This window comes from Oncorhynchus clarkii, chromosome 20 (genome assembly GCF_045791955.1).
Source record: "Oncorhynchus clarkii lewisi isolate Uvic-CL-2024 chromosome 20, UVic_Ocla_1.0, whole genome shotgun sequence".
In the NCBI taxonomy this organism is placed as follows: Eukaryota; Metazoa; Chordata; class Actinopteri; order Salmoniformes; family Salmonidae; genus Oncorhynchus; species Oncorhynchus clarkii.
The window spans coordinates 64,857,864-64,929,063 of NC_092166.1; the positions used below are offsets into that span (position 1 = coordinate 64,857,864).

At 42.9% G+C, this 71,200-nt stretch overlaps 5 protein-coding genes across 6 annotated transcripts; 3 read left to right on the forward strand and 2 right to left on the reverse strand.

The window, feature by feature from the left end:
- Positions 1-389: 389 nt before the first annotated feature.
- LOC139375647 (glutamate receptor, ionotropic, delta 2 (Grid2) interacting protein, b) lies at positions 390-28,203 on the reverse strand. Its single transcript, XM_071117449.1, has 23 exons — positions 28,075-28,203; positions 27,727-27,843; positions 26,620-26,955; positions 26,224-26,378; positions 16,100-16,381; positions 14,514-14,617; positions 12,927-12,996; positions 12,118-12,435; positions 11,074-11,225; positions 10,520-10,663; positions 9,976-10,067; positions 9,436-9,604; positions 8,820-9,139; positions 7,093-8,115; positions 6,906-6,993; positions 4,695-4,772; positions 4,193-4,389; positions 3,758-3,913; positions 3,359-3,445; positions 2,911-3,040; positions 2,436-2,554; positions 2,015-2,179; positions 390-1,903 (listed from the first exon to the last, which is right to left on the reverse strand). Exons 1-23 carry the CDS (start codon positions 28,201-28,203, stop codon positions 1,832-1,834), a joined length of 4,503 nt encoding a protein of 1,500 aa, XP_070973550.1. The 3' UTR covers positions 390-1,831.
- A 4,632-nt stretch (positions 28,204-32,835) lies between these two features.
- Positions 32,836-39,881, forward strand: LOC139375646 (zinc finger DHHC-type palmitoyltransferase 4). Its single transcript, XM_071117448.1, has 7 exons — positions 32,836-33,138; positions 33,496-33,629; positions 33,760-33,833; positions 37,753-37,931; positions 38,089-38,214; positions 38,437-38,681; positions 39,436-39,881. Exons 2-7 carry the CDS (start codon positions 33,507-33,509, stop codon positions 39,730-39,732), a joined length of 1,044 nt encoding a protein of 347 aa, XP_070973549.1. The 5' UTR covers positions 32,836-33,138; positions 33,496-33,506; the 3' UTR covers positions 39,733-39,881.
- A 2,122-nt stretch (positions 39,882-42,003) lies between these two features.
- On the forward strand, positions 42,004-44,686 carry LOC139376726 (phosphoglycolate phosphatase). Its single transcript, XM_071119613.1, has 2 exons — positions 42,004-42,910; positions 43,220-44,686. Exons 1-2 carry the CDS (start codon positions 42,316-42,318, stop codon positions 43,543-43,545), a joined length of 921 nt encoding a protein of 306 aa, XP_070975714.1. The 5' UTR covers positions 42,004-42,315; the 3' UTR covers positions 43,546-44,686.
- Positions 44,687-44,983: 297 nt separating this feature from the next.
- On the forward strand, positions 44,984-49,631 carry LOC139376728 (BRICHOS domain containing 5). Of its 2 annotated transcripts, none has more exons than XM_071119616.1 (6): positions 44,984-45,177; positions 45,792-45,923; positions 46,131-46,271; positions 46,449-46,556; positions 48,224-48,368; positions 49,112-49,631. In XM_071119616.1, the coding sequence occupies exons 1-6, from the start codon at positions 45,121-45,123 to the stop codon at positions 49,204-49,206; spliced, it is 678 nt and encodes a 225-aa protein (XP_070975717.1). In that variant the 5' UTR covers positions 44,984-45,120; the 3' UTR covers positions 49,207-49,631. The 2 variants fall into 2 exon arrangements, with proteins under 2 accessions (XP_070975717.1, XP_070975718.1); XM_071119617.1 differs by having other exon boundaries at positions 45,026-45,177; positions 48,227-48,368; positions 49,112-49,242.
- On the reverse strand, positions 49,508-57,814 carry LOC139376727 (MTOR associated protein, LST8 homolog (S. cerevisiae)). Its single transcript, XM_071119615.1, has 9 exons — positions 57,681-57,814; positions 57,025-57,181; positions 56,686-56,737; positions 56,435-56,597; positions 56,264-56,339; positions 53,249-53,401; positions 51,013-51,137; positions 50,716-50,879; positions 49,508-50,288 (listed from the first exon to the last, which is right to left on the reverse strand). The coding sequence occupies exons 2-9, from the start codon at positions 57,157-57,159 to the stop codon at positions 50,170-50,172; spliced, it is 987 nt and encodes a 328-aa protein (XP_070975716.1). The 5' UTR covers positions 57,160-57,181; positions 57,681-57,814; the 3' UTR covers positions 49,508-50,169.
- Positions 57,815-71,200: the final 13,386 nt, after the last annotated feature.

A 71,200-nucleotide genomic window follows, 5' to 3' on the forward strand; every position in this document is an offset into this window, starting at 1 on the left:
CTACCGCACGGCAAGCGGTACCGGAGCGCCAAGTCTAGATCCAAGAGGCTTCTAAACAGCTTCTACCCCCAAGTCATAAGAGTCCTGAACTTCTAATCAAATGGCTACCCAGGCTATTTGCATTGCCCCCCCCCCCCCCCCCCCCCCCCCCCCCCCCTCCCTGCATTGTTGGTTAGGAGCTCGTAAGTAAGCATTTTACCTTAAGGTCTACTACACCTGTTGTATTCGGCGCATGTGACTAATACAATTTGATTTGATTTGATGATGGCAAAGGATTTACTGCCATTTTCCTGTTACTATGGCAACAGCATCACCACAAAACAAATTCCACTTTATTTGGTCCATGATTGTCATTAGTGCCAAAGAAGCTCGAGGGTATCAGGCAGATTTATTTGTCAAGCATTCATGTTTTTTTTTTTACAGATCCAAATACAACTGATCCAGAAGCAACCACATGGCCAACATAAAAAGTCAATATTTTTTTAACTATACAAAGTACTCCAATAATATCAATGAAAACATATAAAACACACGTTTACAAAATGAACATTTCAATAAATTAACAATAAACTTCAATCGACCAAATGTTATAATAGGCCTACATTTCAGACCCAATTTGTCAGAATATAATAAAAGTAAACAAATCCAGATATAACACAAAACAACACCTATACAAACATGCAAATGCTTCGGACAGTTGTCAACACTGTACTGCACTAGGGGCAATATTTCAATGTGTTGCAGTGTCTTTTTGAACATGATGACAAATTGCCTGGTACGACAGGTCTGTAAATACATCTGTATTTTCATGATGGCAGCTCTGACTGAAATTCCAATGTAAAAGGGAATTATGGAGGGAAAGTAGAAACACGTACAGTATTAAAGTAATACCATCAAAACAGCTTTAAATTAACATCAGAAAAAAAGTGAACATTTGTTCTAAAACAAGATACAAATTCAGGTGAATTTATGGCAGAGATGGACGGTTCATCAATAACAACCACAGTGACAGTAAGAGCTGCCAAGACCACTCAATGCTAAAATGAATTGATGTCTTTCTGTTATCAGCTATCCATATACTAGCCCCGGTGGGTTAACCCTCTTATTTCATGTGGTTCATCATACTATAAAACACGTAAAACCCGCAGGAGTCTGGCATTATTTTTTGTTTCCCCTGCCGAGTGGAACTTTTGAAATGCCAAACGCCAGGATGACTGCAGGTACGTTAGGAGGACTGCAGGTACGTCAGGATGACTGCAGGTACGTTGACACCAGAAAGCTTCTAATTTTTAAAATAATAATTCACAGTACTATTGTCATGCCAATGTAATGATTCTTGGTAGGTTAATACTGCGTTCTATCATCACATAATCTAAGAGGCAGTGAGTGTGTGTGAATGGAATTTGAGTTTCTGGTGTTGTGCACTTTTCAGATCAAGTCCATCTGTGAAAATAGTGCTCAGCTCTAGATAACATTCATATACGTTTGACTATCAGCCATCTAAAATGTAATTTCCATATACATCTATGCTTTACAATTTCAATATAATTTCAATTTCATATAATCCAATATCAAATATATACTCTTATCTAAACATATTCATCTTCATTACTAATTTATTGTACCACTTGACCTTACCAGGGACAACTGTGGGCCCTAGGGCTCAGAGTTCTTTCTGGTCAGATGACATGTTCAGGAAGAACTCCTGGCCATAGGTCATTCCGCAGTGTTGAAGATCATGTTGTTTGTGTCCCAGTAGCTGTGACTGTTTCTTTGTGTTGTCTTGGCACTTTGGTTGAGGAGAGCAGAAGGGTTATCCAGTCTCTCATCTCTACCAGGCCAGGGGAGATGCCACTCTGGGGATACAGGGGTTCTCTGTAGCCTGGGTCTCATTCAGTGCTTTCTGGAAAACATGAACCAATCAAAATCATGCATGAGTTACAGACACACTTGAATGCTGTCAAATTGTACGGTCAGAGACCTATCAAGGGCATCACTATGGCTACCGGCTCACCTCAAACTTGGAAGTAAACTCAGCGAAAATGGCGAAGAAGGCCTCAGTGGAGGTGGCTTTGCTGTCCTCTCCGAAGTAAGAAGCCACCTTAGTGAACTCATCCATGGCTCTCAGCTGCAGAGAGTCCAGAGACTGAACCGCTGGGTGACTGTTCTCCAGGAAGCCCTTTATCTCCAGGGTCAAGGGTCAAACTGTCAAACTGTCAGACCATTTGAAGCACAGTGAAACATTCTGACTAGTAACATCCTGATGACTGTTATGTACGGTGTAATTATATACAATTACAGTGTAATTACTTACTACTAATCACTACAGTGTGTTACTGTGTGGCACACACTAACTATACTGTCTACCATGATTATGTGTGTGTGTGGGAAATGTTCTGTTGTGAAGGGAATTGTTGTTGTTGATAAAAGGATACACTCATGACAGCAGCGAAGTGGTCCTCAGCCGTGGCAGGGATCATCTGACACGCTGTCCTGATGTCCTGGATGGTGGAGTGGAGGTCACCCAGCTCAGCTGTCAGGATTCGCTGATTCACTGCAGAGGAAGTTCAATACAAAACCATACAGTATGACTCATATGAGACAAATCCATTGCAAATTCAAGTGTCAAGTGCCATTCATTATAAAGTAATTTCTGTAGTGTTTCAGTCTTATGCGATGACTGCTGTAAGGCATATCGGAATGTTGAAAAGGAACTATCAGGAAACGACCGGGGATTATCAGGAAACGACAGGGGATTATCAGGAAAAAGATAAGAACATGACTTTTAGTACATATTGTGGACTGTGTAAATGTATTAAATAGAATGTGTTCATTCTGCTAGTGAACCTCAGAGTCCAGCTGAAGGTTGGAGCCAGGAAAATAACATTGTGTGGCGTCGTCTTACTGTACCTTTGGCTGCGAGTGGTACGGTTGTGAGGTCCCTGGCAAAGTTCAGCAGTTCTGGGAAGTGTTGGCATAGCGATTTGGCAAGAATGTGGAGGAAGGTGGATTTACCATCCACTGTTTTAGTGGTGCTGAGCTGTAAGAATTAAGGTGAGATAAGATTTGGCAGTAGAAAGCAAAGACAACACAAATACTATAGCGCAAGGGTTCTCAAACCTCTCCTCGGGGACCTCTAGTCATTCCACGTATTCAAACTATTACACAGCTAGCACACCTGATTCAAATGGTCAACTAATCATCAAGCCCTTGACTAGGTGAATCAGGTGACTTAGTTCAGGGCTACAACAAAATTGTGAAACATTTGGGGATCCCTGAGAATTAGTTTGAGAACCACTGCTATAGAGGCAAATGAGGCTAAAGCACAGTCAGCAAGAGCATGAACATCCATCCATACCTCAGTGAGAAAGTTGATCTTAAAGCCAGTGGTTTTGTTCGTCTTGGGTTGACCATTATTCAGGTAATTCCCCATTGCCAGCACAAACTGTCAACAGAAACAGAGGTTTAGAAACAGTTTACAGGTAACACAACACGATAAAAACATTATGCATACCTCCGAGTCTGTTTCTTATTACCTTATCCTATATGATTTTACAGACAGACAAATCTTCAAAATTGCAATTCTTAACTGAATCAACTTGGGTCTTTGGTCTTAAATCCTCCTGGTTCTTTAATAACCTTAGATTTTGACAGCAGGGTACCATAAAAAATATGAAATCAACAGTCGTTTGCCACTTCTCAACCATTAAGCTCCTGTATTCATCTCCCACGGAGCGAGTTACAGTGGTTGTATTACCTCGAGGATCTTGGCCAGTTTCTTGCTGCTCCTGAGTTCCACTGAGGCCTTGTAGATACATTCGTATCCAGCCTTCATCTCCTCTGTCTTCTCCTGCAGGGTCGTCTTAAAATGGAGGCTCCGCAGACGAGTCTTATACTCAGGGACCATCAGCATCTGGGCACACAGATTATGAACTTGAAATATATTGTTACTATTGCTAGTATAGTAGCATAATACTGTGGTAAACTACTACTATATTATACAGTAAAATACTGAAATAGATATTTTTAAACATTCTAGCCGCAGCCTAGACAGATTTTCACTACACCCGCAATAACATCTGCTAAACACGTGTATGTGACAAATCAAATTTAATTTGATTTGACTGGACCAATATAAACAACGTCCCGATCCACCATTTGGGAAACATTGACACAACAGTGTCTCTGTTACCTGCAGGACAAACTGGTCAGGGTCGCTGAGTTTGGCGGAGTCCTGGTCGAAGCGTTGATACTGTTTGACCTCCTGGTCATCGGGGGCGTAGAGCAGCAGCTGCTTGATGTGGGCCGGCTCTAGCCTGTCTGTGGTCATTGTCATCAGCACCTTACGCAGCTCACCTGGAGACAGCTTCAGGTGGGCGATCAGGATGGCTGAGGAGAGGAGGAATGGAATGGAGGGATGGAGGAGACTAGGTTTATTTTTATTTTATTTGGATCTGTTACAAAAGCAACTGATACTCATCCTGGGGTTCACAGAAAACACACTACAAAACAGTAATTGACAGTCACAGGCCTTCATTGATCAAAAACAAAACAAAACAACAATAACAATACCATTCAACTGCTTCTGTAGAAATCAGAGAACCTGTGTTTGAGCCACGTGGCCATAGAGGGTATGTTCAGATCATTGAGAGAAAGGTTCAGATCCCTGGGGGCTACGGCATGGTCATACTCACAGGCGTTGTAGGCCTTCTTATAAGACAGAATCTCCACCACATCTTTCTTTTTGAAGCTCTCGGGCAGGAAGGCTGGCTCTGGAAGAGAGACTGACACATTTAATCACAGTGTAAGGATGCTGCTCTCCAGGCACCAGAGGTGGAAACGCTAACAGGCACTAAAGATGGATGGGTAATGAGAGAAGAGAGGAGAGATGGGATGGGAGGTGGTCCCATATGGATAATGGATTTGATGAGCAGGTGAATGGAGGAGCTTAGTAGACCATGGGACAACTTGGTGAACTGTGAAGGCAACAACATGGAATATCAGCAATACACTTACACAATGAAACACAAAAAAAGCCATGTTGAATTAATGAATGTGATGTACTCTTACACAGCAATGATATAAAATCATTATATTGCATTATACACTGCTCAAAAAAATAAAGGGAACACTTAAACAACACAATGTAACTCCAAGTCAATCACACTTCTGTGAAATCCAACTGTCCACTTAGGAAGCAACACTGATTGACAATAAATTTCACATTCTGTTGTGCAAATGGAATAGACAACAGGTGGAAATTATAGGCAATTAGCAAGACACCCCCAATAAAGGAGTGGTTCTGCAGGTGGGGACCACAGACCACTTCTCAGTTCCTATGCTTCCTGGCTGATGTTTTGGTCACTTTTGAATGCTGGCGGTGCTTTCACTCTAGTGGTAGCTTGAGACGGAGTCTACAACCCACACAAGTGGCTCAGGTAGTGCAGCTCATCCAGGATGGCACATCAATGCGAGCTGTGACAAGAAGGTTTGCTGTGTCTGTCAGCGTAGTGTCCAGAGCACGGAGGCGCTACCAGGAGACAGGCCAGTACATCAGGAGACGTGGAGGAGGCCGTAGGAGGGCAACAACCCAGCAGCAGGACCGCTACCTCCGCCTTTGTGCAAGGAGGATCAGGAGGAGCACTGCCAGAGCCCTGCAAAATGACCTCCAGCAGGCCACAAATGTGCATGTGTCTGCTCAAACGGTCAGAAACAGACTCCATGAGGGTGGTATGAGGGCCCGACGTCCACAGGTGGGGGTTGTGCTTACAGCCCAACACCGTGCAGGACGTTTTTCATTTGCCAGAGAACAGCAATATATGCAAATTCACCACTGGCGCCCTGTGTTCTTCACAGATGAAAGCAGGTTCACACTGAGCACATGTGACAGACGTGACAGTCTGGAGACGCCGTGGAGAACGTTCTGCTGCCTGCAACATCCTCTAGCATGACCGGTTTGGCGGTGGGTCAGTCATAGTGTGGGGTGGCATTTCTTTGGGGGGCCGCACAGCCCTCCATGTGCTCGCCGGAGGTAGCCTGACTGCCATTAGGTACCGAGATGAGATCCTCAGACCCCTTGTGAGACCATATGCTGGTGCGGTTGGCCCTGGGTTCCTCCTAATGCAAGGCAATGCTAGACCTCATGTGGCTGGAGTGTGTCAGCAGTTCCTGCAAGAGGAAGGCATTGATGCTATGGACTGGCCCGCCCGTTCCCCAGACCTGAATCCAATTGAGCACATCTGGGACATCATGTCTCGCTCCATCCACCAACGCCACGTTGCACCACAGACTGTCCAGGAGTTGGCGGATGCTTTAGTCCAGGTCTGGGAGGAGATCCCTCAGGAGACCATCCTCTACCTCATCAGGAGCATGCCCAGGCGTTGTAGGGACGTCATACAGGCACGTGGAGGCCACACACACTACTGAGCCTCATTTTGACTTGTTTTAAGGACATTACATCAAAATTGGATCAGCCTGTGGTGTGGTTTTCCACTTTAATTTTGAGTGTGTCTCCAAATCCAGACCTCCATGGGTTGATACATTTCATTTCCATTGATCATTTTTGTGTGATTTTGTTGTCAGCACATTCAACTATGTAAAGAAAAAAGTATTTAATAAGAATATTTTATTCATTCAGATCTAGGATGTGTTATTTTAGTGTTCCCTTTATTTTTTTGAGCAGTGTATATGCATGGCTCCCTTGCAAAAGAGACCTTCAATGGGACTCCATGTTAAAATAAATAAATATCAAATCAGAGACAATGACGGTAGAAGGACAATATTAAAAAGTTGCATCATAGAGGTGGTTTAACTGGTAAAACAGAAACAGTGATATGAATACATGATATGATATGACACCCCGAGATGAGATGTTTGATGAGAAGAGGTCATAATAAAGAACTTACTGGAACTCTGTTGGGTACCAAAGTGCAGCTCTAGATCGAGGTACTTCACCATGTCACTCAGTTTGTCATAGTCAGGGTCCTCTCCAAGCTAAAGCAGACAAAGTATCTGTCAATACATGTCTGAACAAAACAACAACAAACAGTATTATTCCAGGTTCAGGGTTAATATAATATACTCCACACGTACCTGTCCCCAGATGGTCCCCTCAGAGTTCTCTACCTGCTCCCAGCGTAGCCTCTTGACACTCATGTGGTTGGTGTCCCCAGCACAGGGACTGGAATTGGGCAGTGGAGGCGGGTCGCACGGGGGCGGCAGTGGTGGAGGGGGCGGTGGGGGCACCTTGTGTTTCTGGAGCTCTGACACTGAGACAGGGGTCTCGTAGGTCTTTGAGTGAAGGGGCTGGGGAAGGTGACTCTGGGGCTGGGACAGGTGAGGGGCCTGGGGGGGGTGACTCTGGGGCTGGGACAGGTGAGGGGCCTGGGGGGGTTGACTCTGGGGCTGGGACAGGTGAGGGGGCTGGAGAGGGTGACTCTGGGGCTGGGACAGGTGTGGGGTCTGGGGGGGCAGGCTGTGGCTCAGCTGGGGCTGGTAGGGCTGGTGGCTCAGTCTGGGCTGGTAGGGCTGGTGGTGAAGCTGGTGGTGTCTCTGGAGGGCGAGCTGGCTTTGCCTGTTGGGCTGAGGGGAGGGCTGGGGACACAGGATGGGTTGGGTCAGGGGCTGAGGCTGGCTGGCCTGGCGGGGCAGGTTCCTGGGGCGAGAGGGCTGGGGAGAGTAGCAAGGGGCCAGGGGGAGAGTCATCTGGGGTGCTTGGTGGTGGAAACGGCCCTGTAGTTCATCCCTGGTCGGCAGCAACTTGTGTAGGGTCGGCCTGTTGTACGTGAAGGTCCGTGGAGGGGGCGGGGGAGGGGGGATGATGGGGTGCTGCGGCTGGAAGGACATGCGCGCCCGGGGGATGTGTTCGGGGGAAAAGCGAGAGAGGACCGAGGTAATGGGGAGGGGGTCGGAGAAGCCGAATGGTGGCGGGGGTAGGGGGGTGGGGAAGGGTGGGGGCGGCGGGGCGCTCTGGGGGGGCGGGGGAATGGGGATGTGTTCTGACCCGGAGGAGTAGGTGAGGGAGGTGGCGTCATCGTTGCTGCTGATGTCCTCACTGCTGGCACTGCTCAGCTGGCGGGGGAGGTAGCTCACTTCCTGCTCATCCTGGAAACTCATCTGGACACAGCAGATAATGATCATTCTCATTCTTTATAATTAGACACACCCATGTCATCTGATTTACATATTATAACCTTATACAGTTTTCAGAAACCTTACAATCAGATGCACACATACTGTACAATCTGATGGTCATTTTATCACTGTATACATCCTGAATAGTCTGCACACATCTTATAAACAACCTTTATTGTACGACTAATAATGTATCTAATCATTTCCTATTCATATGCACCGCTTTTCTTCAGAAACAATGGAAACCAACTCCATAAATACTGTATCTGTCGACACAATAACAACTTCACATACTGTACCGTCTGTATCTTATTCATAATCATTGGATTTACTACACTGTAGATACTTAAATAACTCAATGACACTACTGTGATTTACTACACTGTAGATACTTAAATAACTCAATGACACTACTGTGTTGGCGAATTTGATCTGGTATCATTAACATTTCAAACCAATTCTCTTAGAGCTCATATCGTCTAATTGTGACTCTCTGGCTCTCTCACCTCCTCACAGTGACTATCTCTTCATATACTGTCTCTGTCTCTCACCTCCTCACAGTGACTATCTCTTCATATACTGTCTCTGTCTCTCACCTCCTCACAGTGACTATCTCTTCATCTACTGTCTCTGTCTCTCACCTCCTCACAGTGATTATCTCTTCATCTACTGTCTCTATCTCTCACCTCCTCATAATCGTTCTCTCCAGGGAGGAAGTTATCCACCAGAGTGACACGGTGTCCCAGCTGTTCGCTCAGAGCGTCCAGGAACTTGTCCGTGTCCCTGCTCCGGGGGGGTCTGGAGAAGGTGAAGAGCTTCCTGCGTCTGGTCAGGGGGCTGGTGGGGTCATCAGAGTGCTGGGGAGACGGAGGTGGGCTCTCCAGGCTCACGTAAGGGTTGGAGTCAACGCTGCCGGGAGATGGGGTGGTTCCCTCATGATAGAACTCATACAGAGGGTCGGGCAGAGGCTCCTTCCATGTCAGAGACAATCCTGATTTACGGTTCCCTGTGGGGGGGAGAAGAAACGCTGCATTATTTCAAAGATATCTAACAAAGGACTTTGTGACTCTGCGTTTTATTTGGTTTAAATAAAACTTGACCCACGTGGCAGCTGTTTGTTCAATTTACTCTAAAGAAGTCTCTTAAACCAGATGGGTTCCATCTTAAATGATCTCATTTGTCATCCTTAAAGCATGAGTGACAACGTTAATGGTGATGTTGTTGTAACCTTTATGATATACTGACCATTGGCTTCAAGTGGTTGCCATGTCAACGGTGTGTGTGGGTGTGTGTCTGTGTTACCTGTGCTACCTTGACTGAGGGAGGAGCGAGCAGGAGACTGGCCATAGGCGTCAGTCTGTCCCAGCTCCTCAAAGTCTGGTAGGGTCAGTGGAGAGCAACGACTGTGACTCTGTTGCATGGCATTCTTCCCTGTGTACACACTTTCCAGCTCTGTGTACACTCCTGACATCTAGGGGTCGTAGGGGGTGTGAGCAGGCCGTTAGCACAAAGCACTAGGAACTCTTTATCACAAGGTCTGCTTATAAACTCTTTATGAATCATTACTAGATTGTTTGTTAACCATTATTAACCTTGAGTAAAAATCCTAAACAACATGCGTCATATTTGTCTTTTTTTTTAAATGTGAACATACTGTAACTATGTAATACTATTTACAGACAGTTCGTGAGCAGACGTCCAGATAAAGTGTTTCCCAAAGCACTGGTAAAAGCATTGCAGTACAGCGGAGCCCTGTAAGTATTTCTCTTTATAAACAGATGGCTCATCATTAGCACCGCTGGCTCTGCATGGCTGACCATTGTGTTGTAGTTTTATACCCACGTGATTCAGGTCAGGGGACTCTGGGAAGGAGGTGCCGTCTCCACACTGTCTCTCTCCAGGTGTCCCACTCCCTGGTGCATCCACATGAATCCCTGCGTCCACATGAAGGGACAAACAGTCATGAGGATCCACCTCCTCTCGAGCCCAGAGAGGAGGGGAGACAGCAGGAGACAGCAGGAAGCGTCATAATGTCCTTAACAGCATGGACAAGCGACAGAGGCCTAGTGCATTTTGAGCTATGGGCTGGATCCTAACTTGAGATTTACTGTACACTACACAGTACACCTGTAACTTGAATTTCTGCACAAATCTCCCATTGGCGTCAATGTGAGGTTTATGCTAAATTCCAAGTTACTGTAGGCATTTCTCAAGTTAGGATTTGGCCCTATGAGAGTTAAGATGGGCTTAATGCAATACTTGGCTTGGATAGATGTTCTCTGTTAGAAGCAGCAAGTCAACCCTCAGCCCTGGAGTGGCTAGTTGAGAGGAAACCCTTCCAATCAAGGATAAGGACAAATAGTTGTTGAGCTGATCACATTCGTACCCATCCCCAGGTGTGTTCCGATGATGCAGTCGTCAGAGCTCCTCTCCCGTACGGTGCCTCTGTAGGAGGTACCTGACACACGCACTGAGCTGCTCCTCCTGTGGTGCTCATGTCCTGCACCTGGCTCTGGCTCAGGCTCTGCTGCTGCATACACACACACACACACACACACACACACACACACACACACACACACACACACACACACACACACACACACACACACACACACACACAGAAAGAGAGAGAGACAAATTTTAGAATGACAGGAGGAAATATCTAAGAACATCCCACCCAACTCCCACTGAACAATAAATATATTCTCTAGTTGTCAGCTATTTTCATTGTTACTTCTAGTTGTCTACGTTTTTGCCTCTGCAAGGCCTTTGCCTGTAAAGATGCAAAGCAATCTTCCACTATGAAAGACAAAACATTATATCAAATCTAACCCGGTGAGAGCATAACCAGACAGAGACCCCACATCTAACTCAAATCACTCACACACAACAGACCCAACCAAGCAGGCAGAGAGATGTTGCTAATGGCTAACCCACCTGCGGTCTTGAAGCCCAGGAAGCGTGAGATCTTGCTCTGACAGTGTTCCTGCTCCTCGTAGGTCAGCAGCTGGTAGATGAACTGCCAGATCACCTGCTTGGCTGGAGTGTCCAACACCGGGAACACATCAACAATCAGGGTGTCCACGTTCCTGAACATATACAATGAAAAAGTCACTATTTTAGATACTTCTGAACAGCACAGACAAAAAAAACAAAATCTGACCTTTTGTTGCTACAAAAAGTATTTTAAAACATGCTAAAATAAAAATAAATAAAAATCTCAGGCACACTGGTAATATTCATTCTTCCATGAACTGAATAGATATTTTAACCAATGTTTCATCAGGGTATTGGGGAGGTTCAACTCAACTCCTACCAGTGTGCTGGAGTTTTTCTTCTTTTTATCATTAAGAATACTTTTTCCCATGCACCTGGTAGCTTGTTAACGTGTGCAAGTTCACTTTCTCAAACATGCCAAAATAAAAGTATCAAAAGAAAATCCTACTTTCGAAAAGGTTTATTGCTATTCAGTAACGTTGATAGGGAATTTGTCTTGGTGACTCTTTGATTCTGTACTCTGTAAAATAACATGTATTGCTTTAGATTAGACAAGTTTACCATTATATAATGTATATATTATATAATTGACATTTAGTGCATGTAATAAGATGTAATGAACCATATTAGGATTCAAGCAGATTATTGAGGGGTAGGATGTTATTTGGTAGGGAACTTTCTGTAACTCTCCTTTAGGGTAGGTAAACATAAAATATATGTAATATTTACTATTGATGTGTGAGCCATTTCAAATGAATAAAACATCATTCCTGACATTTGAAAGGAGATAAAATACCTCTCTCTCTCTCTCTCTCTCTCTCTCTCTCTCTCTCTCTCTCTCTCTCTCTCTCTCTCTCTCCTCTCTCTCTCTCTAACTCTCTCTCTCTCTCTCTCTCTCTCTCTCTCTCTCTCTCTCTCTCTCCTACTTCCTTCTCTCTCTCTCCTACTTCCTCTCCATCCTCTAATACCCCACCCCCCCCCCACCTGTGTTGGAAGAAGGTCTCCAGGGCCTTGCAGATGGTGTATCTCTCCTGCACGGTGAGCAGGTGATCCAGCTGCTGGCTAAAGGTGCGTCCATGGACCCTGATGCTGGGGGGGAGGATCTCAGCCACCCACTGTAGAGAGCTGAGGGGGACCGGGGAGCGGGACCTTGGGGCCACTGAAGGGGCCACGCTTGGGGAAGTGTCCTCCTGGTCCCCCTGGTCAGGGAGGGAGTAACCAGAGGGGCCGCTTTCCACCACCAGGGTTGGCATGGCACCACTGCCCTGCAGCATGGACACCACCTTCTCATGGGAACAGTTCCTGAAGACTCACACACACACACACAGTCACTGTCAGTAATAAGATCAATGTGCAAGGATGCTGTCATTGGACTAGCTCCTACAGACACTGAAAGGTACAGAGAGTTACTATCTACAGTATTCAGTAGTGTGCTCGACTACTCACCCATGTGACCCATAGTTTACATGGTGGTATAATGAGGTATTTGTGGGTGATGCTGTGGGTGATATTGTGCTATGGGCGGTGAAATATTGACAGAGCCCTCCTGAACAAATGTGATTCCAGCCAGGCTGTGTTCTAATGGGCACTCCTACACTTCTTCACGTTCAGAATAAAAAGGGAAAATAAGTCAGTTTAAAGGGCGTTAAAGGACTTCCCACAAGAATTTTCTCAAATGCCATTCCACACACACTTTCACGCATGTGCGTGCACAAGGAAACACACCAGCCCAGCTTGACTCACTCTCTTGTGTGCATCATAAGGTAAAGTAAAGACATAACAGGTTTGTGTACCTCATGTCCAGCCCATTGAGGAAAAGGATGCGGTCGCCTGGTTTGAGACCACAGTCTTCAGCAGGGCTGTCTGAAGATAGACAAGGGGATGAGAGTCAGAGAGAAAAGGAGGGAAGACACATAACAATCCAAGATGATACGCAAAAACATAACATTTATAAAAGCCTCATTAATCAAATCAGTACGTGGTATTTGACTGTTGTTGTTTTTATGCACCATGTGTTGCCTGATGTATTGGTTTATGCCGGTAGGAACCAATTTAGCATAATATTATTATTTATCGTTCTTAAGTAGGTGTACAGTACCACATGGCCATGCAGGCTCTCTGACACGAGACAGTGTGTTCTTATGGATGCCTGTACATCACGATCTTATCTCATCCACCCACAGCATCTCCATATACAGCTGTCCTGAGTCAGTGAGTAACTTACTGCTGGCCTCTGCTCAGATCTGTAGTGGGTGGTCGGCATCACACACACACACACACACACACACACACACTCCTCCCCCGCCTCAGTCCTAACAAAGATGAGCATCCGGTAAACCCCATATTATTATACTCTGGTACAACATTTGACATTTTAGTAATTTAGCAGACACTCTTATCCAGAGCAATTGGAGTTAAGTAACTTGCTCAAGGGCATATCACAGATTTCTCAACTAGTTGGCTTGGAGATTTGAACCAGCTACCTTTCGGCTTCTGGCCCAACACTCTTAACCACTAGGCTACCTGCTGCCCCAACCTCTTCATTTAGAACTACAGCAGAACATCTTCATCACTGCACACAGCAACATCCACATCCATCCATGTATTCACCCTCCTATCATCCCCTTAAAGGGCCCTTAATCAAACTAATACAACAATAAAAGCATGGCCCAGCATGACTGTCCTGTCTGTCTTATTGTACAATGGGTGGATGTTGGACAATATGTACGTAACAAATACAATTTGATTTGATTAGTTATTGACTCAGAGACACGCCTCCACCTCCGGAAACATACTGTATATTCAGGTAACACCCCTCTAGACCAGATCACCCCAACAACAACCCCCACTACTGACCACAACATCCCCAACACCTAACAACCTCCACTACTGACCACAGCATCCCAAACACCTAACAACCTCCACTACTGACCACAGCATCCCAAACACCTAACAACCTCCACTACTGACCACAGCATCCCAAACACCTAACAACCTCCACTACTGACCACAGCATCCCAAACACCTAACAACCTCCACTACTGACCACAGCATCCCAAACACCTAACAACCTCCACTACTGACCACAGCATCCCCAACACCTAACAACCTCCACTACTGACCACAGCATCCCACTTTCCCAGCATCCCAATGACTTGCCTAGTTAAATAAAGGTTAAATAAATAAATAAATACATAAAATACTGATCACAGCATCCCAAACACATAACACCCACTACTGACTACAGCATCCCCAACAGCCAACACCACCCACCTGATACCAGCCCAGTACAATACAGTGTTACCCAACACAAAACATAGAACTTCATCCACCCAACGCACCACATAGAGAAGTGTAATCAGCAGTGCATCATAACTTACCTGGGATGACAGAGTCGATACAGACAGGGGCATGCCCCCTCAGGGTGAACCCAAAACTCTTCTTCCCTCTGTAAACCCTTACTGTCCTAGGGGGAGCATGGAGGCTGAGGGAACATTACAAAGTGTGTATTATCTTCTGTCAGAACATACATGTGTATACATTTTTACAGTAGAAGTAGTAAAAGATATGGTTGTAACATTATAGTTGTAATATTTCAGGAACTACATTACTACCTTTGTTGTGTACTGATGTTTTATCAATGGGCTTTCAACAGCTTTCAACTGTATTTATCAAGTACTACTGGGTGTTTAGAATAGCCTAGCATTCTCAACAGTAAATAACAATTCTACAGGGATTTCATATTATCATGCCCACATCACGCTGTCTGTTATGTAACTTGGACAATAAAGGAATGTGAATGAGTAAAAAATAAACAGCAGCTAGTGTGTCCAGTAGGAATACCACATAACAGGTATCATTTCCAGCTCAGACAGTGATGCCTCTGTTCCCTGGCTCCCAGAAAGAAGCATTACCATCAAAGACTGGGATGGAGATATCACGGTTGCCATGGAAACTACTCAAGGCAACATCATATGATATAAACAGGAGTTCCATAAAGCAGAAGAAGGAGAGGAGAGGAAACGGGTAAAATCCATTATTTGATTGTCTTTATGCTTGTTATGTAAAGCGGGACAGATGAAAACTATTCAAATGGGTTTTTAGAGTACTGTACTGTGCTATACGTACAGAGACACAGAGGGTAGGCTCAGCACTGCAAAGCACTGGGGATAAGAAACTGGTGGGTTAGAAAAGGTGAAGAAAACAGATCTCATCTCTCCCCTCATCTACCATTTGTACTTTATATACATCAGTACCATTCCATAACCCAAGAAGCAACACAGAAGAGGAGCTAAAAACATGATGTTGATGATTCAATTAACAATCAATCAAGTAACCTATCATCACTGGAGATTTCAATATTGCTCTATTCACTATTCCATATTGACTTGAAACCTACCCCTCAAAAGGAAGTTTACCATAAATAATGATAGATGATTACACAGGACATATTCCAACATGCTGCTCATTAGGATATAGGCCATGGGGAGGGGAGGGGCTGTTGGTAAAACACGGACTTGAGTCTACTGCAAAGTATATCTGTAAAACTGGAATGGAGTGAGCTACTGTATGGCTTGAGCTGAGCCTGCTGTATGGTACTGACTTTCTGAGTCATAATCTTAATTCCTTCATGTTATTATCGGTTGGACCCTGAAAGATATAATCGTTGTGTGGCGTTATAATATCAGGTGAGTAAACAGACTCAATGGTTAACAGAGACGGTTCCCTAATCAACAGGTGCTTCCAAATCATCTATCAACAAACATCACATTTAAACATTTAGAGAATTACCCAGATATTACCCAGAGGGTTGGAACACTTATTTTTTAAATGTCCTTCAGTAGTAATTTTAAGTCCAATTAATGTCCATTATTTCCAACTCCAACCACACAAACAGCATATTCTAAATCGTCTCTCTCTCAGGTGAGTGGGAGTCATAGCTAAATACACCATACTGTATACTAACCTCTGATTGGCTCCTGATTGATGCACAGGTATGCCCGACATAGACTTCCTGTACCCCCTCTCTCCTCTCTCCTTTCCCCCTCTGTCCTCCCCGGGGTCCCGGGGTACTGAGCTGGCCCGTTTGGAGCCGTAGTGGCGGTCGGGGTGGTCCTCGCTGCGGCTACGTCTCAGACGGCCCTGTGGGCCCGGCTCGCTGATGCTCTTACTGCGACAGATCCTCTGGATCAGGCTCTGGGAAACGGCCTCGTCAAACCGCTGCCGGTGCTTCTTGGGGATGAAGATCCTGGTGAACATGGTGAGAGAAGGACCAGCATGTAAAGAGGAAGAGAAAGTAGGGGGAGGGTGGAGAGGTGGATGGGTGGAGTTCCCCCTGGATCCAAGGGGCTACCACCAGGTAGACCTCAGCAGTCACCCTTCAACAGTCTGTCACCTCTGCCCAGAGGAATCAGAGATGATGAAGAGAGAGATTATGTAGATCTCTGGAGATCTCCGGGAATCAGAAGGTATTACTAGATACCTCAGTAGTCTGTATCAACTCTGGTGCCCAAAACCACACCACTCATACCAAAGCCCTGATCTGAGATTCAGAGGAAAAAGTCAGAGCTAGAACTGAGAAACAAGCATCCAGGTTGGACAAGAAAATTCACGCAGCTGAATACATATCACTGTTGACTTGGTGAAAGAGAATCATCATAAAACATACTTAGAAATCCATAGATTGACGAGAAACAAAACAAACGCACTTCTTCTAAAAAGTCGCTACGTTTCCATTTAGTCCCTGTAGTCCATGGATAAAGAAGAGAAGTGAAGGTTGGATAGCGAGAAAGAGGGAGAGAGATGTCTATAGAGCCAGTCAGTGAGGCAGCCCTCTGTGCAGTGGCGTCATTCGCTACAGTGTGGATTCACTCTGCTGCAGCTTGAGATACCAACACAGCGACAGCAAAGGTGTGGGAGTCAGCAATATATTACTCTATCACTTTTCTCTCCCTTTCTCCCTCTCTTGTTCTCTCTCTTGCTGTCATCTCTCTATCTATCTGCTTGCCTGCCTATCTATCTGAGGAGCAGAACAATAGCTTCTCTGAGCATCTCTAGGAACTGTGGGATTCTCAGAGGGAGAATGATATGAAGTGAAGGATTATCATCTTCTCATCATGTAGACAATCACACTGATCAAAGCCATCGTCTTGTCTGTCTTTAATAACGTAACCAAGAGAACAGCGGTATGGTGTTATTTAATCAGATAACTAATTCTTTGCTAATTGAAGATATAAAACATACGGTTCATTACAGCAATTGTGACACAGATGTAAAAGCAACAGCTGATGATGAAAACAACACACACACACACATACCACACGCGCACACACACAGAGGGCAGCGGACAGATGGTTTAAACAGGAACGGTGTGTATGCATTAGCAAATTAGAACTGATGAACAACATTGCATTAATACAGATGGAATTATCTATGGGAATTAAAACACATGCTCCCAATGAACACATCATCCAATACAGATCATGTGAGTACATACAGTATAAATGTAACGAGTGTGCTGAGTGTCGGGAAGCAAGTTCAGGGAGTGAGTGTTTTCATAAATAAACAAAACAATAAACACGAAACACACCGACATGAAACAGAGTCAATAACACCCGAGGGAAGAACCAAAGGAGAGTGACAGATGTAGAGAAGAGAATCAAGGAGGTGATGGAGTCCAGGTGAGTGTCATGAGGCGCAGGTGAGGATGAGTGGCGAGACATCAATTATAATGAAGTGGAGAATTTCCTGGAAACAGACTAACTGGCCACAAACACAAATAATATGACACAAACAGAACAGAGAGAAAGAGAGAGAGAGAGAGAGAGAGAGAGAGAGAGAGAGAGAGAGAGAGAGAAGCAACGTGCAGAAACGTGTAAAAATGAACTAGCAAATTATGCAAATTCAAACAAGTTGGACAGCTAAATCAAGCAAATCGGACACAGAGACAATAAGGATTCTAGCCACCGTTGGGGAATGTTCTGCTAATTAGCTAGGATTCTTCCACAGTGCTCCTGAGTTATCCAGACACATGGAGACCTATCTGGAACTCGTGTAGAACCTGCTGTTCCACGGAAAGCGATTTGTGGACACTCATTACTGTTGTGATGTACTTATGCAGCATCGTATAGCTTGGTCTCTCACCAACCCACAGAGTCGCTTTCTCTCTACTAGCTTTTCTACATCTCTAGCCACATTATTATCTGGCATCCTTGTGTCCTTCAGTGGTATTTCTAAGAAAACCTTATCTGCCATCACAACTACAATTGAGCCTTCACTGCTCAATACAAGATTGTATTTTTTTCAAACAGCCGCCTCATCATAAAAGTTGTCTAAACTGTCTTATCTTTGGAACTAATTGAGTTTTCAACCAATGTGACCTCATTTGCAGCAGAGTTGAGTGGTGCTCTATAATTATCTAAGACGGTGGAGGGAGGATGGATGTCTCCAAAGGGAGAAATGACAAATAGAAATCTAACTGGGAGACCTCATTTCATTTCCATTCCAGATGTGAGAGACTGTACTGTCGCTATTTATTACTTTGCTTTGCCACACTGTCCCTTGCCAGGTACTAAATGACTGGTGGACATTAAAGATTGAGGGGAGGGATTTAGGAGATGATTATGTGGTTTGAAAACCAGTGATTAGGGTCACTATGTCGTTGGTCAGTGGCCATCAGACCCAGATGTCTTCCAGCATTAGGAAGCTTTTTAAGGCCAATAAAGCATTGTCCAGTAATGGTGGGGGTTACGCAGCTGAAACCTCCTTTATTTCTCTAATACACCTATCAAATACACTCCAAACTGTCTGGAAATGGAGCGTTGCAGTGGGAGAGCAATGTGATGATGACCTATGAGGGAAGATCTATGATTGAGAGTGGATGTAAATTGTAAAGTGATTTGCTAGATGGAGTAATGCTGTAATTTACTGTAAATGTGTGAGGAGGCTTTTGTAGTTACAGTACATTACACTTCTATGGTATGCACCACCACATTAAAGAAGACTATTTTTGTTGACATTAGTTTAGCTTCCTTAAACACAATCAATATGGCAGCAATAACTCATATACCAATACATCAAACATGGCAGGATCAATAAATCAAATGATCAATAGCACCTTAAGTTCAGTCATTTTTAGGGTAACTTTTTCACAGACTACAATTACATAATAGTCTAGAGCTTCCATAATCCAGTTTTAGCTATAGAAAAAACAACACAAGAGATTAGATACAAAAAAAGCCCCATCACTTATCATGATGAGTTCTAGGTTATCGCTTATTCTAGGAATCGCTAGAGACAAAAAGTATGATTCATATAATCTAGTAGAAAATCCTGGAATGTTTCATGTTGTCTCACTCAAGTGACGAGAGTCAATACGCAAGCAAGAAAGTATACAGTTAACACTGAATTCAATTCTGCAAAAAAGTAATTCAGACCACTGCATTAAATCATTGCACAACAATAAACAGTAGAAAACACTCAAACAAGTCTCTGAATAAGAGCATGGGCTGCCAGCCAACACACACTACCCCTCAGAGTAAAAGTACACAGGTACAGTACTGTACCAGGATAATTATCTGCCCACCTACGGCCAGTCGGACACACTACACTGCGGTGTCTCTACCTGTACTGAAACAGATGTGTGCATTCAGCAGTACACCACTGCAAGACAAATGCTAGTACCACAGCCCAAAACACCCAACAATAAAACCAGTACTCACCCCAAACAGCTCATTACTGTCAGTAGTCTGTCATATTTCAGAATCAGAAGGAACGTTATGAGGATTATACAATAGTAAATGTGAGTAAGTGCATAGGTTCACAAATGGTATGTTGAAGTCTTAATGCAGTATAACGGTATGGGACAAAATCAGCATGGTGCATCCAAGAACCATCGCCAGCAGTGAACTGTCAAGGGAGAACGGTCACCAACCACAGACGAGCAAGAGCTTAAAGCACAATAATTAAGATACAAATCCATCACAGAAAATCCACACAGAGAGGGGGGGGGGGTTGGCGAAAAAAAAGAGAGCGAGCGCAAGAGAGAGAGAGAAAGAAAGAAAGAGGAGGAGAGGAGGGAGAGAGTCCAATTCAGTGGAATAAAACAAACACATTTTCCTGGCCTGTTAAATGCCACTCAGTCTATATTTAGAGAATAAAGAAGGAAAGAAGTGTCGCTGTCCTCTGGGGATCAGGAATCACTGTCTTATTGAACAAAATCGCTTTGCATTTGAATATTAAATTATTCATACACAACCGTACAACCTTAAATAGTACAGGATCTTACAGTATAACAATTTCTATAATGAGTATCCAATCATATCACTAAGACTTTTCTCTGGTCTGGTCATGTGTTCAGGAAAAACTCAAGACCCAAATTGTTAGGCATCACTACCTACCTGATATACCATATTAATGGTACCCAAAGGATCTGACTTTATATTGCACTGACCCTACGCACACTCACCAGACTATATATACACACCATATACATACTCACTCTCGCACACTGCATTGACACTCCCACACAAAACCCACACACATTCACATACACTACCTATGCATACACAAACACAACACACACATGCATACCGACATAACACACACACGCATTACGACACAACACAAACACACATACACAATACGCAAACTTTATTTTACTTCTATTATTATCTATCCTGATGCCTAGTCACTTTACTCTGCCTTCATGTACATACGTTCAAAAGTTCAGATCACTTAGAAATGTCCTTGTTTTTGAAAGAAAAGCATGTTTTTTGTCCATTAAAATGACATCAAATTGATCAGAAATACAGTGTAGACATTGTTAATGTTGTAAATGACTATTGTAACTGGAATCGGCAGATATTTTATGGAATATCTACATAGGCGTACAGAGGCCCATTATCAGCAACCATCACTCCTGTGTTCCAATGGGACGTTGTGTTAGCTAATCCAAGTTTATCATTATAAAAGGCTAATTGATCATTAGAAAACACTTTTACAATTATGTTAGCACAGCTGAAAACTATTGTTCTGATTAAAGAAGCAATAAAACTGGCCTTCTTTAGACTAGTTGAGTATCTGGACCATCAGCATTTATGGGTTCGATTACAGGGTCAAAATGGCCAGAAACTCGTCAGTCTATTCTTGTTCTGAGAAATTAAGGCTATTCCATGCGAGAAACTGAAGATCTCGTACGACGCTGTGTACTACTCCCTTCACAGAACAGCGCAAACTGGCTCTAACCAGAATAGAAAGAGGAGTGGGAGGCCCCGGTGCACAACTGAGCAAGAGGACAATTACATTAAAGTGTCTAGTTTGAGAAACAGATGCCTCACAAGTCCTCAACTGGCAGCTTCATTAAACAGTACCCACAAAACACCCGTCTCAACGTCAACAGTGAAGAGGCAACTCCGGGATGCTGGCCTTCTAGGCAGAGTTGCAAAGAAAAAGCCATATCTCAGACTGGCCAATAAAAATAAAAGATTAAGATGGGAAAAAGTGGGAGATTTGTACAGGGTAAAAGGGATCTTGAAGAAGGAAGGCTATCACTCCATTTTGCAACGCCATGCCAAACCCTGTGGACGGTGCTTAATTGGAGCCAAGTTCCTCCTATAACAGGACAATGACCCAAAGCACAGCTCCAAACTATGTAAGAACTATTTAGGGAAGAAGCAGTCAGATGGTATTCTGTCTATAATGGAATGACCAGCACAGTCACCGGATCTCAACCCTATTAAGCTGTCGTGGGAGCAGCTTGACCGTATGGTTCTTGGTCAGAAGTGCCCATCAAACCAATCCAACTTGTGGGTGGTGCTTCAGGAAGCATGGGGTGAAATCTCTTCAGATTACCTCAACAAATTGACAACTAGAATGCCAAGGGTCTGCAAGGCTGTAATTACTGCAAATGGAGGATTCTTTGACGAAAGCAAAGTTTGAATGACACAATTATTATTTCTATAAAAAATCTTTATTTATAATATTTGTCAACGTCTTGACTATATTTCCTATTCATTTTGCAACTCATTTCATGTATGAGTTCATGGAAAAAAGTGACCCCAAACTTTTGAAGGGTAGTGTATCTACCTCAAATACCTCATACCTCTGCACAGTGATCTGGTACTGGCTCCATCCATTCTTGTGTATTTTAATTTATTCTTCTTGTGTTACTATTTTATTTTTATTTTTATGATTATTTTTAAACTCTGCATTGTTGGGAAGGGCTCGTAAACAAGTATTTCACGGTAAAGACTGTACCAGTAAGTGACATTGAGATACAATACCCACAATCCACCACATCCACATTGTTTACCTCTGTGTCGTTGCCTCCCTCTAGTAAATACAAGTTAAGGTCAGATAATCAAAGATATGGTCTGGTAAGACCCCAGCCGGATGACCACATGGTCCACATTCCCTCAGATGGATTCCTCATACCAACCAATCAGATTAACGACTTAGAAACCGACGGGAAGTGTCATCTCACATTAAATATGTCCATCCCCCTCTAATTTATTCCCTTCGTAGAGTATAGAAGTAACAGTAATCTCAACAACCCTAAAGGAAAAAGTGTACTTGGATTAAGGGTTTAGTGAGAGTCTTGTTGGTCGTTTTCACACAAGAAAAAACATAAGACAAACGGTTATGCAAATATATCTTCATTAAAATGTCTGACAACATGAGTCTTTAGCCATAGCAGCCAGTATTCTCTGAGTTCAGTTGAGGTCACAAACAAACAAATTTAATTCAAAAAGGCAGAGACAGTGATGAATACAATTGGCAGATCCTTGAGCTGATCTCAGACAGGAACAAGGCTGGCAAGATTTGTCGACATGGGTAGAATTTCAAATGACCACACTAAAACTGGCTTTGCCATCGTTGAGCTTAACTTCTGATCATCAATGGCACTCAACTCAACCAGTGATTATCGTGAACTGGGCACAAATGGCTGGGCACAAATGTGTCAGGTGTGAGATGATTTCCACACAATCACAAGATGAAGACAAGGTGGAACTGGAAAATGCACCACCATCATGCATCTTAGGGAAGAGGTCCTCTGGCTGTTAGCTTGGCTGCGAGAAAAGGAAAACCTACTTTCTAAGTACACTGACCTTGCTGTAACCCAGGAAAAGCGAATCTCAGTCTTAAATGGCATATATAACAAGTCAATTAGAAATGCCAGACGGGCTAATTTTTCTAACTGGATCACTAATAATCAGAATAATGAGAGAGTGCTCTTCTTGACCATTGATGGCCTGATAAATCTTACCCCCGCAAACCTATGTGAACTTTTCTCCACATCTAAATGTGATGAGTTTGCGGCATATTTCAGAGATAAGATAACCAACATTAGGTTGGGTATCAGTCAAGCAAGATCTGATGAGAAGTTTGATGATATGTGTCCTAGCCTACCACGCAAATGCACTATGGATTTATTTTCCCTGGTGGACACAGACATGCTCAGGAAAGTGATATCACAACTTAAGCCTTCTACCTGCTTTCTGGATCCTATCCCCACAACCTTCTTCAAAACAGTATTTAGTTGCATATCTGAAGAAGTGCAAGCTATTGTTAATCACTCCCTGTTCTCACGCACTTTCTCTACTGCACTAAAAACTGCAATGGTGAAACCCCTTCTGAAGAAAAGTAATCTAGATTCTTCAGCTCTTAGCACTTTTCGATCAATCTCCAACCTTCCATTTCTGGAGAAATTGGTTTTCAAACAGCAAAATAAGTTTTTAAGTGCCAACTATATTTTTGAAGAAATCCAATCTGGTTGTTGTGCCCACCACAGCACAGAGATCGCCTTAGTTAAAGTGATAAATTACCTTAGAGCTAACACAGATGCCAAACAGCTCTCTGTCCTTGTACTCTTGGATTTAAGTGCTGCATTCATCACTGTTGACCATGATGTCCTTCTGGACAGACTGGAGAGGTTGGTTGGCCTCTCCGTTCCAGTTAAAAATGGTGTTATGTTACAGTCTTATTCTAAAATTGATTCAATTATTTGTTTTTCTCATCAATCTACACAATACCCTATAATGACAAAGCGAAAACAAGTTTTTAGAAGTGTTTTCTAATTTATTAAAAAAAACAGAAATACCTTATTTACTTAAGTATTTAGAAACTTTGCTATGGGACCCGGAATTGAGATCAGGTGCATCCTGTTTCCATTAATCATCCTTGGGATGTTTATACAACTTGATTGGAGTCCACTTGTGGTACATTCAATTGACTGGACATGATTTGGAAAGCCACATACCTGTCTTTATAAGGTCCCACAGTTGACAGTACATGTCAGAGCAAAACCAAGCCAAGAGGCCGAAGGAATTGTCCAAAGAGCTCCGAGACAGGATTGTGTCGAGGCACAGATCTGAGGAAGGGTACAAAAACATTTCTGCAGCCTTGAAGGTCCCCAAGAACACATCATTCTTAAATGGAAGAAGTCTGGAACCACCAAGACTCTTCCTAAAGCTGGCCGCTCGTCCAAACTGAGCAATCGTGGGAGAAGGGTTCTTGGTCAGGGAGGTGACCAAGAACCTGATGGAGATGCGAGAACCTTCCAGAAGGACAACCATCTCTGCAGCACTCCACCAATCAGGCCTTTATGGTAGAGTGGCCAGACGGAAGGCACATTACAGCCCACTTGGAGCTGCTAAAAGGCACCTAAAGGACTCTCAGACCATGATAAACCAGATTCTCTTGTCTGATGAAACCAAGATTGAACTTTTTTGCCTGAATGCTAAGCGTAACGTCAGGAGGAAACCTGGTAGCATCCCAACGGTGAAGCATGGGGGTGACAGCATCATGCTATGGGGGTGTTTTTCAGCAGCAGGGACTGGGAGACTAAGATTGAGGGAAAAATGAACGGAGAAAAGTACAGAGAGGTCCTTGATGAAAACCTGCTCTAGAGCGCTCAGGACCTCAGACTGGGGTGAAGGTTCACCTTCCAACAGGACAACGACCCTAAGCACACAGCCAAGACAGCGCAGGAGTGGCTTCTGGACAAATCTCTGAATGTCCTTGAGTGGCCCAGCCAGAGGTCAGGCTTGAACTCGATCGAACATCTCTGGAAAGACCGGAAAATAGCAGTGCAGCGACGCTCCCCATCCAACCTGACAGAGCTTGAGAGGATCTGCAGAGAAGAATGGGAGAAACTCCCCAAATACAGGTGTGCCAAGTTTGTAGCGTTATACCCAATAAGACTTGAGGCTATAATTGCTACCAAAGGTGCTTTAACAAAGTACTGAGTTAAGGGTCTGAATACTTATGTAAATGTGATATCAGTTTTCCATTTTTTATACATTTGCAAAAATGTCAATAAACTTGGTTTTGCTTTGTCATTATGGGATATTGTGTGTAGATTGATGAGGGGAAAAAAACGATTCAATCGATTTTAGAATAAGACTGTAACATAACAAAAGTTGGAAAATGTCAAGGGGTCTGATTTTAGCTCCACGGATTATTAGACTGTATTTGTGATTTAAATACTTGGATGGCTCACAACTTCCTCAAGCTAAATCAAGACAAGACCAAGGTACTTCTTGTTGGTGTCAAAGCACATTTTAATTCAAATTTTAATTCACAGGCAATAAAGATAAAACACTAGGTGTCATTTTAGATTCTGAACTTAATTTTGATTCAAGACAAGACCAAGGTACCGGTGTCGTGTGCTCTCCGTCTGGTCTTGGAGCCCTGTCTGCAGCAGATGGGGTCTTGTGATAAAGTTCACAATGCTTGACACTAAGCAAGCTCCCCGTAATCCCTCCACCAGCAAAATGAGCAATTGGAAAAGCCTGTTTACACACCCATCGCAAAATAATCCCCATAGATTACCATTACTTTTCATTGGGACTCCGAAATTGGGATTTTAGGAGGCTGGATCCCACCTGGGTTGTACTAGGATGTCTGCATATCAATATGGGAAGGTTTGAATGTATCTCTGTGGGCATAATCTGAGTCAAGTTCAACAGGGAGTACAGGTGGTAGGCTACCTCCTCTTTCTCAAGAGCCTATACTGAACACAACTACAGATTAAGTCTACAGTATGTATCTTTATTTACATTCTATTGATTGAGACTCAAGAGTAGGTACCTGATGTGGCCGATGAGCGTCTGCTGCTCGTCAGTGGTGAGGATGTCTGGGAGGACAGAGGCCAGCCAATCAACCTTCTTCTCCGCAGCATACTGCTTCAGCACCGCAAACAGCTTCTCCTTCACCTCAGGCTCCTCCCCCAAAATCTGGTCAATCTGAAATATAGCAATAACTGTTGTTGAAGGGCCTATATAGTACACAGACTCCCTAAAGAAATATGGTATACCTTCACAAAAAAGTATCCAACTAGCTAACTAAGGAAGTAAGCTCAGTAGGCTTGCGTAATGATTTTTTAACAGTAAAGTATTCTCTTTCAAAATGTTGTTTTCTCTGGACATCAATACTCCCCTGAATAGCTCCAACTCATTCAACAGTTAGTTTAATAGAAAGCCTCACCTTCCTGTTGAACTCCAGGGCCTTGTGTTTGCGGTCCGTCCTCATCCCGTCTCCCTCAAGCTGTATCTCATCCATACTCTCACTGCTGCGTATTTTCCGTCTGGGCCCGAGACACAGCACCCCTAGCCTCAGCGTACGCCCCTGGGACGCCTTGATCAGCGCCGCCGCCATCTCGTGGTGCCTCACCGGGATCCTGTTGACCTCCATGACGTAGTCGCCGGCCCGCAGGCCACCTCGTCCTGCCGGAGAGCAGGGGGAACAATCCTCCACCAGGAGGGGGCAGTCTCCCACGATGGTGAAGCCAAAACGGCCGTCAGGACCCGGGGTGATGTCCATCTGAGAAGCAGAGATTTAATTCTTATTTAACTTTCACTGTATTATATTAAGTTAGAGAGAATTTATTTTCACTAATGAATTGAAAAGTATGGCCTTGCCGATGAAATTAGCACGGCAAATCCAGGATTGCCCCTACAGTTTCTGAGGTTACATGAGGTATCAGAAATACAGTGAGTCGGGGGCTCCTGAGTGGCGCAGCAGTCTAAGGCACTGCATTGTATGCTGTAGTGCTAGACGTGTTACTACGGTCCCGGGTTCATATCCCGGGCTGTGCCACAACCGGCAGTGGTCGGAAGTCCCATAGGACAGCGCACAATTGGCTCAGCGTCGTCTGGGTTAGGGGAGGGTTTGGCCGGAGAGCCTTTACTTGGCTCATCGTGCTCTAGCCTACTCCTTGTGGCAGGCCGGGTGCCTGCAGGCTGACAACGGGTGCCAGTTGAACGGTGTTTCCTCTGACACATTGGTGCGGCTGGCTTCCGGGTTAAGCTGGCAGGTGTTAAGGAGTGGGGTTAGGTGGGTCATGTTTTGGAGGACGCATGACTCCACCTTCGCCTCTCCCGAGCCCGTTGGGGAGTTGCAGCGATGAGCCAAGATCGAAAGAATTGGGGAGAAAAAATACAACAACGAAAAAAATAAGAAATACAGTGAGTCTGATATTCAGTAGGCACAAACAGAAATACAGAAAAAGGAACTTAAAATCAATCAGAAGTATCAAACATTGTGCTACAACATAATGGTGCCAGGTGAGTCCCAATCAGAGCGAGTTCAGACCTGCTGGATGCGAGACACAACTCCGATGCTGGGAGGGATGTTCCTCTGGGTCTGAGCGATGGCGATGACAGCCTGGAATCCCAAAGTGGACACATTCTGGCCCTCGATCTCCAGCACCTGATCACAGAGAGACAGTATAAGGAAGAGACCGAGAAACAGCTTTTCCAGTATAAATCCCTGTTCATACTATTACACTATTGTCATAACATCGTAGTATAACATACCTGTAGTACTATTAAATGCATGTTTGACAATTGTCTTGCCTTGTTAAATAATGGTTAAATAAAGGATTGAAATAATTACTGATTAGGCCTTTCGGTTTAGCTTAGAATCTAGAATCTCTCTGACCTGGTCACCTGGCTGCAGCCCCGCCAGGTAGGCACTGCTCCCCTCCTCCACAGACAGGATGTAGCTAGGACCACTTCCTCCCAGCTGGAAGCCAAACTCCTCTGGCCAGCACTGATTGGACGTCGGCATCGCAATGACTACACAAGATAAAATAAGAATGACAAAGAGGAGAGGAGCATGAAGAAACACATGGAGTATGATGAGGATCAACTGAAAGATGTTCTGTCGCCTGCGGATTGAGACGAGAATAAGAGAAGCAGTGCGGTGCTCTCAGCCCCTGTCAAACCCTTGGGGTCGCCGACCTCGAACAAAACTCCAAAGGCATCTCAGAGTACTTGACCTTGAGGAGCGGGAAGCACTCTCTTCCAAAGTGAATCCAAGTTCACGGAATCTCTATCTGACGGAAGGCTAGGAAATAATACCACTCTATTACTTACATGAGAATGACTCAAGTGTACAAGAAGCAATGTTTTCTATGCAAAAATATCTGCCATAACCAAACACAGAAAACACATTTAAATCTAGGAGTGCAAATTATTGTGCTTTTTGGGGTAATACATTCCAATCAGATTTACAACATTATATAAACAATAACAGGTATACAGCATTAAAACAGGATCAGAATGAATACATGAGTTTGCTTCCAAAAATGTCCCTGGTCAAACATACCAAATATAGAATTATACAAATATCTATTCTGTTTGATCATGTGCAACAGATAATCTAACATTTACCCTACAACAGAGACAGTTTCTGCTTGCAACCTCAAAAGCCTTGAAACAGTACAGGCATGTGTTTCAACAAGTCGATAAAAGTCATACAGACAGACTTACAGTCATCCTTAGATGGATAGCGAGGAACGGCAGGCTTGTTCTGGTTCCTGAAAGAGTATCTGCCTTTCTTGTTCTGCAGAAATTTCTTCATTTTGTATCAGACTTGATCAAACTGCAGGTGGCCTGCATGTGAGCTAGTATCCAACCTGGCTCCCTAACTGTGTCACAAGTGTTTAAAAAAAAACTCGGACCACAACAACAACCCCCATTTAAACAAGAGGGGTTGCCAATTAAAAATAACTTATATTCAGAGTCTTCCACATTGCCACCTCAACACGAGAAAAGGGTGACAGTGCATGAAACACCAGTGGAGACTTGACACAGAGTTGCTCCAGCATCTCCTCTCAGAATGTGCCCTTGCAGTCCTCCAGCCCGTTTGTACAGTGTTAATCATAAAACTGGGACACCCTCGCTCCACTCCGCTCCTTAATAAAACCTCTCTCCAAAAAGGGTATTGTGAGGCCCCATTTTCTTCTATAAATACTCCTCTGTCTCTTTTCCTGCTCTCTCTCACGGCTAGGTACCTCTCCAAGGGACGGAGACTGGCCCAGAATCACTGTGTGTGTGTCGATCGACGAGGGGTCGATGAGCACACTAATTGGAGCGTCTGCCTGGGCGCGTTAATATGTGTGGTGTGTATTGTAGTGTATGTGTGCTGGTGTATAAGTGTGTGCCACAATGCTCAGTCCCATTGAGAAGGAGCAGGGGCAATTTAAGACTTTGCTCTGGATTAGTGGGATTACAGGCTGAATCTTAAACTCCCCCTCCACCCCCCATCAGGACAGGGACACATGCCCCCCTTCACTAGGGTTAGGGTTGTGGAGATATCCACACGGACTCAGTGGTGCGTATGTATGCCTCTGATCTGGGTTACTTTAAAACATTGCTGCAGCAACCTGTCCCTGGTGTAATTTACAGTGAAATAGAGTATTGGGAAACATAGGGGCAATCAGCAGGCTAGTTAGTTAGTCACATGGCCCTCAGTCAATAGTAATTGAGCACTGCCAGTGAGTTGTGGTACATACAGTATGTCAGTCCATGTGCAGTACATGAATTCAAAACGAAAAAGGTTCATCACACATACAATCCGGATAATTGAATTACTGATCAGAGGAGGGTGTAACAATAAACCTACACAAAATAGCAGGGGGTTAATGAGAGGGGTTCATTGTAGAGAGAGACTTTTATTGGAGATGAGGGACTTTATGGAGCACAGCAACAGGGCTACTGTGAGAGTAGTTTTCCGTTTTTCTTCTAAGTGAAATCAGTAATAACATTGTAATAGCATAGTAATAACAAATGGATGTAGTAACAGTAATAACATTGTAATAGCATAGTAATAACAAATGGATGTAGTAACAGTAATAACATTGTAATAGCATAGTAATAACAAATGGATGTAGTAACAGTAATAAGACATGGCCTATAATTGGCCTAAATACTGTACACTAGTATGTATACTAAGACATCTACGTAAATTATTTATTTTCCAACAGAAAACAGCAGAAGTACCCATGTCATATTTAAGTTAAAGAAACAGCACAGCCCTGGTTAGGTGAATTATTATACAGGGCCAGGTGAATTATTCTCCAGCCATACTTTTATCTCCAAACTCTCATCTTACACCTCGCTCAAGATGGTCACTTCACATGTATAGAGTAATAAGGAAGAGCAAGTGAGAGCAAGTGACATTATACAGGTCACTGAGCCTGAGGTAAGATGACCCACCCTGGTCGGTAGGTACCGGACTATTTGTTCATTCAGCAACATTGGCAAAACATTACGTTGTTTAAAGCAGAGACCGACGAGACCAAAACGACAGCAATATTCAATCAAGTCATTTAGATACTGAAACAAATGAATACAACTGCGAGAGTTGATAGCTGCTGAAACCATCATCATGTAACAACAGCCTAAATTGAAGCAGCTGGTGACTCAGTGTGGAAGTGAAGAACATGTGGAGATTCCCAACACTAAACAAACTGTGGAGTCTACAACCAACATTATTATTTCAGAAAGAGTAGAATAAGATGCAGTCTTACCTTTCAAGTCCCTGAGAAGATGAAGGAATACACTACAGAGCAAGTGCCTCTAAGTAACACTCCTCTCCCTAACAGTAATGTGTAACATGAGAGCAGGGCCTGTTTGAAAATGCAGGCAAAGCCCAGCAACCAGATCCAACAGCTTGTGTCATCATGATGTATTTTGTTTTGTGTGCAACTGAGGAGCAGGTGCACAATATTGAAATGGGGTAAAATGGTGACCATTTCTACTTATTCATGAATTTGCAATGTGTAGTCAATTTGCAAAAAGCTTGAGTTAATGTAAAGTCAAACAAGTCTAAAGCATTTTAGTCTAACTGAATTGAATTAAGGAACTTGACTGTAAATGACTAACAACAAACCTTGCCATGCATAACATAAAATATCCATTATGAATTACTTATAATGTATCCATTTGTTTACAATGTGTCGAGTAACAGTCCATCATAAGCTGAGAAGCAACACTAAGGTTTTTTTGACGTCACACCAGCAACAGCTGTGCTAATCGTCCCGGAGGTTACAGAGCAATGGTAGATGTTCTGAGAAACAAGGGACTTTTTGGTAGTTTGAGTCCTGTGGGTTGTGAATATGGAGGTCGAGAACGGGAGGTGGATAGGTGTCAAGTACAAAAATGGAAAACAGTATTTCAGTAGCTTTGAAGAAAGTGGAGAAGTTGAAGAAACAAAAGGGGACAAACCTGGGACAAGAGAGGATGTTTTACAAAAAGTACAAAAAAGGAAAAACGTAATTTAGTAGCTCAGAACTTGAGACTGATGAGAGTGACATAGAGTTTGATGGAGGAGCGGATTCGGAGCTGCTGAGTTTGATATGCCTGTGAAGAGTGGGAAGAAAGGAAAGGATGACAGAGATGTTTCTTTCCCAGTAGGAGTGAGATTTTTTGTAGAGAATGGATCCTTGCCTTCTGACTGATCCATATCTGGTGTCAGGTTGGGTGAAGAAGAGTTTGGGGACTGTTGAGTCAGTGAAAGTAAATTGAAGTGGACTCGTGATGATTTTTTCAGTTTCTTCCGTCCAGAGGGAGCAGGCGCTCTGCACCACACGCCTAGGGACTTGCTTTGATCTCTGGAGCAGGGCACTGTTGAAAGGAGTGATAACTGGGGTGGTGTTAAGGGTTGAGGAGGATCAACTAAAATGGAAGACTCCCGGTGTCTTTGACTGCCCGCAGTTTGGTGTGACGCAGACCCGGTGGAGTGCGTGGTGAAACAGAGAAAACACTGTCTGTCCTGTTAAGTTTTGATGCTGAGTCTTTACCCGACAAAGTCCAGTTAGGATGTGTCAGTTATCCCATGAGAGCTTTTGTCCTGAACCCAATATGGTGTTTTAGGTGCCAAGCTTATGGTCATGTTGCAGCAGTGTGTAGAAGGGAGATTCCTAGATGTGAGAAGTGTGCAGGAGGGCCTGAGACAAAATAATGTGTAGTATCGGTGGGAAAATGTGTGTGTGTTAACTGTAGGGGACCCATAGTGTTGGAGATTAGAAGTGTCTGGTGAGAGAAAGACAGGTTGAGGTTGCCAGGATCAGCTCAGTGTCATATGCTGAGGCAGTAAAGAGAGTAGTAGAGGAAGATGGGTCCAGGGCGAGGGATCCTAAGAGGCTTCCTTGTGAGTAGGCAGAGGCTAATAGAGAGTGAGAGGAATAACATGTGCTTCAGAAAGGTTGGTTTATTAAGGTTGGTGTCCTCCCAGGCAGCCGGGCTGGTGTAGGATCAGATAGGGCCAAGTAGTGGAATAGTGGTGAGGTTTTAATAGGTGTAGGGTTAGTTGACAGGGCAATTATTCTTCCCTTTTCACCGGCCTAACACTACAGTACAATAGATGGCGGTATATGTAACTCTCGGTTGCGATCTGCCAATTCAAATTTAAAGTAGTAGAAGAACAGCTGCGCTATAAAAAAAATGTTAGAAACGTTAGCCACATGCTACGGAAGTTTTTCATTTTGTATGGCAAAGTATAATGGATTTATAGTCCAGTTGGGAGCGGTAATGCGACATATTGGATGCCAACCGCTGTTAAACTCCACCGATCTGACTGATGAAGAAGAAGAAGAATGCTACGGAAGTGAAGACACCCACACCGTGCAAGAGAATGGTCCAAGGAAGTTAATGAAGTTTATTGCAACGCTAGTTAAGGCACACATTTAAATGATGAATTGTACATCCCACAAAGAGGGTAAGTAACAAGGTGACTCGATTAAGTCATGATTAGATAAGTAGCTAACTCTCAGCTACTGTTCAACTAGGCTAGCTATGGCAGTGAAATGTGGAAGGAAGGAAACAAGCTAGCTGCTAAGCTAGCTAGTTAACCTGTCGTTGCTAACCAACCTGAGCACCTGCGTCTTTTAACATTAGCAAAGGTTTAGTGTTATTCGTTATCATCGAATAACACCAATAATTACATCTACTTACACTACGATGATAAGTTAGCTAGCTAACGTTAGTTATTTCTAGTCAGTCAGTGCTTGACAGCCAGTTATCTAACAGTAGGCTGTTTCCTACAATGTTCCTGACATGTTTCCTACTCTGACAGGTTAATAACAAATGGATTTCCTCACACTATTTGCTATCTATGTGGGGGTTGTGCTGACCTGCATTGCCTTGGTTTGTAAATATTCTGGTCAGCAACAAAGTCCTTTTGGTTTACTTTTCGACTCGGTGACAAAGGTAAGAGACTGTATCAGAGTACGGCACTTCTCGAAACGTACACAAAGTGGTGCTATAGCGCCATTGTAGTTATAGCCATAACCATAGAGATTTTCATTTTATGAAAGTATGCTCTTATTTTGTTTGACAGGTAATAGCACCTTGGACACCACTATGGCTTCAAAGCTTTACACAGAGGACCTTGCACATGCTATTTCATCAACGGTAAGTGATCAACCTGGAAATCACAACTTTTTAAATTTTTTATTTTTTAATTTTTTTTAGGGCTGTCCCGAATAAAAACAGTATTCTGTTCTTTCAACCAATCGACTGGTTTAAAACGTGTAGTTTCCCATATATAGACACACCCTATGTGTTTTAATAAAATCAACAAGGCTATATGAAGTCTAATGAGCTTGTCTGACGCTTTAAGCAGACTGTGATTAAATAAATAAGACACACAAATGACTCAAGGGAGCCAGAGAGAGCCTAACCTGAAGAAAAAGACATGTTCCCGAACTACCACCTCCCACTACTGCTGGACTTGGCAGATTCTGCCATTACCCTCCCAAAATCGTTGGAAATGGGCTACACCAGGGGTCAGCAACCTTCTACATTTGGAGTGCCAATTTATTTGACCATTTCTGCTGATCTGCGTGCCAGTTATGATTTTCACATTTTCGTGGAACTGTTTCATTTGTTTTATAATGAAGTATTCGTATCGCAAAATCATTGTCATGTGGGATTAATAAAAATGCTATCTAAATGAAAATGAGGCTATACAAATCTAGAAGTAACTTCTATTGACATTGCCAACTATGTAAAAAATAGCCTACATAAAAAAGCCAACAAATTAAAACATTGCAGCTTGCAGGTAGAACTTATCCCGATGTATCGTTTTTATAAATCACAGACCTGGCCGAGGTATCCTGGAAGGATATTGATCTCATCCCGTCAGTAGAGTAAATGCCTTCCTCACCATCTTAAATAAGCATGCCCCATTCAAGAAATGTAGAACCAGGAACAGATATAGCCCTTGGTTCTCTCCAGACCTGACTGCCCTTAACCAACACAAAAACATCCTATGGCGTTCTGCATTAGCATCGAATAGCCCCCGTGATATGCAACTTTTCAGGGAAGCTAGAAACCAATATACACAGGCAGTTAGAAAAGCCAAGGCTAGCTTTTTCAAGCAGAAATTTGCTTCCTGCAACACAAACTCCAGAAAGTTCTGGGACACTGTAAAGTCCATGGAGAATAAGAGCACCTCCCAGCGGCCCACTGCACTGAAGTTAGGAAACACTCACCACCGATAAATCCACTATAATTGAGAATTTCAAAAAGCATTTTTCTACGGCTGGCCATGCTTTCCACCTGGCTACCCCTACCCCGGTCAACAGCACTGCACCCCCCACAGCAACTCGCCCAAGCCTTCCCCATTTCTCCTTCTCCCAAATCCAGTCAGCTGATGTTCTGAAAGAGCTTCAAAATCTGGACCCCTACAAATCAGCCGGGCTAGACAATTTGGACCCTTAAAGAGATTCCCAAAGATTGGAAAGCAGCTGCGGTCATCCCCCTCTTCAAAGGGGGGGACACTCTGGACCCAAACTGCTACAGACTTATATCTATCCTACCCTGCCTTTTCTAAGGTCTTCGTAAGCCAAGTCAACAAACAGATTACCGACCATTTCGAATCCCACCGTACCTTCTCCGCTATGCAATCTGGTTTCAGTGCTGGTCATGGGTGCACCTCAGCCACGCTCAAGGTCCTAAACGATATCTTAACCGCCATCGATAAGAAACAATACTGTGCAGCCATATTCATTGACCTGGCCAAGGCTTTCGACTCTGTCAATTACCACATCCTCATCTGCAGACTCGACAGCCTTGGTTTCTCAAATGATTGCCTCGCCTTGTTGACCAACTACTTCTCTGATAGAGTTCAGTGTGTCAAATCGGAGGGTCTGTTGCCCGGGCCTCTGGCAGTCTCTATGGGGGTGCCACAGGGTTCAATTCTTGGACCGACTCTCTTCTCTGTATACATCAATGACGTCGCGCTTGCTGCTGGTGAGTCTCTGATCCACCTCTACGCAGACGACACCATTCTGTATACTTCTGGCCCTTCTTTGGACACTGTTAACAACCCTCCAGGCGTGCTTCAATTCCATACAACTCTCCTTCCATGGCCTCCAATTGCTCTTAAATACAAGTAAAACTAAATGCATGCTCTTCAACCGATCGCTGCCTGCACCTGCCCGCCTGTCCAACATCACTACTCTGGACGGCTCGGACTTAGAATATGTGGACAACTACAAATACCTAGGTGTCTGGTTCGACTGTAAACTCGCCTTCCAGACTCGCATCAAACATCTCCAATCCAAAGTTAAATCAATAATTGGCTTCCTATTTCGCAACAAAGCATCCTTCAATCATTGCTGTCAAACATACCCTTGTAAAACTGACCATCCTACCAATCCTCGACTTCGGCGATGCCATTTACAAAATAGCCTCCCAATACCCTACTCAATAAATTGGATGCAGTCTATCACAGTGCCATCTGTTTTGTCACCAAAGCCCCATATACTACCCACCACTGCTACCTGTATGCTCTCGTTGGCTGGCCCTCGCTTCATACTCGTCGCCAAACCCACTGGCTCCAGGTCCTCTACAAGACCCTGCTAGGTAAAGTCCCCCCTTATCTCAGCTCACTGGTCACCATAGCAGCACCCAGCTGTAGCACGCGCTCCAGCAGGTATCTCTCTGGTCACCCCCAAAACCAATTCTTCCTTTGGCCGCCTCTCCTTCCAGTTCTCTGCTGCCAATGACTGGAACGAACTACAAAAATCTCTGAAACTGGAAACACTTATCTCCCTCACTAGCTTTAAGTACCAGCTGTCAGAGCAGCTCACAGATTACTGCACCTGTACATAGCCCATCTATAATTTAGCCCAAACAACTACCTCTTTCCCTACTGTATTTATTTATTTAGCTCTTTTGCAACCCATTATTTCTATCTCTACTTTGCACATTCTTCCACCTCAAATCTACCATTCCAGTGTTTTACTTGCTATATTGTATTTACTTTGCCACCATGGCCTTTACCTCCCTTTTCTCACCTCATTTGCTCACATTGTAGATAGACTTATTTTTCTACTGACTGTATGTTTGTTTTACTCCATGTGTAACTCTGTTGTGTGTCGAACTGCTTTGCTTTATCTTGGCCAGGTCGCAGTTGTAAATGAGAACTTGTTCTCAACTGGTCTACCTGGTTAAATAAAGGTAAAAATAAAATAAACATTGGTTATGCATGGCCTTTCTGCAAGGAACTTAAAACATTGTATCAACTTGGTCCATTCAGCCCTGCTAACAAACTTGCAACATTGTATAAAATATGTTGGACCCTCAGTTTCCCACACCAGTGAGCTCTGGACAGACACAGCTATAGGCTATTTGTACAAGGGATAATAATTTCAGGTAGGTCTATTATGACTTTTCCACCTGATAAGAGAATTACATTTTCTTTCTCTTTTACACCAAGTGGTTATCGCAAGGGAGAGAGCTGGAAAGATTGAGGAACTATTGTCATCCTCAATGGATGTAAAAAAAATAAATAACTTGCTGTTTTGAGTTGAAAATATATATTTTTAGAAGCTCTACAGCTCATTAGTGGTGGTGAGTTAAGACAATCAGATCCCCAAATGGGAACATTTTATAAGCCTACATTTTGATAACTCGTAAATGGAATGAAACAAACCTAAACTTGTTTCTCACAAGTGTAGCCTAGGTTGTGTGCTCTGCAAACAAAGTTGTCATTTGACAATAAGAATTGTAAAATAATAATATATTGACATTAACAGAATTACAGTAACTGAACAAACATTTGTAGATTAGAAATTATGGGAATTAAAGGGAAATGTACTACTGGTGTGCCATCCCCGCAATCTCTGCAATGGTTTAGTCCACAGGCGTCAATCAAGACATGGCAGAATTTAGTTGTTTTCTTTGCAACTTCCCGACTAAAAAATGATCGGTTGAACAACAGCCTGTCGACTAAATGGGGTCAATCCTAGTTTTGAAAATTTTTATATTGAATAGATTTAAAAAACACAGTCCCTCTGATTAACTGTTTGCCATTGTCTCATAGGAACAGAATGTTTATCTATCTCCATATCTTACTGGAGGGGGCCGTGTACACAGAGTTCACCTATGAGGTGTTTGGATACTGCAGGGACATGGACACCACTCTCTCCAGCCTATCAGTCCCTTATGTTCTACTGGTGGTCAAATCCTGCTTCTTCTACCTCTGCATTAGAAGGGAACCTGGTAAGTCAACTATAACACAGAGTAGGGCCTATTTGGTAGACAGAAAATCACAACATAATACATTATCTGAAGTGAACGTTCTGTAAAGTTTCCTCCTGAGGAATATCATAACACCTACTGAACAGGCTCATGCTAGTACTTTTATCTTTCTCTGTAGGTACAGTTACAAAGAAGCGACATGCTGGTCAGCTCCAGGTATACCCATATGACAAGAGGATGTTCCACCCAGGAGTCTGCTGTCCAACCTGTCAGCTGGTCAAACCTGCTCGCTCAAAACACTGTAGTAAGTAGTACAGATTGGCCTTTGGCTTTTAGTCGCAGGCATTAGTTCTAATACTGTACCTCTGAATGTCTACTATATAGGCATAGTACAGTCTATAAACTATACTTCTCAGAACAGCGTATAACATCCTAAGATGCATTGTTACATAATAATGTATAACTGCTACTATTATTGTCTCTAAACTGTATTGAATAGCCAATGTGTTCCCCTTGTTTTGTCCAGGAGTCTGCAATAGGTGTGTGCAGCGCTTCGACCACCACTGTGTCTGGGTCAACAACTGCATCGGCGCTCAGAACACCCGGTACTTCCTTCTCTACCTGCTGAGTGTGTGTGCCATGGCAGCAGACATGGCACTACTGACGGTGGACATGTTACTGCACGCTGTGGTGCGGTCAGGCATCCTACAAGCCCGTTACATAGATGATGATGGGCAGCAACAGCAGGCAGGGATGCTCTTTGTCATACAGGTGAAAGACTGGACATACAGACACACACACAATGATATCGGTGCCTGATGTTTACATGGAGTTAGTATTTCCTTCTGCCTGTTTAAACCCAGCAAGTCTGATTTAATTAATTTAAATATGAATGCCATGAATTAAATCCTATCTAGTTCCATTAATGTGCCACATAAATCACTACACACTTTGTCTCAGTTTACAGATGTACTATTTATTTTTTTATAATATTTTAATTTAAATTCACTTCCCACATAGACTGAGTGTACAAAACATTAAGAACTCTTCCCTCAAGCCCATTTTCCCCTCAGAATAACCTCAATTTGGCAGGGCTTGGACTATACGACACCTTGTAGTAAGCGTTCCACAGGGATGCTGGCCCATGTTGACTCCAATGCTTCCCACAGTTTGGCTGGATGTCCTTTGGGTGGTGGACCATTCTTGATACACATGGGAAACTGTTGAGTGTGGAAAAACCCAGCAGCATTGCTGTTCTTGACACAAGTCGGTGCGCCTGGCACCTACTTACCCCATTCAAAGGCACTTAAATATTTTGTTTAGCTGATTCACCATCTGAATTGCACACATACACAATCCATGTCTCAAGGCTTAAAAATCCTTCTTTAAGCTGTCTCCTCCCCTTCATCTACACTGATTTGAAGTGGATCATAGCTTTTACCTGGATTCACCTGGTCAGTCTCATGGAAAGAGCAGGTGTTAATGTTTTGTACACTCAGTGTATATTTCCTCTGCCTCTCCCCAGCACCTGTTCCTGACCTTCCCCAGGATCGTGTTTATGCTGGGCTTCCTGGTCTTCGTCTTCCTGCTCCTGGCAGGCTACACCATGTTCCACTCCTACCTAGCTCTGGTCAACCAGACCTCCAACGAGTGGTACAAGGGACGAGGGAATGTCTGCCAGCACTGCCACCCCTCACCTGACCACTTCTGTGGTCTGCCAGCCTCTGACCAGTCCAAAAGGTGGTTCTATAGTAGAGGGGTGCTTAGAAACCTGGGGGAGATATTTTTCCCCCTCCGTCCCGTGCAGAAAAAAGATAATTGAGTTCAACAGAGGCAGTTTATAGGCCCACTAGCTACAGTACTGAATGTTTGTCATTTGTATTTATTTTTTAAAGATATGGTTGTTGGTATGTGGATTGTCTTATCTTAAATATTTTTCTAACTGGCAATAAAGCTTCTGTATACACCTTTTCCCTGTTGTCTGTTCCTTGAGATGAATTTGCAGATGGTCTATGCCTATCAAGTTTAATTGTGTATTAGAGGAAGCAAGGATGCATATCATACAGGTAATTCATTTTCATTCAATGCTTGCTGTGTATACACACATGCATTTGGAGCTTTGCTCACTGCTTGCACAACATACCCAGCCATCACCAACCATGTCTTGTGACATCTTGAGATGTTTTAAGACTAAAATGAAGACATCTAAGACTGTCTTTAGACACGTCTTGGAAATATGTCTTGAGATGTTTTATTAGTTCTAAATCCTAATCACTCACTCCAGAACTCATGCACATCCATAGCACAAATTGACCTGCACACCAAATCAAAGTAATCTAGATTTATTGACAAATAACAGAGGCAGAAGCAACAAAATAACTTGGTAAATGTGTTATAGGGCTCCAAACTATCTTCAAGTCTTTACAGTCCGATTGTCATCTCTTGTTTGGGGATCTCAGAGCTTCTATTGCTTAATCTGCTGGAAAGTATGTAGTTATGTATCATTATAAATACAGCAACATCAATAACAATACTGCCTCTACCCTGCTATTTTCTTGTAACTTAATTCTGAATAGCTCACCTGAAGCAGAAAGCCCTACCAGCCACGAGGGCTTAATGTTTGACACCAGATAGGACCCTAGTTGTATTCTATGTCCAGTCTGAAAATAGAATGAGTCAGTTAAGCACTGTTCTCATGGGAAGAAATTAACATGACGTGTCTTGTTCATTTTTGGATGCACTGCTCTCACTTGTATTTGCTGGGTGCCCGCTTACCTTGATTGAGTCGGAGTTTACATGTATTCCATCCTTATATCCTGACAAAAGAGAAATAGGCCATGTTCATTACACAACTATTAAAGCACATGTAAAAGCAAAAAGCAGATACAAGCATCCATTCATAATTTACCTCATCAGCATACCCATGAATAGGGGTTAGCACTCAGATAAATCCAGTCTACTCTGCAGCATGTGAGGTTGATCAACAAAACAAAAACAATCTAATCCACCAGCTATTTACTTTGGGCATTTTTTCATGTAACATTTAGATGTATTCTCTATTAAATAAAACTGCACAGAAAAGACAATAACTGCAGTCAGCTGTTAGAGTAGATCAGCTTTGACTCAACATGTCTTGAAACATCTGTATATAATCAGATGGTGATGGCTGAGCTATCACCGAGGTTGAGACATTTGACATGATCCCTTCTCCTTTTTCTGATCCCGCATGGACTTAATGGGCAACTGAAAAAAAAAGTAACAACATGCCTTTCAGAGATATAACTAGCTAGCTACATCATTTTTTTACTATAATTGTTATGCTAGCTAATGACAGTTGTTAGCTACTAGATAGCTAACCAGAGTCTGCATAATATAAAACAATATGTCATTAACATATTTCTTCATATGGACTAAATATTGTTTGGGCTAAACATACATTACATATTAAAATACTTTTGTAACAGTTTGTAAATCCTCCAGGTCGTTTGTGAGTCTTGCATCATCTGTCAGTTGACTGAAGAATGATCTGCGAATTTGAAATGTTCAACATTCCAAAATAAAATGTCTCAAGACATAACACTATTTTGCGTCCCAGAGCTGATGGGGGAGTATGAAGTTGATCCGCAAGGAACCTAGGTGGTGTGTTCGTAAATTGCGCTGTTGGTGTTCGTAAATTCAGAGCGTTTCGCTCTCGGAGCGTTCAGAGCCACATTGGACGCTCTGACGGAGGAGTAGGGTTGATCCGAGCGTTCTGACCTCACAACGGCAGTCAAGCACCCAGCTAACTGGCTGACGGTGGCTAGTTGGCTAGCTGCTTCCAGACACATATGAGAGAACACCTCACTTTGACCGTTTTACTCGCCCTAGCAGAGCTGGTTAGGCTGTTTTCATGTTATCCATATCGTTTGGTGACTGTAACTGTGCTGCTGGTAACAATTTAATTACGTTTTTTTGCCGACGTTTACTGACAATGGTCATATTCAACGTGTTGCACGTTTGTAAATGCATCCGTTATTCAGCACTCTTGCACACAGACGAGAGTGCTCTGAAATCGTAATATATTGTATATATTGAACCTAGCAAGGAACCCGGAAGAGGGCACATGGATGCTCCTGTCACTTTAAACCGGTGCGGAAGTGTGTTACAGTATGGATTTGATGCAATGATATAAGGTCAGGAAACTTCGCAATAAATCGTTATTGAAGACACCAAATGATTCAACTGCAAGATCAAACGAAATAGTACTCGTGCTTAATTTCAATGTCATATTTCTTCGGGGAGATTGTTCTCGTACATTTTTCGCTAAACGTCGTGGCTAGTCTGCAAGAAAGTGGTAGCATACAGTAGCTAGCCAGTTATTTTTGGACACTGACTGATCGAGGAACAAAACGCACACGTTTTCCCAATGGCTGTGTCAAAATGCACCCGGCTGAACGGTCCCTTAATAAAGCAAATGTTAGATTCTGTGGACAGTGTCCTCTTCGACTGTGATGGTGTCATCTGGCGAGGGGATCAGGCAATCCCTGGCGCCCCTGACGTTATCAACCTACTCAAGAAGAATGGAAAGAAAGTGTTTTTCGTCACCAACAACAGCACTAAAACTAGAAAGATGTATGCAGACAAAATGGCATTGATGGGATTCAAAGCAACTGAAGATGAAGTGTTTGGAACGGCGTACTGCTCTGCAATGTACCTAAAACATGTCTCCAGACTACAGGGCAAAGTGTATCTCATAGGAAGCAATGCAATGAGGCAGGAACTAGAAAAGGTTGGGATCCAGCAGACAGGTGTGGGGCCTGATCCGATATCAGGTGTCCAGATCGATTGGGCAAACGTGCCCCTGGACCCTGAGGTGAAGGCTGTGGTTGTTGGGTTTGATGAGCACTTCAGTTACATGAAACTGAACAGAGCCCTACAGTACCTCAACAACCCTGACTGTCTACTGGTGGGAACCAACACTGACACCAGACTGCCCCTGGAAGGAGGCAAAGCTGTCCCAGGTAAGTAGGATGTTGGCTGTGCAGAGACAACAGCTGGAGTATTAACCAACAAGACTGGTTACCGTACACATGGAGTGCACACCATCTGTGCCACAACGGGCCAGACCTCTGTGGCATAGTCCGTAGTGCTCACATACAGGGAGGCTACATGAGTGCTGTGTTAATGATCTTTAGTAGCTTACAGCGAGCCAGTGTGATGGGATAACATGAGGGGTTTTCCACTGCCCCAAGTCAGATCTTTCATCTCTTACTGTATGTTTAAGCATGTGTCAACAACACTGAATGTCTTCCCCTCTCTGTCTCCACCAGGGACGGGCTGCATCCTGAAGGCTGTAGAGACCGCAGCCCAGCGCCAGGCCCAGACGGTGGGAAAGCCCAACCACTTCATGTACGACTGTGTGGCCAGCCAGTTCGGCCTGGACCGCACCCGCTGCCTCATGGTGGGGGACCGGTTGGACACGGACATCCTGCTGGGGTCCAACTGTGGCCTGAAGACCCTGCTGACCCTGACCGGGGTGTCTACTGTGGCCGACGCTGAGGCCCATCAGGAGAGTGGCTGTCCAAAACGCCTTGGGATGGTGCCTGACTACTACGTAGAGAGTATTGCAGAACTCCTGCCTGCTCTACAAGGATAACCAGTCAGGGTGTGGAATTTTTTATCTCAATGAGACTTTAGCCTTGATAGATGATAATTAGATTAATATTGACTAATTATAAAGGACCGTTAAGGACTGTGTGCGTCTGAAAACCCAGGCTTGTTTCCGGATTACGGATGTGAAAATTCAGGAAGGTACAGAGAGTTAATCAACTGCTTCGATTATACTAAGACTGCAACAAAACAAACCTATATTAAAGTTATTTTAACTACAGTATGCTATGGCTGAATATGTATATTCAAGATATACAGCCGGTGTAGCCGACTCCTCATGGAAAGCTACTGGGTGTGCAAGCCTTTGTTCCAGCCCTGCTGTAATGCACCACATAGATTCAGCAGCAAAAAAGGAAACGAATAGTAGGGCTGGAACAAAAGCCTGCCCAGCACACCCAGTAGCTCTCCAGGACGAGGGTTAGCCACTCCTGATTTCCAGTGTTGATAAATGGATTTCGATATTTTTTTTCAAAAGAGTTGTTCAGGAAATGGTAGTGAAGTATGTGCTGTGTGTTTGGGTGAAAAAGAAGAAGGGCTATGCAAGGCCTGTGTTCTTTGCTCAATATCCCTCTGTAGCAATGATCTCAAACACAGTCGGAGGAAATGTGTACACACTCCTTTTGGGTATTTCCCTCAGCTGTGTGCATACATTTAAAAACACGTCACTCAATATTTATCTAAAGCAGAGAGCTATGCAGAAATACAGTAAACTGGAGTGCACTGACAATTCATCAGGAATTATATATCTTATGTTGTCCACTCTCATTCACTGTACCAATGCTGTGTTTATTGCCATTTACATTACCCATTCACGTGAGGAAGTATACATAAACTGGGTTATACTCTTATTGTATCCTGATGTATTGTAAATGTAAAAATAGAACTACCTTTTGTTCCCATTCAATTAGAAGGTTTGGGGTTTGCGCAATAATCAATGATCTTGTTAAGTGTGTTTTAATGTAACAATGTCAGTCTTCTTAGTAACTAAGTGTCTATAATACGTTAGATTGTCTGTACTGCCAATACAATAATCAAACTACTGTATCATCCTCTGTCCTTGACAACAGTATTCACCTTGACTCAAGTCAATCAAACACTGATCAAAAATAAACATACCTTTTCCAAAATGAAAGGCTTCCCTGTGGATTGTGTCAACTTCAACACAGCGGGCTGTGCTGGACCCTGGTGTTATTAACACAGAAGCTCTTAAAGTCACCTTGGCCTTTCATCGACTGGACGGTCCATCAGTCCATTCCTCATATCACCCTGCCATGGCCGATGACCGAGCCTGTCCACAGAGGTGAGTTTGTCTCACCCCTTTGTCCATTGTCTAAGGTGAGGGTAGCCGGCCAAAGGGTTTGGACTGTCACGTGTGTGTCTGTGTGAGGGGGAGGTAGGCGAGGAGAGGGGGAGACAGGTCTACAGAGAGCGAGAGAGAGAAGTTGGCCAGGTGTATCGCAGAGCGTCTCACTCGGTGCTGGTCATGACCGCAGCTCGATGCAGATAGGTGAGAGAAGAAGGGTGAAGTCGGAGTGAGAGAAGAGAAGTCACCGGACACAGGATGGTGAGGTGTTGGAAACGTTCAGAAACCACCGGGTTGGAGGATTCACAACGCATGGTAGGAGTGGGACTCATCTGTACCTTGCTCAGTGGTGGCTTAAATGATCTGTGGCAAAAGTCAGATTTTTTTTTATTAGCCTCAATGGTTTTGTTGCTCTTGGAAAAGTTATTTTCATACAGATAGAAAGACTAAGTTGTGGTAATGTTATTTGTGCAACACTCACAGAGCATGGTCCCCAACTGGCGGCTTTATTTGGCACCCCAAGTTTTCTGAGAAAAAAATACCAGGAAATCAGCTACAAGTGATTGAAATTTTGGAAATCTTTTCCCAAGTATTATATAGAGAGAGACATGATTGTATACAAATGTAAGCAAGGTTTGAAATTATTATGTTTTAGTTAAATATATCTGTTTGGGCTTGCGGTCAATTTGAAGTCTACAAATTATTTGTCATTATGTTCCGCCCCCCTGACTATTTGCTCAAGAAAAAAATCCTCCCCCGGCTGAATCCAGTTGATGATCACTGCCATAGTGTATAATGTTCCATTCTATTTCAGTTTTAACAAACTTGTTGAAGTCAACAATGTTGTTAAATCCAGAAACAGTCAGACACTCACCCAGACAAGTGGTTATGTAGATTATGATAAACTGTTGTTGTGTATGTCTCCTCAGGACGAGGGTCCAACAGTGTCCTGCCAGTTCCCACACAAGGCATTCTGGGTGACCCTCAGTGCCACTCTCCTCCTGGTCATCATCGCCCTCGGCGTCAGGGGGCATCTATGGGTCAGACAGCCCGACGCACAGGTGGGAGACACAACTCTCACCTGATTCACCTGTCGGAACACAGCTTTGTATTTGGCATTAAAACTGTGAGGTGTTGTAGCCCAATCTAACGTAGATGCACACATGACTGTGGTTGATGTACAAAATATTCGCTCACACTTGTACAATCACAATGTTGATGATGAGTTTACATTGAGTAAACCTATCCCTCTACTGTGGTCCTTACAGGTTGTCAGAATCACAGTTCCGGATCTGACTGGAACCCTGATCAAACAATCAGCACTGGTGGACAAGCACAACGACCTGGTGACCTATTCTGTGACCTCACCGGCCAACCACACATACACTGTGCTCTTTGACGTCAAACATGTAAGAAGCAGACCTGTTCAAAGTGTATTGAACTGAGGCAAGCTGCAGTGCACCTTTCTGTTTCCTTATTCCACATTGTTGCATTGTAAAAGGCTGGTTGTCTAGAAACAGATTCCCATGCTAGAACTGAGCTTAAATGGATGCTGAACTGACAGTGTGTTATGTTTGTTTGTGCAGGGTTTGATATGTTACAAACCTATGAACCAGGAGAATTGCTACCTGAGTAAGATGGAGAAATCTGACTATGAAAACATGCAGTCCCTTCTCCAGCAGTCAATGCAAACGGTAAAGATGTTTCACCCTTCCAACATATAACAGTGTATGAAATATACTATTTTGGATTTCACTTTATATGAGCCTGTTACCATGCGAAGGAAATATGTCACATAGGGACTTATTGGCATGGCAACAACTAAAGAGTACGCAGAAACACCCTACTGTGTCAGCCGGCTCTCAGTTGAGGGTGCCCTGTTACCTTACACTGTTGCTAATGTGTGAGTTGGCAGTGGGGGTGGATAATTGTAAGTGACTCATAGCTTAGTGCCATCTCTGTCTCACTCCATGGCCAGCCAGACCCTATTGGACTTAGGAGTGTGGATTTTAGCATCCCTCTCCTCTCCCTGTCCAGAGAACGAGTGGGAGGTAATAGGCCGAACAAGGCCTTAAATGTTTATAGTGTAGTGTCTCTCCAGGACTGAATTCCTCAGGGCATCTGATCCTCCTAGACCTCTCTCTTCCCTGGATCCCCTTACAGGTTGGGACAGCAGTGAGGCTCAGATCTGCACAATGGCCACTCTGTCTGGGGACTACTGGGTTTGTTAAGGCTTCACTGGGCTGGAGAAAGTGGCGAGACAATGGTTGGTTAGTGAGGGAAGGGCCAGTCCTACAGTGGACATCTTTAATAAGGTGTGATTTTTTTGCTATGTTTGGTCAATGTCAATGGTCATTGCAGAATGGATGGGTTGCTTTTCTGCTGTGGTACTGTGTATCTACAGGGCCATGTCGATATCTACCAGTGTCCTTGCTGGGTATTTGTTAGTTATTTTATTTTGAGGCCCATTAGCGTTTTACTTTATGAGTCGATTACTTGCTCATATCAGATTGAATTATGGTTATCAGGGCCTAGGATAATTCATTTATTCACAAGAGCTGGTGTATGATTACTCATGTCATTAGTTAATTACCGGTTCATTACCCCACAGTTATGGGCCATTGTGCAGCTGGACTCATTCAATCATTAAGTGGTTGTACAGACTTAAGTTGCATATAAACTCAAAAGAGAAATATGCCACGTATGCCAAAATCCCAAGTGTTTTATCCTTTTCTCATGCTATCTGATAGAAACATAGTCGTTTGTGTTTGTATTTGAGTTCTGACTCTCACGGTATTAAGTATCTCGTAGAACTATACTTCAGCACGAGAACCACCCACTGATTGTGGTCATTAAGTGTCTGATTTAATGGATAGACTTCATCCACATAGAAAAGGCTGGGCCTTTCTGAGAGCAAAATATCTGTTCTGCAGCATAATGCTCTTTAGAGTGGAGGGAATCGGACTGTTAGAAGGCTCGCTCAGGCATAACGGTACTTTAAGTGGTCCCTATCGGACTCATCACCAGTGTAAATGGTGCAATTACTAAATGGCCATTGTGCCAAATGAGAGAGACCAGAGTTCAGCTGCGAATTATGCAGGGTTGAGTGTATAACCTGGCATAGACCACTGAAGTGATCTAATAGAGACACTGCTCTATAATGGCAGCTTGAGTTTCAGGTCTGCCAAAGCACACTGTTCTATCCTTATATATAATCTTAATTGACACAACTTGTATTTGTTGTTAGTAAAAACACTGAGGTGACCTCACAAGCAGTGCAATCATAATTCCTCTTTTGCTGTCCCTTTAGCTTGCTCTCATCATTCATAATCCAGAGAAAAATGTGTTCCTCTTCTGCCAGGAGGTGTTGTTGGGGAATGAGACCCAGAGACAGACAGAGTTCCTGGGGGTGATGGGGGGCAGTCAGGTTGATGTGTCCACCCTGGAGGAGCCTCTACAAGCCCTGTGTCGACACAGCTCCATCCACTGGACCAGGAGACAAGACGGTAAGTACCCTTCTTTACATTTATAGCTACATGCTAAATACACATTCACACAATGATGTACAGTTATGTAACTGTGGACTGTTTTATTTGAAAGTGGGTCCAATTTTATATTCAATTCTGGGATAAATCAATAGTCATATTTCATACAAAAGAAAGACCAGGGGCTCTTTTGTAAAACAAGTTCCTCAGACTGAGGGAGAGCTTGCTCCCTGCGTCTTTGTGTTGGCAGCTCTTTCCAGAATAGGGCAGAGTGAGAAACATAATCCTAAACTACTGTGCTGTGTGACCTTTGCAGCGTCGCAGCAGTAAACTTAGACTGTTACTCAAGTAGTATTTTACTGGGTGACTTTTACTTGACATTTTCTAGTAAGTCATCTTTACTTTTACTCAAGTATGACAATTGAGTACTTTTTTCATCACTGCAAAACCCCAAAGTATGCAAGCCAACTACCATCTGTTAATGGAACCGTATTTCCAGTTTTACTCACTTGGGGATTCAGAGTAGCCATCAGTGCTCTCTGCTATAGTAAGGGTTAGATATTGCACTAGTGATCTTCCTGCTATAGTTAGTTAGCATAATGCTAAACTGAAGTGCTGTGTGACCTTTGCAGTGTGCCAGAAGTAAATAAGAAGCACAACCTTTAGGCTGACCTCACTGCTATTTTTACTTTACACCACTTGGGTTTTGTTGGTCTTCGCTACCAAATTGCCTGTTTAGTAACAAACCCTCTCTCTCTCTGAAGGTCCAGGTAAACAGCGCCTGGTCTACTTCTGTATTGACATCTGCTTCCCTAGTAACATCTGTGTGTCTGTCTGCTTCTACTACCTGCCGGAGTGACCTGCCATCATCCACTGTCAGGCAGCACATACCAACGCTGATCAGGGAAACAAAGTGATCCGTCTCATCCCTGCTAAGTCGCCGGCTGCAAAAAAACCAACCTATTTGAATACAACCGGGGAACAGCAGCCAGCTTTGACTCAATACTGCAGCTACCTTAGTCCCTTCTAAGCTTTCGCCCCAGTCCTTTCCATTCCGAGGGAAGGAAACAAGCTGTCAAGTTTATCTGCAGACTCCCCTCGTCACCCTCCCTTCATGTTTAATACCTTCCCTTGTGGCAGTTTGAGAGTATAAGAGTCCGTTTTTTTTTGTGCTTGTTTTTTCCTGTACTGCAACCCACAGCAGATGAGTCATTGTGTGTCCCATTCCTGTTTATTGGATTGTGTTAAAATTACTTGATCCCTCCAATAAAGAACAGTTGTGTAGAATACGGATTGTCTCTTTTACTATAGAGAAGGGAAATAGAATCTTTCCAACACTTCAGACTAAAAAACAAAGCCTTTGTGGTAGTTCCTGTTATGATGTATTAAACAGAGAATCAAGACAAAAGCACCACAGAGTAAATGTTACACACCAGTTAGTCTTTACTGGAATTCATCATATCCTGTACAGTCACACATTGGGACTCAGTCCACATTATAGATATCCATCAGTTTTTCAAAGACCTCACATTTGAGACTTTTCACCTTTGATTAAGCTATTGAACCCAAATACATGAGTTTTTCATGGTAAGTGAACTCCTCGCCCAAGCTATAAGACACAAACAAGCCCATAGACCTCCTTGTATCCCCAATCTGTCGAAATGTGGTCCTTATGAGAAATATAAAAACAGCCTCTCCCCTCTCTTATCCTGATAAATCAAAAGCTTTTGTGGAAGCAGACAGACGGGTGTGTGGATATAGATATATATACAGTCACAGAGCTTCGCTGTAGTGTAGCTCCTTCTCGTCCACTGCTGCTGTCTCAGCCCAGCACGCTGTCGTTAAAGGCCAGACACACCACAGCTTTCTGATGGCCGCTGTACTCCCTCTTGATCTCACCAGTCTCCACACACCACAGCCGTGCCAGGTTGTCAGAGGAGGCTGGAAGGAAATTCATCAAATTTACTGATTGATCCGTTGGAGCACAAGTCAGAACTGCCCAAAAGTGAGTTAACTAATGAGTTTGAGGCTCCATGCCGTCGCGGCTCAGGATTAATCATCACAATCTAGCCACACAAGAAAGGACAGAAGTCAGTCACTTTCCAACAGCAAAAACTATCCCTTACCCTAGATCAGGGCTCTCCAACCCTGTTCCTGGAGAGCTACCCTCCTGTAAGTTGATGCTCAAACCCCAGTTGTAACTAAACTGATCAGCTTATCAACCAGCTAATTGTTAGAATTGGGTGTGCTAGATTAGGGTTGGAGTGAAAACCTACAGGAACAGAGCTAGATAAAGTGTAAATACACATGAATCATTTAGTTGTTATCGTGCATAATAAAACACACTGGGAAGAAATATAACACTGACCTGTTACAATGTACTGTGAGTCTCCAGAGAAGGCACAGTCCCACATCCAACCTCGGGACGTCTCTCCAGGGTTATTACTCTTGATGCTCAGCTCCGTCATCAGAGAGAAGTTAGATGTTCTCCAGATCTTACACGTCTGGTCCGCCGAGCAGGTCGCCAGCAGACTGTGGTGAAAAGACACAGTTAAGTCACATATACAGTAACTATACAAGACATGCAATCAAAGCCTCCTACTTCTAAATAGTTAATGTTTGATTATGCACACATTCCTTTAAAAAATGTGTGTGGTGTACTCACGTGGAATCAGGACTAAATTTGCAGCGGAGGGAGTAGCGCTTATGAGCGGGGATCTTGGTTTTGGGGATGAGCTGTGTCACCTCGTCACCCATCCCTCCTGCCAGGTTCCACACGTAACAGTTTCCCTGTGAGAGATGGACAGTGATCACTTTTTTTTAATTGGTAAATTATTCTGAACAAAAATATAAATGTAACATGTAAAGTGTTGGTCCCATGTGAAATAAACAAATATTCCAGAAATGTTCCATTTTCCATACGCACAAAAAGCTTATTTCTCTCAAATTTGTTTACATTCCTGTTAGTGAGCATTTCTCGTTTGCCAAGATAATCCATCCACCTGACAGGTGTGGCATATCAAGAAGCTGATTAAAACCTCTACAGGATCTGTGTCCCCCCTGCGGGATGGTTGAGCGAACGTGCACTAATGTGATTAGCATGAGGTTGTAAGTAACAAGAACATAGACATATCTGATATGGGCAGAAAGCTAAAATTTGTGTTAATCTAACTGCACTGTCCAATTTACAGTAGCTATTACAGTGAAATAATACCATGCTATTGTTTGAGTGTGCATAGTTATGAACTTGAAAATGTATTAATAAACCAATTAGGCACATTTGGGCAGTCTTGATATAACATTTTGAACAGAAATGCAATTGTTCATTGGATCAGTCTACAACTTTGCACATACACCGCTGCCATCTAGTGGCCAAAATCTAAATTGCACCTAGATTACTAAGTCATATATTGGTCTCTCTCTTGCATTTCATAGATGGAAGAAAAATACGAGCTAACAGATTTAATGTGTTATATTCTCCTACATTAATTTCACATTTCTACAAACTTCAAAGTGTTTCCTTTCAAATGGTATCAAAAATATGCATATCCTTGACTTAGGTCCTGAGCTACTACAGGCAGTTAGATTTGGGTCCGATCCTTATTAAACAGCATGATCATTACACAGATGCACATTGTGCCGAGGACAATAAAAGGCCACTAAAATGTGCAGTTATGTCACACAACGCCACAAATTGGCCCACCGGAGCCGTTGCCAGAGAATTTAATATTAATTTCTCTACCATAAGCCGCCTCCAAAGTCATTTTAGAAAATGTGGCAGTATGTACGAATGGCCTCACAACCGCAGACCACGTGTAACCACCTGCAGGATTGTCTGAGACCAGCCACCCAGACAGCTGATGAAACTGAGGAGTATTTTGGTCTGTAATAAAGCCCATGTGAGGAAAAACGTATTCCGATTGGCTGGGCCTGGCTCCCCAGTGGGTGGGCCTATGCCTTCCCAGGCCCATTCATGTCTGTGCCCCTGCCCAGTCAAGTGAAATCCATAGATTAGGGCCTAATTTATTTATTTCAATTGACTGATTTCCTTCTATGAACTGTAACTCAGTAAAATCTTTGAAATTGTTGCATTTATATTTTTGTTCAGTATAGTTTAGCAGCCAGCTATCTAAACTTATCATGGTCGAAATGTTTAGAATTGTACAAAATTAGCTCTAAAACAGCTAATTTTCCTCTCTGACCAATTGCAAAATTAGTAGAATTGAATGAAATTAGTTAGAAAATGGCTAAATCTTCTCTCAGCCCCATGGCAAAATGTGTAGAATTGCAGCAAACGTGCTTTAAAACATTTGCTCTACACCCCATGGAAAAATGTGTCGTATTAGACAAAATTAACTCTAAAACAGGGATGGGCAACCGGCCATTCTTGAAGGCCCTCAGTAGGGGTTTCAACTTACTGTTTCAAGTTAGAATAGAGACTACAGAAAGTGACATTTCAAAAATGTGCCTCTTGTTATGTCCGTCAGGTAACTTTTTTAGATTGCCAAGCTAGCTGGGCGCTAAACTATCTAAACTTGTTATCAATGTCGAATTACCGGCTGGGGGCCCCCCGTTGATTTGGTTATGGAGTCTCACTCAGATATAATATACTTTGATTTGTTTATAAAAAAAATGGTTACTACATGATTCCATGTGTTATTTCATAGTTCTGATGTCTTCACTATTATTCTACAATGTAGAAAATAGTAAAGATAAAGACAAACCCTTGAATGAGTAGGTGTGTTCAAACTTTTGACTGGCACTATAGTTGCACAGACCCGTGAGAAACTGTGGCACCTCATGACGAGTTCAGATGTTTTCTGTCCCCAACCCCATCAAAGTTGCCCATCCCTGTACTAGAGTGTCCAGTATAACAAAATTAGATTTTTCAGCATACTGACCGAGCTATTGACTGCTGCCATGTAGCTGGCGTCTGGGTCAATGTGGACTGAGTTGATGGACACTTCTGGTTCAGGAATAAGCTGCTCGTTGTGATCGGTCTTCAGATCCCAGATATGGATCACACCGCTCTGGTCCCCCACGATCAATTCAGCCTGGAAAATACACAAGCCTGATTGAGAATCAATTAGATACAATAAGCAGAATTTTAAAAAAGGGTCAATATGCAGTTGCTACATACATTTTTGGACTTATAAATTAATTATATGTACCCATGAGCTAAGTTCAACTTCCATACCCCATCAAAACCCCAAATAAGCTTGTTTTACTATGTCTGTAAACAAAGTAAATGTAAACAAACACTGTAGACCATCAGAACATGGCTAAAACTATAATTTTGTTATCATGGATAGTCAGTCCTTGCATTCATAGCTCTGTCCATGAATTTGAGAGTGGTTACATTTCTCCAGCCCAATCCCTCAGCTATTTACCGAAACAGTGGCAGGGACCAGCTGGCTGGATTATTTACGGACATATTCAATCTCTCCCTATCCCAGTCTGCTGTTCCCATTTGCTTCAAGATGTCCACCATTGTTCCTGTATCCAGGAAAGCAAAGGTAACTGAACTAAATGACTATCGCCTCATAGCACTCACTACTGTCATCATGAAGTGCTTTGAGAGGCTAGTTAAGGATCATATCACCTCTACCTTACCTGACATCCTAGACCCACTTCAATTTGCTTACCGCCCCCATAGATCCACAAACGATGCAATCTCCATCGCACTGCACACTGCCCTATCCCATCTGGATAAAAGGAATACCTATGTAAGAATTATGTTTATTGACTATAGCTCAGCCTTCAACACCATAGTACCCTCCAAGCTCATCATTAAGCTCGAGGCCCTAAGTCTGAACTGTGCAACTGGATCCTGGACTTCCTGATGGGCCGCCCCCAGGTGGTGAAGGTAGTAAACAACACCTGCACTTCGCGGATCCTCAACACTGGGGCCCCACAAGGGTGCATGCTCAGCCCCCTCCTGTACTCCCTGTTCACCCATGACCGCACTCCAACATCAAGTTCAGAAGACACAACAGTAGTAGACCTGATTACAGACAATGACAAGACAGCCTACAGGGAGTAGGTGAGGGCCCTGGCGGAGTGGTGCCAGGAAAAAAACTTAAACATCAACAAAACGAAGGAGCTGATTGTGGACTTCAGGATACAGCAGAAGGAGCACACTCCCATCTACATTGATGGGACCGCAGAGGAGAAGGTGAAAAGCTTCAAGTCCCTCAGTGTACACATCACTGACAAACTGAAATGGTCCACACAGACAGTGTGGGGTACAAGGCGTAATAGCGCCTCTTCAACCTAAGGAGACTGAAGAAATTTGGATTGGCCCCTAAGACCCTCAAACTTTCCAACGCAACATCGGGGGCACTGTCTGCCATCCAGGACACCTACAGCACCCAATGCCACAGGAAGGCCAAAAAGAACATCAAGTACATCAACCACCCGAGGCACAGCCTGTTCACCCCGCTATCATCCAGAAGGTAAGGTCATTGCAGGTACATCAAAGCTGGCACCGAGAGACTGAAAAACAGCTTCTATCTCAAGGCCATGAGACTGTTAAATAGCCATCACTAGCCAGCTACCACCCCGTTACTCAACCCTGCACCTTAGCGGCTGCTGTCCTATATACATAGACTTGGAATCACTGGCCACTTCAATTATGGAACACTAGTCACTTTAATAATGTTTACATACTGCTTTATTCTACTGTATTATAGTCAATGCCCCTCAGTCATTGCTCGTCCTAATATTTATGTATCTTTTTTAATTTGACCCCCTTTTTCGTGGTATCCATTTGTTAGTAGTTACTATCTTGTCTCATCGCTACAACTCCCGTACGGGCTAGGGAGAGACGAAGGACGAGAGCCATCCGTCCTCCGAAACACAACCCAACCAAGCCGCACTGCTTCTTAACACAGCGCGCATCCAACCCGGAAGCCAGCTGCACCAATGTGTCAGAGGAAACACTGTGCACCTAGTGACCTGGTCAGCGTGCACTGCGCCCGGCCCGCCACAGGAGTCGCTAGTGCGTGATGAGACAAGGATATCCCTACCGGCCAAACCCTCCCTAACCCGGACGACGCTAGTCCAATTATGCGTCGCCCCATGGACCTCCCGGTCGCAGCTAGCTGCGACAGAGCCTGGGCCCGAACACAGAGTCTCTGGTGGCACAGCTAGCACTGAGATGCAGTACCTTAGACCACTGCATCACCCGGGAGGCCTAATATTTATGTTTCTTAATTCCATTATTTTAGATGTGTGTATTGTTATATACTACAGCACTGTTGGAGATAAGAACACAAGCATTTCGCTACACCCGCAATAATATCACCATGTGACCAATAACGTTTGATTTGAGTATGCTTTGTTTTTGTTTCAACTGCTGATTGCCGCTTTAAAGAAGGCAAGGATTAACCTAGGTGTTTATCAACAGTTACAGTACAACCACAGAGTTTCTGAACTCAGAGGCGCAACATTGCAAGACTTCCGGGAACACTTGCGAAACAAACCAGGCTGGGGTTTGAGAAGTCAATGTTGCTCATCTTCTCAAAATCTAAAGGCCAACCTAGATTTTAGCCAATGTCTTAAGTAATTGAACAGGTTACTACGCCAACCTCATGAAAGTGACAAACTGAGATTTTCATTTTCGTCAAAACAACTTTTATATCGAAGGAGTGCCTTTGATTTGACGGCCTCCACATGCGCAGTTCGGTGCGAGACGACAGTTAGACCCAATGACGTGTTTCTACGCATGAGCCTAGCTAACCAACGTCGCTATGACTTCGCCTACACTTGTGATCATGGATTTATTTTGGAGAAGCAGTTTTAGCCTACCTTCATACTGTATTGTCTTTGGTACAACTCAGACAGTACTGTATCAGTCACAGTGCTCCTTCTAGTGGTGGCATATTTCATTCATCGCTTTTGAGACACTGACTTACCTGGTTGGGATGAAGGCATACACAGTTGATGGGAGCATTGACCTGAAAGATCCTCTGACATTGCAGGTTCCTTGACCTAGGACCAGAGCAAATATGTAGCTTGGTGAGAATTCCATAGCAGGCAGGCAGAAACACAGCAGGAAGTGACAGTCACCATATTATCAAGAGTACCTCAGGTCCCAGATGCGAGCCATGCAGTCCTCTCCTCCTGTGTACATCCAGCGGCCGTCCTCATGGAAGCCCACTGACGTAATGTTCTTACTGACGCCATCATAGTTTATGACCGGGTTTGGGTTGTTGGAATTTAGATCATACATACGAATGTGTTGATAACCTTTGGAATAGAAGAAAAGATACACAGTCAAGTACCATGTTAATGATTATGATGAGTATGGGTGTGAATATCTTATTTCTGCACAAACCTGCAGCAGCAATCATACTTCTGTCAGGAGTAACTTCGAGGGAGTTCACTTGCTGAAAGTATTGGTTAAGAAAATAATTAAAGGCAGCTAAGCTATAATGATTGTGCAATAACAGCCTTAAGATCAAAATACTATTTTTGTTTGAAAATATGTTATCAACATATTGTGCTCACTAGGGGATGTTGTTTATTTAAGAAAATATCTCTAATCAAGGAGTTGGAGCCTTTCTAAGTTGTTACAACCAACAATGACATGGGATCTTGAAACGAAATAATGGCAAAACTAGCAAGCAATATCTCTCTTTATAGATTTGTGTGAAGCAGGCGAAGGTAAGGATACAGAGTCCTGGTGCTGGACTGTCCTGGTGCATATGCCGCTGTGGGCCTGCCAGAACCGCACTGTGTGGTCATATCCAGCGGTGGCCAGAATCACCGGGTCACTCCCCACTGTCCCCTGACCCTGGTTCACGTTCATGTTCGAGTGCTGTATGTTGTCACTGCAAAACGAGCCGTAAAACAGTGTCAAATATTAGAGGCATTGAAGAGCAATAATGTCAGTCAGTAATAATGCCAGTGAACAATAACTTTGTCACTGTTACTTAGCTATCAAGTTTTTCTGACAGCACATCAACAACTTGCCAGACATAAGCCGAGCTATCCTTTAGTAGCTCTGGTCCATGCGCATGATATGGTGTCAACCAGAGCTACATTTTGTGTTTCTCAAGCACAGTAGTAACCTTTTTACTTTGGTGAGTTTCTAGAATATATTCAAGTCAGTCATTTAAAAAATATTCAAAACTCTATGAAATAATCAATTTAACGTGCCAGAGAGCAAGGGCAACTCGTATTGTCATCGCGCGATGGACTAGAGCAAAGTTATCTAGCTATGCTAGCTAGTCGCCTTGTCTATTTAGTTTGTTAAACCATTTGGTGACATGGTTGACATCTAAACAAATCGTGTGCAAATGGCACTAGCTATGAAAAATATTATCTTACCTCCAAGATATGTAATATTTTAATGACAAAAGTGATGTGAAAGCTGTAAATAGCCTTGGTTGTGTTTTTTTTCCGGAAATACTGTAGGGCGTCTGACTAATAGTTCCCTCACTACAATAAGTACTTTACGCTAGGTTCCGGGATCAAATTATATTGTTTCCGATTAGCTTCTTCCTTGCTGGCTTATTACCACCGCCGACTGGCTTCATATACGAAAATGTGTCTGATAGCTAGGTAGCTCGATATCTTTGTTTATTTAAATAAAAAAAAGTAACAATATAATATAGACAAAGGGTGCGTTCGTAAATTCAATCTGGAGTGCCAGAGTCCGCGTTTGTAAATTCAGAGCCACATTGGACGCTCTGACGGAGGAGTAGGGTTGATTCGAGCGTTCTGACCTCACAACGGCAGTCAAGCACCCAGCTAACTGGCTGATGGTGGCTAGTTGGCTAGCTGCTTCCAGACACAAATGAGAGAACACCTCACTTTGACCGTTTTACTCGCCCTAGCAGAGCTGGTTATGCTTTTTTCATGACATCCAGAGCGCTGGTGACTAACTGTGCTGCTGGCAACAATTTAAATGTTTTTTTGTTTGCCGTCGTTTACCGACACAGGCCATATTCAACTGGTGTTAAGCATTCATAAATTCATCAGTTATTCTGCGCTCCGGCACGCTGGCAAGGGCTCTGAAATCGGAGTAGATGGCTAGAGCGAATTTACGAACGCATCCAAAATCAGGCAAGAATGCTTTACAAAAAAACACAAATATAAATAATTAACGAAGTATACTACCTGTATAGTGCTTTAAAAAGACACTACAGTATTCAAACGTTATAGCCTTAACCTAAAATCTGCTGTATTTTGGTAAATTAAAGGTCTATGGTATATAAACATAGCATAAGAGGTAATGGTCCATGACGAGATAATACAAAACATATACAGGAGAAAGCGTTTTGCTCAATGGCCACAAGGCAATATGCGTCACATTATGTGAAAAATTAAGATATCTGAATTTCCTTCCCTTGTGCACAGTTTTAGTCCTTTTTGTCCTTGACCACATCAGTGTACTCGGTGGGTTCCTCTCCAGGTTTCAGAAGTTTGCCAACATAGTCATACTTTTCTGTGAAAGGGAGGAAGAAGAAGTTCCTGAGAGACATTAGCTAGACACAACATCACAACCCTCCAAGGACATTGTAAATCACTTGAGTGGAGAATAGCCTTTGCTTAAAAAGACTCCCTCTCATGTGTGGGTTTGAATTCACAGCACTACTCAATGTAATGACAGTCTGGGTTGAACTGAAAGTGTTAATTTGATGCAACATAGTGTTTACGCCATTATGTTCTAGTATGGTGCCATATTGAATATGCTGTATTCAAGAAGATGAATGAATGTGCAAGTAGAGATACTGAGGTGCAAAGGAGCAAAATAAATCAATAACAGTATGGTGATGAGGTAGTTGGATGGGCTATTTACAGATGGGCTATTTACAGGTGCAGTGATCTGTGAGCTGCTCTGACAGCTGGTGCTTAAAGTTAGTGAGGGAGATATGAGTCTCCAGCTTCAGTGATTTTTGCAGTTCGTTCCAGTCATTGGCAGCAGAGAACTGGAAGGAAAGGCAGCCAAAGGAGGAATTGGCTTTGGGGGTGTCCAGTGAAATTTACCCGCTGGAGCGTGTGCTACAGGTGGGTGCTGCTATGGTGACCAGTGAGCTGAGAAGGCAGGGCTTTACCTAGCAAAGACATATAGATGACCTGGAGCCAGTGTGTTTGGTGGCGAATATGAAGTGAGGGCCAGCCAACGAGAGCATACGGGTCACAGTGGTGGGTAGTATATGGGGCTTTGGTGACAAAACGGATGGCACTGTGATAGACTTGCATCCATCCATGTATTCACCCCCTTTGCTCTGAAGCCCCTAAATAAGATATGGTCCAACCAATTACCTTCAGAAATCACATAATTAGTTAAATCAATTCCACCTGTGTGCAATCTTCAGTGTCACATGATCTCAGTATATATACACACACCTTTTCTGAAAGGCCCAAGAGTCCGCAACACCACCAAGCCAACGGCACCATGACGACCAAGGAGCTCTCCAAACAGGTCAGGGACAAAGTCATAGTTGAAGTGTACCTATGATGAAAATTACAGGCCTCTCTCATCTTTTTAAGTGGGAGAACTTGCACAATTGGTGGCTGACTAAATACTCCCCCCCACCCCCCCCACTGTATATACATACATTGATTCTTGAAGAATCACACTCCATAAGAACCCAAAATATAAGCTTGTTTTTCTCTGTAAATGTAAACAAACACTGTGTAGCCTCATAACATGGTTAAAACAATAATTTGGTATGATGGATGTACTTGCATCCTTGTCAATTAATCGGAGAGTGGTTACATTTCTCCAGGCCCATCCCCCAGCTTTTGACCAAAACGGAGGTGCGGCAACTGTTTTGTTATTGTTTCATCTGTGGATTTGCCCTTTAAACAGCTGAATATTATCAAGATATCAAAGTGTCACTGACAAACAGTTAAACAATAGGCCTATTGCAGCATATGGCATTAATTTTTTCACATGTAAATATCACTTTTTTTTTAAATAAAAGGTTAAATATATTAAATGCAGTATATATTAAATGCAGTAGTGCTCAAAGCATGCCATTCCATAAACAACAGAGTAGGGCTGCCAAATAAGTTCTTAGTTTTGGGGATATGCTCAGGTAAAACAATTTGGCTCATCTATACTTCCATAAGTCTTATTCTTGAAAATCAAGGGCTATAACATTTATTGGAATTTCTGGAATTCTGATAGACTTTGGTTTTCAAGGTAAATATATAATTTAATCGTATTATTATATGTAGAAGAAAGCGATGGGTTAGAAGCCTACATAACCAACCCATAAAGTAAAATGTAACATCCATACATGACCAGCTATATAAACTTTAACATTGATTTATCCTGCAATAAATGTGGTTCAATTGGTAACATACATTTTTGTCTTATTCTAACGCCTCTTAAGGGGAAAGTAATCTAAAAGTAACTGAATTAATCAGATTACATTACTTAGTTTGGTTAATCCAAAAATTGTGTTACTGATTACAATTTTGAACAGGTAACAGATTACATTTAGAAAGTAACCTACCCAACCCTGCCTAGATGTACATATTACCTCAATTACCTCAACTACCTTGTACCCCTGAACATTGACTTGGTACTGACTCCTGTATATAGCCCCATTATTGTTATTGTAATGTGTTACTATTTCCGATACATTTTTAATCTTATTTCCTTAGTTTTTTTACTCTGCATTATTGCGAAAGGACTCCTAAGTAAGCATTTCACAGTGAATTCTATACCTGTTGTATTCGCCACATGTAATAAAATGTGATCATAAAATCATGATTGCAAAGTCTCAAATGTAGGATAATACTAATACAGTCATAGTTGTTACATACCAGGCACATCTCCAGACCTGTCATCCTCATCCAAAAGATTCAGAGACCTCGTTGGCATAGCTGAACAGAAGGCTGGCTTCCTTCGTATCTTATGTATCTCAAACATAATCACATTAAATACAGTATTAGGTACTGTATTAAATTAATAATGTGAACATTAAAATTTGCTCTTAAAAAAACAATTATCTGCTGTTTCTCAATGCAGAAAAGGCACGTGTTGTAAACAGATATGATCAGTCCAGATGAAGTGATATCCTTACCTGGGTTGACAGTGATTATGGCTTTAGAATTGACTGTAGCTGTCATGCAGTTCCGGAAGCTGTCAAAACCAATCCTGGTATCCGAGATAAAGAGCACTTGGAAGTACAGAGAAGTCTAATTCAGTCCAGAACCTTTTAAACAAACACAAAAACTCACACATTTCCATTGAACAAGTAACAGAGAATAAGTGCCCACTGTATACCAACCTGTTTCTCTTGGTATCAGTCTAAACTAGCTGAATCGCCTCTCTGTCCCAGCCGTGGGATACAGAGGTTGTTATGGTTACTCAGGGGAGAGGATGGGGATATTGAAGAAGGGGTACAGTGGTACATCTTAGTTCCTATCATACTAAGGGAAAGGATGTGACAGAATCATCAAAAAGCTTCCCTTCCAGCCTCTGCCCTTTGTGTCCATCGGCTGTGGTGAAATACCTTGGCTCTGCAATCTAGAGGGCAGAAATAGTGGTTTGGAAAATATTTACAACACTTCTCTTTTTCTTGCTGAATGATCTATAATCTATCTTCATAGCGATATAATTGAATTGAATGTATAATCTCACTACAGTCTCCTACGCTGAAAGTGAGAGCATTCGCTGAAAGTGAGTCCATTGATGTATTCATCATTGCCCCACAAGGAGACATTCATTAAATAGTCTGGCGAGTCCTTGATTGTGAAGACAAAAGTGAATCTGTCAAAACCAGTGGCGATTTTAGCATGTAGGTCTTGCTGGGGGGAAACTGGGATGCATGCCAGCAAACCACTACATAACACTAAACAATACATTCATTCTGCCCTAACAAGCAAAAAGGCAGTAACTGCTCATTTGGTCAAAAATGTATTTTTGGCATTTGCATTTGCTACATTAAATACATGCTTAATCACGTGGACAAGTATCCTGCCTCTATTGTATTGTGTTTAGGAGAAAATGGGGGTCATGTTAACAGTAACTGCATAAAGCTACTGTGAAACCAAGGTAAATAAAAGCAATTTTTCTCAGTTCCACGCTATGAGCAGTTACTGCCTTTTTGTTTGGTAGGACATAATTGCACTAGAACGGTGACAAACGGTGCCCACAAAATGTTAAGGCCTATATAAAGCTGTCCCAACAGCAGTCCCAAAATCTTACCACTGCTACACCTGGCTATCAGCAGAGTCTTGTAAGGTAGCAAAATCGTTCATTCAGCCTCATTTACTGCCTTTAAAAAAAACATAGCTGATATGGCTGACTTGCTTAAAGAAATGTGGTTTCTAACGACAATTGAGATGTTCAAACTATGGCATAATGGGACAACAAGTGGATAAGAGCTAGGACAGACGTAGTCAATATAACTACAGTGCCTTGCGAAAGTATTCGGCCCCCTTGAACTTTGCGACCTTTTGCCACATTTCAGGCTTCAAACATAAATATATAAAACTGTATTTTTTTGTGAAGAATCAACAACAAGTGGGACACAATCATGAAGTGGAACGACATTTATTGGATATTTCAAACTTTTTTAACAAATCAAAAACTGAAAAATTGGGCGTGCAAAATTATTCAGCCCCTTTACTTTCAGTGCAGCAAACTCTCTCCAGAAGTTCAGTGAGGATCTCTGAATGATCCAATGTTGACCTAAATGACTAATGATGATAAATACAATCCACCTGTGTGTAATCAAGTCTCCGTATAAATGCACCTGCACTGTGATAGTCTCAGAGGTCCGTCAAAAGCGCAGAGAGCATCATGAAGAACAAGGAACACACCAGGCAGGTCCGAGATACTGTTGTGAAGAAGTTTAAATCCGGATTTGGATACAAAAATATTTCCCAAGCTTTAAACATCCCAAGGAGCACTGTGCAAGCGATAATATTGAAATGGAAGGAGTATCAGACCACTGCAAATCTACCAAGACCTGGCCGTCCCTCTAAACTTTCAGCTCATACAAGGAGAAGACTGATCAGAGATGCAGCCAAGAGGCCCATGATCACTCTGGATGAACTGCAGAGATCTACAGCTGAGGTGGGAGACGCTGTCCATAGGACAACAATCAGTCGTATATTGCACAAATCTGGCCTTTATGGAAGAGTGGCAAGAAGAAAGCCATTTCTTAAAGATATCCATAAAAAGTGTTGTTTAAAGTTTGCCACAAGCCACCTGGGAGACACACCAAACATGTGGAAGAAGGTGCTCTGGTCAGATTAAACCAAAATTTAACTTTTTGGCAACAATGCAAAACGTTATGTTTGGCGTAAAAGCAACACAGCTCATCACCCTGAACACACCATCCCCACTGTCAAACATGGTGGTGGCAACATCATGGTTTGGGCCTGCTTTTCTTCAGCAGGGACAGGGAAGATGGTTAAAATTGATGGGAAGATGGATGGAGCCAAATACAGGACCATTCTGGAAGAAAACCTGATGGAGTCTGCAAAAGACCTGAGACTGGGACGGAGATTTGTCTTCCAACAAGACAATGATCCAAAACATAAAGCAAAATCTACAATGGAATGGTTCAAAAATAAACATATCCAGGTGTTAGAATGGCCAAGTCAAAGTCCAGACATGAATCCAATCGAGAATCTGTGGAAAGAACTGAAAACTGCTGTTCACAAATGCTCTCCATCCAACTTCACTGAGCTCGAGCTGTTTTGCAAGGAGGAATGGGAAAAAATTTCAGTCTCTCAATGTGCAAAACTGATAGAGACATACCCCAAGCGACTTACAGCTGTAATCGCAGCAAAAGGTGGCGCTACAAAGTATTAACTTAAGGGGGCTGAATAATTTTGCACGCCCAATTTTTCAGTTTTTGATTTGTTAAAAAAGTTTGAAATATCCAATAAATGTCGTTCCACTTCATGATTGTGTCCCACTTGTTGTTGATTCTTCACAAAAAAATACAGTTTTATATCTTTATGTTTGAAGCCTGAAATGTGGCAAAAGGTCGCAAAGTTCAAGGGGGCCGAATACTTTCGCAAGGTACTGCATTTGTTTAGATCTTTTGAAATGTATAGCGTGTAACACCCTGATCTGTTTCATCTGTGCTTGTCTCAACCCCCTCCAGGTGTCAACCATCTTCTCCATTAACCTCTGGGTATTTAAACCTGTGTTTTGTGTCTGTCTGTGCCAGTTTGTCTTGAATGTTCCAAGTCAACCAGTGTGTTTTTCCCCGTGCGCCCGCTTGTTCTATTCTCTTTTGCTAGTCATCCCGGTTTTGACCCTTGCATGTTTTCTGGACTCTGTACCCTCCTGCCTGACCATTCTGCCTGCCCTGACCTCGAGCCTGCCTGTCATGCTGTACCTCCTGGACTCTGAACCAGTTTTGACCTTTTGCCTGTCCACAACCATTCTCTTGCCTACTCCTTTTGGATTATTAATAAATATCAAAGACTCAAACCATCTGTCTCCTGTATCTGCATCTTGGTCTCGCATTTTGCCCTTATATGCGACAGAATTCAGAACTGTGAGTCGTTCTTAGTGTTCTCCCTGTACACTAAGTCCAAACCATAGGATAAATAAAGTGGGCATATACGCAGACAATGAAAGCTCTTACAATATTATATGATTACATTTCACTAAAACAGGCCATAGGCTACTGTGCACCACCAAGTCAGAACAGTAGTTAAAATTAAGATGGTAAATATACCAAATTATTAGTGTGAGGCACATGGGCTACTAACATCTTACTACACATCGTACACTTAGTATTACTTTCTTAGCTATAGTATACATATCTCCCTGGCATATTGCATAATTTATGCAGCAGCATACAATACATTTTTGGACTTACCTTGTTGTGCTGTGCTCACTTGAACAGGAAGGTGGCGCAGCGGTCCTTCCAGGCCAAATTATGTCATCAAAGTCTGACATTCTCTGGATTTATGGTGCTTTCAAAACAACTGGGAACTCGGAAAGAAAACAAGGTTGAATCATGATGACGTCATTGATCTTCAGGTTGTAGCTCTAGAAAGAGGCCGGATTTACATTCTGAGTTGGATGACCGTTCAAAGCGTATTTTCCCAGTCGTAGCTTGTTTATTCCCGACTTCCCAGTTGTCTTGAATTCACTGAAGTAAAGTTTAGAGTTTACAGTTGTTATGAGCGAGACACAAATCATGCTTCATTGACAGCATGACCAATGTTGAATGTTTATCAGTTTAAACTTGGAAAAGAGCCCCTTAATCTCAGATTTGGGACCACACAGCCACTGTCACTGATTCCTTCCAAACCACTCACTGTTGAATTTGCGATTTCCAACTTGTTGTGTAATGTTTATGTTGAATGGCCGATGAGTACCGATACGTTTTATCTTTAATTTCTCTTCATTATTTCTCTTCATATGACAAGGATTGAAAATGATTTGTCAGTAGATTGTCGACTTGATTCATGATGATGACTGCTAGCTAAGATTTTGAAAGTATGATGTTGACATGATCAGTCCAATCAAAGCTACTGTAGATATAATGTGATTTGATGTCATTTTATCTGTGGCCAATGATCTTGAGCCTTCTTGGATGGGCACTTCTAATGTAACTCTATGACAGCACCAAAAATGTTGGGCTTTGCCTCACCTGCCATGAATGACGGGTCGCCACTGGTCAAAACCAAAACCTGAAATGATGAGAAAGGAGAGAGCTCAGTTTCGAAACCTGCCAGAAGAGGATACCAGTGAGCAAGTAATAAACTTGAGCACAGTAGGCTACAGTTCAGGCATGCCTTGGAGAAAGTCTATGCTTGGGGAGGACAGACAGAGTCAAGAGGCCTCACTGTATTTGATACCAATCATGAATACTTGAAAATGTATATAGACTATTAGATCCCAGTATTCCCCAGTATTAAATTATGGAGTAAATATATTGAAATTGAATCCTCAACTTTTCCGGTCTGGATGGCTTTTGATATCAGTTTTTCCAATGATGACTCCAGCCATGCTCTGAAAAACACAATAGATATTTCAACATTTTGTAGGCTTTAAAATATTTAGCCAAATCAATACAACAGTCACGTTTCAAAATTATTAGTTTATTTCACTTCAAGGTATTGTTTTGTTTTATGACAATGAGTCCACACAACTTAGGCTACTGTATCAATTGTATCATATCACATTATTTTTTTTAACTGACATAAGTCAGTTAAGAACAAATTCTTATTTACCATGACAGCCTAGGAACAGTGGGTGACAGAATGACAGATTTTTACCTTGGGGATTTTTTTCAGCTTGGGGATTCAATCTAGCAACCTTTCGGTTACTGGCCCAATGCTCTAACCACCAGGTGACCTGCCACCTGAAACTATGTCTTGTGTTTTGATGTAAGTCAGAAATGGCAACAAAGTACTGATCCTGTTGTATGCCATTTAAAAAAATGTGTATCCTGTTCTAAAGTGGAGAAGCTGCTGAAATAAGATGAATAGAAAACACACCTGTCTGATATCCAACATGTGTGAGTTAGTAAATAATTACTGGAAAATGTGACATTATTGGCCAAGCTAGCTAACTGCTCTGTCAACTGCTTCCTGCCAGATTACCTACCACGACTCACCTTTGCAGGCTAAAAGCCAGGTAAGGCAAACATTTTCTTGAAGATCATTGAACAAACTATGTCAAATAAACTCAGCAAAAAAAGAAATGTCCTCTCACTGTCAACTGCGTTTATTTTCAGCAAACTTAACATGTGCAAATATTTGTATGAACGTAACAAGATTCAACAACTGAGACATAAGCTGAACAAGTTCCACAGACATGTGACTAACATAAATGGAATAATGTGTCCCTGAACAAAAGGGGGGTCAAAATCAAAAGTAACAGTCTGGTGTGGCCACCAGCTGCATTAAGTACTGCAGTGCATCTCCTCCTCATGGACTGCACCAGATTTGCCAGTTATTGCTGTGATGTTACCTCACTCTTCCACCAAGGCACCTGCAAATTCCCAGGCATTTCAGGGGGGAATGGCCCTAGCCCTCACCCTCCGATCTAACAGGTCCCAGACGTGCTCAATGGGATTGAGATCCAGGCTCTTCGCTGGCCATGGCAGAACACTGACATTCCCGTCTTGCAGGAAATCACACACAGAATGAGCAGTATGGCTGGTGGAATTGTCATGCTGGAGAGTCATGTCAGGATGAGCCTGCAGGAAGGGTACCACATGAGGGAGGAGGATGTCTTCCCTGTAACGCACAGCATTGAGATTGCCTACAATGACAACAAGCTCAGTCCGATGATGCTGTGACACACCGCCCCAGACCATGACGGACCCTCCACCTCCAAATCGATCCTGCTCCAGAGTACAGGCCTCGGTGTAATGCTCATTATTTCGACGATAAACGCGAATCCGACCATCACCCCTGGTGAGACAAAACCGCGACTCGTCAGTGAAGAGCACTTTTTTCCAGTCCTGTCTGGTCCAGCGACGGTGGGTTTGTGCCCATAGGTGACGTTGTTGCCGGTGATGTCTGGTGAGGACTTGCCTTACAACAGGCCTACAAGCCTTCAGTCCAGCCTCTCTCAGTCTATTGCGGACACTCTGAGCACTGATGGAGGTATTGTGCTTTCCTGGTGTAACTCGGGCAGTTGTTGTTGCCATCCTGTACCTGTCCTGCAGGTGTTATGTTCGGATGTACCGATCCAGTGCAGGTGTTGTTACACGTGGTCTGCCACTGCGAGGACGATCAGCTGTCCGCCCTGTCTCCCTGTAGCGCTGTCTCACAGTACGGACATTGCAATTTATTGCCCTGGCCACATCTGCAGTCCTCATGCCTCCTTGCAGTATGCGTTCACGCAGATAAGCAGGGACCCTGGGCATCTTTCTTTTTGTGTTTTTCAGTCAGTAGAAAGGCTTCTTTTAGTGTCCTAAGTTTTCTTAATTGTGACCTTAATTGCCTACCGTCTGTAAGCTGTTAGTGTCTTAACGACCGTTCCACAGGTGCATGTTCATTAATTGTTTATGGTTCATTGAGCAAGCATGGAAAACAGTGTTTAAACCCTTTACAATGAAGATCTGTGAAGATATTTGGATTTTTACGAATTACCTTTGAAAGACAGGATCCTGAAAAAGGGACGGTGCTTTTTGTTGCTGAGTTTACAATATAAAAAATCAAGAACCCTTAGTATTTGTTAGAAAAGCCATTGAGATTACCTGGTTTGCCTCCGGAGTTAAGTTAATTTTGGCTGCAAGAAAAGCCCGCCCGCTCGAGCCATGTTGTTAACCCACCCACTGCACCCTTGTGAATGGATGATAGACTAACACATGGTACTCTATGGCTGATGCTATTGACTCATCTGCATTGAGAGAGCGCTTCCTTTTACTTTTTTTTGTTGTGAAACTGGATTTATTCTGATTCTTTCAACCAAGGTATTCTTTTAGGCCTTTACATCATGTGCTTGTTCTTTGATTGTACGGCTTATATCAGCGAAACTTTGATGGAAATGGGGCCCACAACAAAACTGAGCTCATCATGCCACAGTGGCTAGTTTGTCTGTGTGCCCATATCCAGTGGTGTAAAGTACTTTACTTTAAAGTACAACTTAAGTCGTTTTTTGGGGTATCTGTTCTTTACTTTACTATTTATATTTTTGACTACTTTTACATTTACTTCACTATATTCCTAAAGAAAATATTGTACTCTTTACTCCATACATTTTCCCTGACACCCAAAAGTGACATTTTGAATGCTTGGCAGCATAGGAAAATGGTCCAGTTCACACACTTATCAACAGATCATTCCTGGTCATCCCTACTGCCTCTGATCTGGCGGACTCATTTAACACCCATGCTTCGTTTGTAAATTATGTCTAAATGTTGGAGTGTGCCCCTGGCTATCCGTACATTTTTAAAACAAGAAAATGGTGCCGTCTGGTTTGCTTAATAGAAGGAATTTGAAATGATCTATACTTTTACTTTTTTACTTTTGATACTTAAGTACATTTTAGCAATTACAGTTACTTTTGATACTTAAGTACATTTTAGCGATTACAGTTACTTTTGATACTTAAGTACATTTTAGCGATTACAGTTACTTTTGATACTAACGTTTAATGAAAGCCAATTACTTTTAGACTTTTACTCAAGTAGTATTTTACTGGGCAACTTTCACTTTTACTTGAGTCATTTTCCATTAAGGTATCTTTACTTTTACTCAACTATGACAATTGGATACTTTTTCCACCACTGCCCACATCCATAACCACACATGCAGTCAGAGCTGGCCCTAGTCTTTTAAACACAATTTTGTTTAGTGGGGCCTCGCACCATGCGAGCAAAACAATTTAGCGGCACCTCTCTTGACAGCGGAGATTATAATAATTTTTCCCCCCTGGAATTCTACACATTTTGCCATGGTTGTAGAGAAAATGTTGCAGTTGTAAAGCAAGTTTGCTGCAATTCTACACATTTTATCATGGGGCACTTTAGAGGATTTAGCCATTTTATAACACATTTCATACAAATCTACTCATTTTGCCATATGATGGAGAGAAACACTTGCAGTTTTACAGCTCATTTCCTGCAATTCTACACAGTTTTGCATAGAGTGGGGAGAAATGTTAGTATTTTTTTATATGATATCTGAGTGTTAGTGACTAACAAAATCAATGGGAGCCCCCCATAATTCGACAATGATTACTACAATCTTAGATAGCTGGCTATAATTTACTAATCAAAATGTTTTTGCTGACATGGGTGAGTGACTGTCAATGACTGACATAGCAATAAAAAACGACTGATGGACAACCACATTTTGACATTTTGCCCAACCCTGACTTATTTGATAAAACTGTTCCTTGGACACAACTTCCTCTCTGTAATGCTCTTCTCCACCGTCCACTTTTCTTGGCATTCATTTAAAAAATAGATGAACATTTATCAGCCGCATCCAAGGACTTGTCACTCCTTATTGAAAGGATTTATGACTTGTGGTGGAGGATGAATACATTCCCTTGGCTACAGACCTAGTCCTTGACATGGAGAATGGGTCTACTGCAGTAGCCTGCTACGTCAATCCAGACCCTTTTGAGACATGACCTTACTGAACTGTCATGATGTAAACCTGCCGGTTTCCACATGTAGACTTTCGGCTACCTCAGTAGTAAGTACAGTGTACTTTGTAATAGCCAGACATTACATTACATTACACTATCATAGAGGAGGCCCTAGAGCAGTTTATAGCCAGAGAGCAGTTTATAGCCAGAGCGTTAAAAGAGGCTACGAGATGGGCTCTATCTTTTTTTACGAGGTAAACACATCTCAATCACTGTCCTGTGTTTTGCAAGCAGCCCAATCCTTATAGACTATGGGCAAACCAAATATGTGAAGGCTATGCCTCTCCACCTTTGACTCACTCAGTTTGAGATTTTATTCTAAATGTTATACTGTAGATCTAGCCACAGTAAGATTCTGGCTAGAATTAAGCTTTAACTTTCAGATGCAACCATGTTTAATAAACCTTCCAAAGAACGGCCATGCAGAGCAGGCAGCTGTACGAACACAAAACCTACACAAACAATGACGAAACTGGCGATGATGCATAGGTGCGATCTACAAGTAGAATATCAAAGTCTGGCACGGCCTGTCTGTTCTGTTCCGTAGCATTGACATTTGAGATGTTGTCATTACAAAGAGGGGATAACAGCAGTGCCACAGGCTACGGTATTGTCCCTGTTTTGAGACCTAAGATGATCGTACTTGCCTCTCAGTCGTTGGTGTCTGTATTTGATGAGACAGCACTGACAGCTCCTCCCTTCACCAAATGGTGGGAGCTGCTTTGATACACTAAGCTGGAGCTGGAACACAATACAGTGTGTTTCACAGCTGAATGGATAACAAAAGGTGGAA

Excerpts from the sequence above, each read along its gene's own strand:
- LOC139376727 (XM_071119615.1), bottom strand. The coding sequence starts at position 57,159 with ATGAACGTGAACCAGGGTCAGGGGACAGTGGGGAGTGACCCGGTGATT. Across the intron at positions 56,738-57,024 it reads CAGTCCAGCACCAGGACTCT|CAAGTGAACTCCCTCGAAGT; the intron begins GTATCCTTACCT and ends CAATACTTTCAG. Across the intron at positions 50,289-50,715 it reads CTCACAGTACATTGTAACAG|CCTCCTCTGACAACCTGGCA; the intron begins GTCAGTGTTATA and ends ATTTCCTTCCAG.
- LOC139376726 (XM_071119613.1), top strand. The coding sequence starts at position 42,316 with ATGGCTGTGTCAAAATGCACCCGGCTGAACGGTCCCTTAATAAAGCAA. Across the intron at positions 42,911-43,219 it reads AGGAGGCAAAGCTGTCCCAG|GGACGGGCTGCATCCTGAAG; the intron begins GTAAGTAGGATG and ends TGTCTCCACCAG.
- LOC139375647 (XM_071117449.1), bottom strand. The coding sequence starts at position 28,203 with ATGCCGACGTCCAATCAGTGCTGGCCAGAGGAGTTTGGCTTCCAGCTG. Across the intron at positions 26,956-27,726 it reads TTGTGTCTCGCATCCAGCAG|ATGGACATCACCCCGGGTCC; the intron begins GTCTGAACTCGC and ends TCTGCTTCTCAG. Across the intron at positions 16,382-26,223 it reads ACGCTCATCGGCCACATCAG|GATCTTCATCCCCAAGAAGC; the intron begins GTACCTACTCTT and ends CATGTTCACCAG.
- LOC139376728 (XM_071119616.1), top strand. The coding sequence starts at position 45,121 with ATGGTGAGGTGTTGGAAACGTTCAGAAACCACCGGGTTGGAGGATTCA. Across the intron at positions 45,924-46,130 it reads TCAGACAGCCCGACGCACAG|GTTGTCAGAATCACAGTTCC; the intron begins GTGGGAGACACA and ends TGGTCCTTACAG. Across the intron at positions 48,369-49,111 it reads CTGGACCAGGAGACAAGACG|GTCCAGGTAAACAGCGCCTG; the intron begins GTAAGTACCCTT and ends CTCTCTCTGAAG.
- LOC139375646 (XM_071117448.1), top strand. The coding sequence starts at position 33,507 with ATGGATTTCCTCACACTATTTGCTATCTATGTGGGGGTTGTGCTGACC. Across the intron at positions 37,932-38,088 it reads CTGCATTAGAAGGGAACCTG|GTACAGTTACAAAGAAGCGA; the intron begins GTAAGTCAACTA and ends CTTTCTCTGTAG. Across the intron at positions 38,682-39,435 it reads GGATGCTCTTTGTCATACAG|CACCTGTTCCTGACCTTCCC; the intron begins GTGAAAGACTGG and ends GCCTCTCCCCAG.